General features: G+C 47.0%; 1 protein-coding gene across 1 annotated transcript; it reads left to right on the top strand.

Moving 5' to 3' along the window:
• Positions 1-11,876: 11,876 nt before the first annotated feature.
• On the top strand, positions 11,877-66,725 carry LOC141049012 (proteasome subunit beta type-1-B-like). The gene is made up of 6 exons (XM_073545105.1): positions 11,877-12,058; positions 17,881-17,988; positions 39,919-40,000; positions 42,308-42,437; positions 52,140-52,246; positions 66,462-66,725. Exons 1-6 carry the CDS (start codon positions 11,949-11,951, stop codon positions 66,645-66,647), a joined length of 723 nt encoding a protein of 240 aa, XP_073401206.1. The 5' UTR covers positions 11,877-11,948; the 3' UTR covers positions 66,648-66,725.
• Positions 66,726-72,089: the final 5,364 nt, after the last annotated feature.

The following is a 72,089-nucleotide window of genomic DNA, read 5'->3' as shown; positions in this document are numbered from 1 at the left end:
TTAGTTCTGAATGCCCTTGAGTGGAGCTCGCTGTGTACTTGGGGATGTCTGGAGGGAGGTTCAAAAGAATATTGGGATTGCCCAGATTCACCAAAAACAAAAGGCTGTGTGGTGTAGTAACCACTGTGTCCGTTAGGGGGTTCTGTGTGGATGTCCCAGGAGAAAGGATGAATGGCAGAATACTGAATGGCCGTTATGTATCTCAAGGTAGGTGGCCTTGAGATAAAGGCTTGCTTATGTACTGATCAGCAGTGGCACTGCTGAGCTGTTGTTAAACTGTGTCAGAGAGAGCTATCTACAAATCCACCCAGGGGTGTGTTTAAGAGTGTCATAATAAAGTATATGTGTATGAATGCTTGAAGGACCTGTGATGAGGTCATAGCCATGGCTACGGACCATATAAGGTAAACAGAGTAGGTCACATGAGAGAGAGCGCATGGATCTGATTGAGCCATGTGGAAGGTCCCGGCAGGCCTATGTGGAGGAAGGTGTGCTACCTTCCTGAAGACCACGTGCTGAGGCTGCTGACCCGGGGAGGCCTATGTATATTGGCTGTATGTGAGGATGGATAAGCCTCCTGTGTTTGCTGAGGCTCCAGGACTGAGCCTGAAATCATGGACACTTATATTTACTTTCGCCTGAGCTAAAGGCTAATCCTTATGTTATGTGCTGGTTTATGGGTTATGGAGCAATAAACCCTATGAACTTTTAAAGGAACGTGCCTCTTAGTTGTCTCCCATCGCTCCTGAGCGAGTTGAATCCCTACAGTTGGTGACAGACTGCGGGCAGCGGTTCCTAGAAGCACATGTTGCCATACTGGCGGCTCTGAGCCAGGAAAGCAGACGGTCTGGAAAATCGTGAGTAATACTGACCGAGGTCAGAGAAAGTGACTGTGTTGATATTTGTGGGATACCTCTGAGGAGAAGAGGCATCCAGGAACCTGTGTGGCTGAGACCAGCAGGTAACAGACAGGAGTCTGTGTTGTACTGACCGGGGTCAGTGATAAAGACTGTGTACCTAGAGGGTTCAGTGAGCAAGGTCCTGGAGGGTCAGTGTTGGGAGGTTCTGGGAAAAGAATCGTCTCCCTGGAGCACGTGGTATGACCTTGGACCTGGTGAGGCGTGAGTGTTGGGCAGTCTCAGGCGGAGATGGGTGTCCTGAAGAGCACCCGCTGAGCCCCTGGACCTGGTGAGGCCGGTGTCTTGGGAAACCCTGGGAGGAGGGTCGACTCCCAGACTAGCACCCGGTGCGCCCTGTGTGTTGGACGGTCTCAGGCGGAGACGGTATGTCCTGAATAGCACACAGACAGGACACGTGAGGTTTTTTGTGGTGTTTTTTTTTTTTTCTTTTCTCAACTCAGCCTGCGGTGGCTCAGTGGGAGTCAAGAAGGTGACAAGCGGCTTGGTGTAACTCGGCGTGGTTATGAAGGGGACAAGTGGCTTCCTGTAACTCAGCGGGGTTACAAAGGGACAAGCGGCTTCCTGTAACTCGGCGTGGTTACGAAGAGGACACCAGCTGCTGTGTGTGAACAGCAGCCGGTGTTGTCGGTGATTTGTGACAGCAGGAGCTGTGGAGGCGCCAGAAGGAACTGGTGTGGTGTCGTGCTTAAAGGGCCAGTATCAGCCCAAAAATACATAAACTGTACTGTGTGAACTGTGGCATAAGAAGTTCTGCAGAACGGTCATGGGGAAATCACAAAAGGGGGCGGTGGCCCAAATCGGGGTGGTAGCCCAGAAAGGGGTGGAGTCCCAGAAGGGGGAGGTGACCCAAATTGGAGTGGTAACCCAAAAGGGGTGGAGTCCCAAAAAGGGGCGGTGACCCAAATTGGAGTGGTAACCAAAAAGGGGTGGAGTCTCAGAGGGGGCGGTGACCCAAATTGGGGTGGTAACCCAAAAAGGGGTGGAGTCCCAGGAGGGGGCGGCGACCCAAATTGGGGTGGTTCAGGAAATGGCAGCACTGGTTGCCTCAGTGGGTATGTCTGGGGAACCGCAGATAACGATGGGTCACAGGTGTGTACCGTGATGCTACACCGGGAAGGAGTCCCTGGTAGGCTGGACTCAAAGAGTCAGGTGACTCTGACAGGAACTCCTCTCATTTTATCTCTGACCGAGAAAAACGTCAGGGTTCGCTGCGACCATGGGGTCATTGTGAATTATACGGTGGTCAGAGTTGTGATTGAGATGCCAAAGGGGAAGTGTCAAGGTGGTAGTATGCCCCCAAACTTAGTGCATACCTTTGAGAGGTGTCGAGACTTTGTCGTGTTTGATGACGTATGGTCGGACGATGAAGACGTTTCAACTGTGGGGCCAGCGGACACTGAGAAGGTGATGCCTTCTGACATGGACAGGTCAGAGGTAGAACTGACCGGAAGAAAAGGTACATCTGCCCAACTTACGGACCTGACGTCTCGTGACATGACGGATGGTGGGCTGGGAGATGAGACTGATGGGACTAACCCAGTGGTACCCTTTGACGATATAATTAAAGAGGTAGTGGTGAGACACGTGCTGGCCAAAAGGGAACAGGATCGTGAGATACAGCTGATAAAGGAGACAGTGGAAGGACATCTCGAACGAGAAGAGTCCTAAGGCAAGCAGCTGAGCAAAGAGTGGATGAGCTGGAGAAGGAAGTCTCTGAGCTCAGAGGTCACCTGTCAGCATGTCAAACTATGAACAAAGAGATAGTGAAGGATATGGAGGTGCTCAGAGAGGCCCAAGAGAAGCATCAACAGGAGATTCTCCAGAGAGAGGATGAGCGTTGCTACCTGGCAGAGGAGCAGGATAAAGTTCTCCAAGAATTCAGAGGAGTAGTAAAAGGTCTTCTGCGCGAGAAGAGCTGGAACGAAGATGTACAGCGGCCATGCCCAAGTGATAACAAGGCAGAACTGCCAAAGCCCATCTTGGAAAAGGGTCCTGAAGACTGTAAATCTCAGAAAGATGGTGAGCCAAGAGCTGCACAAGACAGTCACCCGATCATGGCAGATGTCTTCAGGGAAGTGTCCGTGGTAAACCCAAAGCCGTCTGTCCAGGATGAGAGCAAGTCCACGACCTTCAAGTGTATGATGGAAGTACCTGAAGACGTGCGAGAAGCATGTGCCAGCGAGGGTGTGCATGAGACCTTTAAAAGGGCAAGGCCTATAGTGTGAACTGGGCACCAGAGACAGACCAGTTGGTGATACTGGCAGAAACGGAAGACACAGAGAGAAGGGTGGCTGTCCTAAAGGAGATGCACCTACAATGTCTCTGCACGAAACAGATGCTCGTGGTGTGTAATAGGAAAGCCGCTCGACGTCTGGAGCTTGCGAGGGAAGCTCAAAGTTGGCTGGGCTTTGTGGAAGACATAATTCCGTTACCCAGAAATCTGGTGGGGAAAGTCGTTGGCAGACTTGGAAAGGTGATGCAGGAGATGGTGCATGGATCTGGTGTGAAGAGAGTGAGGATCCCACCTGCTGGTGAAATCCAAGTCGCTGTTGAAGATGACATGGTTCCTGTCATTGTGGTTGGCTCGATGGAAAGCATTGGGAAGCTTTGCATGCTCCTGGAATATCGGGTAGCGCACCTGAAGGAGATAGAGCAGCTAAGACAGGATTGACTGCAGATGAATAAGCAGATACAGAACTTCAGGTGGCATCCACCTCCAACCCAAGGTGTAAGGGCCCGAAGGGATCCGCCAAATAATGAAAGGACAGGTAGTTGAAGACAAGAACGTCGAGAGTCCGCAAGTGGCAGTTCTAATCTTAGTAGCATAGGCACGAGACCCGGTGGTGGACATAGCGATAGAGGGTCAGACTCAGACCAGCCAGTTAGCCCAACTGGACGTGGGACTCATGACCGTACGAACCGGGAGAGCTGGCCAGTGAGAGAAAGGTCGGGTGACGGAGCGCACTGTAGACAGGTGGAGACTAAAGAGTGTCTGGTCACGCTGATGGACTTTGATGGGAAGGCCAAAGCCCAAGGCCGAGATACTGACAGCTGGGGACGGGGGAGGCCTACCGTAAATATGATGCAGTATGACTACCGAAACAGACGGAGATGGTCCTCTCGACTTGTAGGGCAAGGTGACATGGGTGCCCGGTCTCGAAATCCCTGGGTGATGTCATGTGTTAAACCCCACAAGTTTGAACAGAGGGGGGAGGTATGTGGTGTAGTAACCACTGTGTCCGCTAGGGGGCGCTGTGTGGATGTCCCATGAGAAAGGATGAATGGCCGTTATGTATCTCAAGGTAGGTGGCCTTGAGATGAAGGCTTGCTTATGTGCTGATCAGCAGAGACACTGCTGAGCTGTTGTTACACTGTGTCAGCGAGAGCTATCTACAAATCCACCCAGGGGTGTGTTTAAGAATGTCATAATAAAGTATATGTGTATGAATGCTTGAAGGACCTGTGATGAGGTCATAGCCATGTTACCTGGTGGGCGTGGCTACGGACCATATAAGGTAACCAGAGTAGGTCACATGAGAGAGAGCGCATGGATCTGATTGAGCCATGTGGAAGGACCCGGCAGGCCTATGTGGGGGAAGGTGTGCCACCTTCCTGAAGACCACGTGCTGAGGCTGCTGACCCGGGAGGCCTATGTATATTGGCTGTATGTGAGGACAGATAAGCCTCCTGTGTTTGCTGAGGCTCCAGGACTGATCCTGAAATCATGGACACTTATACTTCTTTCGCCTGAGCTAAAGGCTATTCCTTATGTTATGTGCTGGTTTATGGGTTATGGAGCAATAAATCCTATGAACTTTTAAAGGAACGTGCCTCCTGGTTGTCTCCCGTCACTCCTGAGCGAGTTGAATCCCTACAGCTGATAAAAGACGGTCAGTGGGTTCTTCTTTTAAGATTGCGGATAAGATTTGGTTGTCATCTAGGAACATTAAACTTAAAGTGCCGTCGCATCGGCGAAGTTGGATCCAAAGTTTATTGGTCCATATGAGATCCCAGAGGTGGTCAATCCTGTGGCATTTAGGTTAAAGCTTCCTCCATCCCTTTGCATCCCTAATGTATTCCATAAATCCCTATAAAAGGAGTATGTTCCTTCTGCTTTGTCTGCCTCATCACTGCCTCCTCCGATTTCAGTACATGGCGGCCGGTAATATGAGGTTCAGAGGGTTGTGTATTCTCAGAGGGTCTGTAATTCCCTCCAGTACCTCATCCACTGGAGGGTTTATGGACCAGAGAAAAGATCCTGGGTCCCTGCTCGAGATGTGAAGGCCAATTGGTTAGTCAGGAACTTCCATCTAAAATTTCCTGGTTAGCCCGGGGGTCCGGTGGCCCCCTTAGAAGAGGGTCGTAGTGTCACGGTTCAACCCCTCAGGGAGCCTGGGATGCAGTTACTGACAGCTCGGCTGTCCAATCCGGTACAGGGGTGTGCTGAAGCTGTCAGTACTTTGATGGACAGCATGGTCATCCATTCTGGTACTGGGGCGTGCTGAGCTGTCAGTGTGTTGATTGAAAGCTCGACTAGCCAATCTGTGACTGGGAGTCGTCGGCTGTGTCCGGTGTTCACTATCCTGGGTAATTGCAATGCCTACTTAACTGAGCAGCTTCTCCCAGACCACTGCCAGATGTACTTTCATCTTGTGAGATTTGTGCTCTGCTATGCCTTGTGTTCTGTTTGCTTGATCTGTTGCCTGACCTTGGACTTTGTTCTGACTTTACACTTGTTTAACCCCTTCAGCTCTGAGCCGTTATCCTCCATGTACTCTGACCTTGGAACGTTACCCGACTACGCATTTGTCTCTTCCTTCTGTTTATGACGTACCCTACTCGCTTCTGACCTTGGACTCCTTAACCACTGTGACGGAGTCAGCTTACGCTGAGTCGTTTTCTTTAGAGTGGACCCACTGGGTCGTGGCACCCACCCACCTAGGGCGAGCTGACCTTGTGAGGAACCACCCCATATACAGAGAGTGTCAGGGGCAAGACCAAGGGGGTGAACCACCAATACTGCAGGAACCAGACGGCCGGCTCAGGTAGACACTAAGAACGAGTGTCTGACGACAAAGGACATGCAGGAAACAAGACAAGACAGGACGTGAATTCAAAGGTATCTTCATTAAGGCGAACTCAAGGTTACATCAGGTGCAAGATGTGATAACAGGGAAAACACAGCAAGGTGCGTGCGAGGGCACGCCAAGGTCCATGGCATGGTATGTGCTACGTGGCACGCCTGGGTACAGGCAAGGGCTCAATGGCATCAGACTCCAGACAGCTGGCAACGATCGACATGATCAGGGCATCAGGCTGCGGACATCAGCTCCGGACATCAGGCCGCAGTCGTCAGGCTTATGATCTCTAGCAGCGATCGTCAGGTTCCGGGCATCCGGCAGGCAAACCAGGATTCAGGCAAGGAGGCATGACAGATCTCCAGACATAGTGCATGTTAGGGAACACGTACAAAAGTAGAGCTTTTTGGGCAAAGGCATCAACATAGAGTTTACAGGAGAAAAAAAGAGGCATTCAAAGAAAAAAACACGGTCCCTACAGTCAAACATGGCGGAGGTTCCCTGATGTTTTGGGGTTGCTTTGCTGCCTCTGGCACTAGACTGCTTGACCGTGTGCATGGCATTATGAAGTCTGAAGACTACCAACAAATTTTGCAGCATAATGTAGGGCCCAGTGTGAGAAAGCTGGGTCTCCCTCAGAGGTCATGGGTCTTCCAGCAGGAAAATGACCCAAAACACACTTCAAAAAGCACTAGAAAATGGTTTGAGAGAAAGCACTGGAGACTTCTAAGGTGGCCAGCAATGAGTCCAGACCTGAATCCCATAGAACACCTGTGGAGAGATCTAAAAATGGCAGTTTGGAGAAGGCACCCTTCAAATATCAGGGACCTGGAGCAGTTTGCCAAAGAAGAATGGTCTAAAATTCCAGCAGAGCATTGTAAGAAACTCACTGATTGTTACCGGAAGCGGTTGGTCGCAGTTATTTTGGCTAAAGGTTGTGCAACCAAGTATTAGGCTGAGGGTGCCAATACTTTTGTTTGGCCCATTTTTGGAGTTTTATGTGAAATGATCAATGTTTTGCTTTTTGCTTCATTCTCTTTTGTGTTTTTTCATTTAAGACAAATTACGGTAAATGAAGATAATAATACCAAAGAATTTGTGTTTGCAATCATTTTCAGGAAGAAACTGAGTATTATCTGACAGAATTGCAGGGGTGTCAATACTTTTGGCCACAACTGTACAAAAACGGCAGACAGTAGCAGAGTCAAATCCAGGCCAAGGTCAGAGTCATAAACCAGGAGGGAGGGAGGCAGAGGTACAAAATCGTTAGGTAGTCGCAGCGTCAAAAACCAGGCCAAGGTCAGAGTCGTAAACCAGGAGGGCAGCAGAGGTACAAAATCGTCAGGCAGGAGCAGAGTCAGAAATCCAGGCTAAGGTCAGAATCAAAGATAGCAAATAACAAACTAGCACACTGGGGAACCAAGACTGGACCCGTAGAAGCGAGTAATCGCGAAACGGCCATTGTCCGGCACCTCCCTCCCCTAGCATTCCTCTAACGTCCTGCATGTCCACACATCTATTGATGGAATTTATGTGAAATAAAGACGCACAGATTTTCAGCTATATCGGTGAGTGCTGCATATTTCTCCTTTTTTCGCTTCACATTGAAATATTCATGTTTTTTCATGCAAGCACCTCCGTTTTTTGACTGAAATATATACCGCAATACTTCAGATAAATAGCTCCGTCTGTTAATGTGGTGATTTGTGTGCCCTAGTATGCCTTTCTTCTGTTTGCTGTTTGCTGAAACCAAGACTATATCTGGCGGCTTGCAAGGCAGGCCTCAAGGTATTTGAAGGATCAGGCTATCCCTCACAGGTTCACAGTCTGATGATGTCATTTGGATCGCCCCCAGGACCAGGCCAGATGGTGATGCACCAACCCTTTCATGACTGACAGAGGAGCGGAGCCTGCGCCCACCAGATGCCTGTGCAGGAGCCCCTTCTCTGTCACCACCACCCACGGGGAAACCACGGCGCCTCCTAGTGGCCGAGGCAGGAACAGCCATCCCCGACTCTGACGGTGACGTGACCGCCCGGCGCCTCCCAGTGGTTGAGACCGGAGCAGCAGTCCCTGTATCTGACGGCGACGTAACAGTCCGGCGCCTCCCAGTGGCCAAGGCAGGAACAGCAGTCCCTGTATCTGACGGCGAAGTGACAGTCCGGCGCCTCCCAGTGGCCAAGGCAGGAACAGCAGTCCCTGTATCGGACGGCGAAGTGACAGTCCGGCGCCTCCCAGTGGCCGAGGCAGGAACAGCAGTCCCTGTGTCTGACGGCGACGTGACAGGCCGCAAGTATGCAAATCACATATTTGCTAAGTTTTGCTTAAGCTGCAGGTTAATATCGTTATTAACCTGCCCGGCGCCCGCACTTAACTCTGCAGGGAGAAAATTAACTTTATTCCCCCCTCAGCTTTCGTGTGTCAGTCACATTAGCGGCACAGTCACTGCTCTTAGAATACAGAGTAGCAGCTGTAACCATGCCCTTACAGAGGGCCCTAATGCAGAGCCAGTGTCAGTCTGTGTAAGAGGGTCAGGGCCTAGCCCTGTAAATGTTGTCGCTACTAGTTATATTTGAATGTATCGTATGTACATTATGTGTAAGCTGTATATATGTGTTTATTGCCATATTGTATTATATGTAAGTTAGGGATAGTGTAGTTAGAAAAAAGGACACTAGATGGGGGCACTGAGTACACTTTATAATGGAGCACAGTTATAGTACACTTGAGAGGATAAAGGGATCTGTCACCCTATTTTTCGCCTTTCAGCTGCGGCCACTGCCAACAGGGGCTTATCTACAGCATTCTGTAATGCTGTAGATAAGCCCCCGATGTAACCTGAAAGAGAAAAAAAGGAGTTATACTCACCAGGAGCGGGCCGGGTCCGGATGGAGTAGCGGTCCGGCGCCTCCCATCTTGCAGCGATTACGTCCTCTTCATTCCTGCCCGTTGCGGCTCCGGCGTACTGCTCTGCCCTGTTGAGGGCAGAACAGAGTACTGCAGTACATAGGCGCCGGACCTCTCTGACCTTTCCCGGCACCTGCGCACTGCAGTACTCTGCTCTGCCCTCAACAAGGCAGAGCAGTACGCCGGAGCCGCGACGGGAAGCAAAGAAGAGGGCGTCACTGCATAAAGATGGAAGGTGCCGGACTGGACTGCGACACCCTCCGGACCCGGACCGCCCCTGGTTGAGTATAATATAACTCGTTTTTCTTCTCTTTCAGGTTACATTGGGGGATTATCTACAGCATTACAGAATGCTGTAGATAAGCCCCTGATGGCGGTGCCGGCAGCTGATAGGGCTAAAATGGGGTGACAGATTCCCTTTAATCAAATCTGTGAAAATTGGCTATATGCCCACTTTGATGCCAGTTCTGAAGCCCAGAACCCATTTGGGCCAAGCTGGTGGAACCTGAATTTGATGGGGGGCCATCACTATGTAATGGTGATGTGACATCAGTGGCCAGGGCTTTATTTAGAGTTTATGCTGCCCTAGGCACTTTTAGTGCTGCCTCCCCCATTGGTGAGTATGACTAATCCAGACACTTTGGCAAAAATCGCTGATGTGAAAGTAGCCTTTCTCCCTAGTGCAGCCATCTCCTCAGTGCAGCCATTTCCCCAGTGCAGCCACCTCCTCAGTGCACCCATTTCCCCAGTGCAGTCATCTGCTCAGTGCAGTCGTCTCCCCAGTGCAGCCATCTCCCCAGTGCAGCCATCTCCTCAGTGAACCCGTTTCCCCAGTGCAGCCATCTCCTCAGTGCACCCATTTCCCCAGTGCAGCCATCTCCTCAGTGCAGCCATCACCATCTCCCTAGTGCAGCCATCTCCTCATTGCACCCATCTCCCTAGTGCAGCCATCTCCTCAGTGCACCCATTTCCCTAGTGCACCTGTCTTCCTCAGTGCACCCGTCTCCTCAGTGCACCCGTTTCCCCATGCAGCCATCTCCTCAGTGCACCTGTTTCCCCATTGCACTCATCTCCCCAGTGCAGCCGTCTCCCCAGTGCAGCCATCTCCTCAGTGTTTCCCTCTCCCCAGTGCAGCCATCTTCTCAGTGCAGCCATCTCCTCAGTGCAGTCATCTCCCTAGTGCAGTCATCTCCCTAGTGAAGCCGTCTCCCCAGTGCAGCCATCTCCCCAGTGCAGGCTCCGCTCATTCTTCACCCGGCTCATTCACCCACCCCAGCGCTCATTCTCCACCCCACCTGGCGCTCATTCCCCCCCAGGCGCTCATTCTCCCCCCCGCCGTTTATCCCCCCTCCAGCCCCCACTCTCCACCTGGCTCATTCCCCCTCCGCTCATTCTCCATCCGGCTCACTTGTGTCGTGGCCTGGTCCGTTCCCTGCTGCTACATGTCTCTCTTTAGTTCTTCCTATTTGTGTGTGTTAGCTCGCGGTCACGTGGTACTGCTCATTAAGGTCATGAATATGGGCGCCACAGGAAGAACACATATCGGCGCAGGACCATTGGAGCTCCAGCAGGCATCTCTGGAGGAGGTGAGTATGATGGGGGGGGGGGGCGAGGGTTAGGGCCGACCCAGACTTAAAAAAGAAAAAAAACTTGCTCAGGTGCCGCCCTCCTGCAGAGTCCCGTCCTAGGCACGTGCCCACGAGTGCCTAATGGCAAATACGGCCCTGTCATTGGCCCAAAGTCACTTAACCCTTTCAATAACACCCTTTAATGCAGTTTTATCAATTTAGGCTGTTTACAAGTAGCGTTTTTTTGCGTTTTTGAATGCACGATTTTGCCACGAAAACAAAACATCCCATGCAATCCTATGGCATTCCGCACATGCTGTGCTAATGCTGTGTATTTTTCCACGGCGGAATTGCATCGCGGAAAAATACGCAGCATGTTCATTCTTTGTGCGGAATCGTGGGAAAATCCGCACATAGGAATGCATTGTTCCACTTAGTTTGCATGTGGCTGTGTCCACCATGCGAAAGTAAGCGGAACATTTGTGGATGGTACCCACTGTTTGGAAGAGAGGAGATTCTCCTCCAGGCTCTGGGTACCATATCCTTGTTAAAAAAAATAATTAAAATCAAAAATCATGTTAGTCTCACCTTCCGGCGGTCCTCAGAGATGCTCCCGGCAAGTCCCGTTCCCAGTGATGCCTTGTGACTATGACCTATGATGACGTTGCGGTCTCGTGAGACCACGACGTCATCAAAGGTCATTGTTGCAAGGCATCCCTGGGAACGGGACTTGCCGGGAGCATCGCGATGATCGGGAACGCTGCGTGGGATGGCGGAAGGTGAGAAAAACATGATTTTTTTTATTATTTTTAACTTTATATCTTTTTACTACTGATGCTGCATAGGCAGCCTCAATAGTAAAAAGTTGCTCACACTCGTCAAACACTATGTTTGACGAGTGTGACCAACCTGTCAATCAGTTTTCCAAGCGATGCTTCAAATCACTTGGAAAATGCTAGCTTTTCTGCGGGAAAATCGCGGGAATTTAAAATGCTGATTTCTCCCATAGGTCACGCGGCATGGAATTCCACAGGTGTGCACGGAGCCTTAGTAGCTGCTCACATCAGGGCACATCGCTGCATTGCATTTTGTTACAGGGATTTTTGTCATTCAACCTGTGAATAACAACTACAGTACTTGCTGAAAGCTCCAGCATCGTCTGCGGCCCCCCTGTAGCACTACCAGGAGGCAGCCCCACTATGCAGCGCTTTCCCACACGCTTCCATATTGTACTAGTACAGTGAGGTGCTGTCCTCGGCTAGGCCAATGTATGGCTCTGGCGGCCATTGCTGGAGAAGTACGGCTGGTGTCTCACATGGGAGACCTGTGGTTACAGAATGCTGCCGTGAAATGTGACACCCGCCTACTGCATGACGCGAGGGGCGGGGCTGGGATGTCGTGAATCCGCCACCGGAAATTGAATGCCGGAAACGCTATTGTCGCCATCTGCAGAGTGATACAGCAGAGCCGCAGAGATGTATCTGGCTAGCTGCGCTCGTCCTGACCAGAAGCCGTACACGGCCATGGAGTACCACTACGCCGGGGCTGTGGAGCAGCGCTTCAACCCTTACACGTTCAACGGAGGGTAAGGCCGCTGACAAGTGCTCCCCCACCGTGCCCGGACCTCCCCGCTTCCTTGTGACAGAGCAGTCTGTGAACGGCTGCGGAGTGGGAAATGACGAGTGAGCATTGTACGGGACATTTATGTTCCTCAGCTCCTTGATGACCTTTCACTTTCACTTTTCGAAGCTTCAGGTCTCCATAGTGCTCCTGTCCTCAGTATACAGACGTCCTAGCGCAGAGCACAACCTACTCCATAACCAGCCCCATATAATGCTCCATTCAGTGTGCGATGGGCCCCATATAATGCTCCATTCAGTGTGCGATGGGCCCCATATAACGCTCCATACAGTGTGCAATGGGCCCCATATAACGCTCCATACAGTGTGCAATGGGCCCCATATAACGCTCCATACAGTGTGCAATGGGCCCCATATAACGCTCCATACAGTGTGCAATGGGCCCCATATAACGCTCCATACAGTGTGCGATGGGCCCCATATAACGCTCCATACAGTGTGCGATGGGCCCCATATAACGCTCCATACAGTGTGCGATGGGCCCCATATAACGCTCCATACAGTGTGCGATGGGCCCCATATAACGCTCCATACAGTGTGCGATGGGCCCCATATAACGCTCCATACAGTGTGCGATGGGCCCCATATAACGCTCCATACAGTGTGCGATGGGCCCCATATAACGCTCCATACAGTGTGCGATGGGCCCCATATAACGCTCCATTCAGTGTGCGATGGGCCCCATATAACGCTCCATACAGTGTGCAATGGGCCCCATATAACGCTCCATACAGTGTGCAATGGGCCCCATATAACGCTCCATACAGTGTGCAATGGGCCCCATATAACGCTCCATACAGTGTGCAATGGGCCCCATATAACGCTCCATACAGTGTGCGATGGGCCCCATATAACGCTCCATACAGTGTGCGATGGGCCCCATATAACGCTCCATACAGTGTGCGATGGGCCCCATATAACGCTCCATACAGTGTGCGATGGGCCCCATATAACGCTCCATACAGTGTGCGATGGGCCCCATATAACGCTCCATACAGTGTGCGACGGGCCCCATATAACGCACCATTCAGTGTGCGACGGGCCCCATATAACGCTCCGTTCAGTGTGCGACGGGCCCCATATAACGCTCCGTACAGTGTGCGACGGGCCCCGCATAACGCGCCGTACAGTGTGCGACGGGCCCCGCATAACGCGCCGTACAGTGTGCGACGGGCCCCGCATAACGCGCCGTACAGTGTGCGACGGGCCCCGCATAACGCGCCGTACAGTGTGCGACGGGCCCCGCATAACGCGCCGTACAGTGTGCGACGGGCCCCGCATAACGCGCCGTACAGTGTGCGACGGGCCCCGCATAACGCGCCGTACAGTGTGCGACGGGCCCCGCATAACGCGCCGTACAGTGTGCGACGGGCCCCGCATAACGCGCCGTACAGTGTGCGACGGGCCCCGCATAACGCGACGGGCCCCGCATAACGCACCATACTTTGGAGAGAGGTATTGTAAGTACCAAGGCCCTGAGTAGGCGGGGGTTCGCTTGTTGGCGCCTGGCAAAGGGCCCACATAGCATTTCAGCATCCCTGACGGCAAGTGGCACCCCGCCTGCTCAGTGCCCCTCCTTTTTCCCAGGTGTCGGGTGTTGACGCCGGCCCTGTCCCCAGGTCTCCACACTGCTCCGGCCCTTAGTATACAGATGTCCTAGCTCTTACCGTAGAGCACAACCTACCATCTCTCCTGGTCTCCATACTGTTCCTGTTCTCATTATACAGATGTCCTAGCTCTTAGCGCAGTGCACAACCTTTGCAAAAGGATAAGGAGGATGAAGTTTAGGATCACAGTGTGGAGACATTTTGTTGGTGACTGCCAAGTGATGTTGACATGTGGACAATGTCCCCGAGGATGGTCGCCAGCACTGATTCTGTTGGCACTGTTGCTCGCTGCATGAAACATAAGATTAGATACATGGTTCTGCTCAGGTAAATCCTCATTCAGATGTCTGTGATGCAGGGACGTCTGTATGAGGCTTTATTGCTGTCTCCAAAGCTCAACAGAGGAGATGACTATCACAAAGCCACCTCTTCTAATGCGCTTTCCAGACTCAGCAAAAAAACATTCAGATGTCCGTGCATCACGTACATTTGTATGAGCATTTACACTGACATAGCAGAGTTGAGTCTGTTCAGAGCACAGCAGTGTAATCTTCCTTTGAACACTGCAGTGGTGAGCACAGGTTGGGCTGCCTGACAGTGCACTACTTCTAGCCTCCCGAGCCTTCATTCTTACTGCTAGAGGTCTCTGCCGCAGCTCTGTTCTCATCACTCAGCAGGGCGGTAGAGGTAACTTCTTCCAGTGATAACAGCTCAGGAGCTCGCTGCTATTTTATGGACCTCCTATCACAGGGTGATGAGGAAATTGTAGATATGTGCACAGTGCATTGCTCCCCCAAACAGCTGTGGACTGGGAAGCTTCGAGGGCATGTGCAATTCACTCCTGGCACAGTTGCAGGGTAGAATATGGGGTCAGATACTGACTGCTGTCTCCTATGTTCTGGGGCTGTTGTATTTTCGGTGTGTGTTGGGCTCGGACACTTACAAAGCATCAGCAAATAAAAATGACAACCCCCAGTGGCTACAGAAAAAATGAATACATGTTAACAATTTTATTTCAAATTTAATTAGAATAAATTATTGGATAGCACATGATAGACAAATTGTGATCCATTCCCATTAATGACGTTGTTCACGATTACATCTATGACCTATGCTTAGGATAGGACATCAATGTCTGTTTGGCCAGGTCTGACACTCAGCACCCTCCTCGCCCCCCCAATTGGCGCTTGTCAAGTCCGCCTGCCAGAAGTACTCTTGCAGCGTTCTGATAGTGGCCACCACAGGGTTACTATACATTTGCCTCCCATTGACTTGAATAGGAGGCAGATGTGCAGTACCAAGTCTTGGCCACTACCCAAAGAGGGAGCCGGCTGACAAGTGAGTAAGATCAGACATTGACCTATCCATGGATAGGTCATTGCTAAAGTAGGCAGCCCTTGTCACTGATTAAATGCATTGAAGAAATGGACAGTTCCCCACAAATTATCACTGTTAATTGCATAACATAATGTAATCTAAAGTCATGTGTGCTGGCCCTAAGCAACTAAAGGAGAGTTTTTGTAATGGAGATTTATCCTCTCTCTGTTGGGACCCCCATGATCATTGATACAGCACAGAAAGAGGACTTGAAAATCCACCAATAATATAAAACAACAAAAGAGCAAAAAGGTTTACCCGTACAGGCCTCCAGACAAATGCACTATCAGGAGGCAGTGGACCCATATAATTAAGATGACAACACAGGTGCAAGAATACCGATGAAACAACCGCTCACAGCCTACCAATACATGGAGGGGGCAGTTGCCTGGTATGTTAATGCCCAATAAAAAACTTGTATGTGGCGCTGTTCACACTACGGCCATGCACAGCATCCAGGCCAGCCTAGTAGTGACACCCTTCTATCAGCAAAAGAGCAAAAAGGTTTACCCGTACAGGCCTCCAGACAAATGCACTATCAGGATGCAGTGGACCCATAAAAGTAAGATAAGAACACAGGTGCAAGAATACCGATAAAACAACCGCTCGCAGCCTACCAATATATGGAGGGCGCGGTTGCCTGGTATGTTAATGCACAACAAAACACTTGTATGCGACGCTGTTCACACTATGGCCAGCACAGAAAGAGGACTTGAAAGTCCACCAATAATATAAAACGGAAAAAGAGCAAAAAGGTTTACCTGTCCAGGCCTCCAGACAAATGCACTATCAGGAGGCAGTGGACCCATATAATTCTGTGCTGTATCAGTGTTAGGATTTAGTGTTAGGTACCCGTAAACGTGGAGATCTTTGACGCAGGTTACGGGCTCACGTATTTTGGCCAAAATATCAGCTAATACTCCACATTTTTTATGTGTTTTTTGCACTTTTTATTCAGGGTGCAGTTGGGCCCATTTGGTCTTGTAAACTGCAGTGTCTGTTCACATGGCATGCATTTTGATAGCGCTGGGCAGCGCGCCTGAGCTAATAGAAGGGTGTCACTACTAGGCTGTTAACCTGGATGCTGTGCATGGCCATAGTGTGAACAGCGCCACATACAAGTTTTTTATTGGGCATTAACATACCAGGCAACTGCCCCCTCCATGTATTGGTAGGCTGTGAGCGGTTGTTTCATCGGTATTCTTGAACCTGTGTTGTCATCTTAATGATATGGGTCCACTGCCTCCTGATAGTGCATTTGTCTGGAGGCCTGGACGGGTAAACCTTTTTGCTCTTTTGCTGTTTTATATTGACCCCCATGATCACAACAATGTTTCTGAGCCCTCTTCTCATTGAACTGCTGTGAGTGTAAATCTAACTTGAGCAGGGTCTCAATCATGTGCTGGCCCACTCCTTTAGGTGTCTGAGGTAGTTGAAAACAGTTTGGGGCTGTGCTCTACTGTCTATCATTCTGACATTAATCCCGTCCCAATATCTGCCAAACATGTATGGCACAATTCGGCAGTGGGTGTATGAAGGGGACTCAGGCCGACAAGGACTGGGGTATTTGGCCATGTCTTGATTCTTAGCAGTGTGTGGAGTGGAGCTTTACCTGCGGCCATCTTCTGAGATGCTCACATTTATTGTGTATGGGAGAGGGGGATAGGCCATTCCATGCTTACTTCACTCTTCAAGTGACAGTGGGTGGCCATGACAGCTGGGAGTCTGCAGAACACCCCAGTGCTTGACATGGTGGTGCGCCACTTAAACCTGACCTGTTGATGAGCTTCATAGGAAACTGAATTTTACTAGATACTGCAATACAGTTATATTGCAGTATACAGTACAAGCAATCGGGCCATCACAGGTTTAAGTAATTAAGTTGACTGAAACATTCACAATAAAAACTAAACAAACAAACCTGCATTTCCCCACTTTCTCTAAATTGAAAAGATATAAAAAAAATAGATGGATTAACACTGCGTCCATAAGTCTGCTCATTCATCAGTAAATGCCGTAAAGTGAAAAGCATCAAAACTGCTGAATTGGTTTTTTTTGGGTACTAAGTGATCAAAGCATTGTATCTACGCTAAAATGGTATCAATAAAGATGTCAGCTCACCACATACTAAAAAAAATGAATTTTCTCACTTTTTGTTTTTTCTTGTTTTCACAAATTTCCCATATTTTTGCTTTATGCTACTAAAAATATATATATATATATATATATATATATATATATATACATACATACATACATACAAGTTTGGTATTAGCTTAACCGTACTGACTTTGTGAATCATGATGATTTGTCATTCAAAATGCAATTAGTCCTGCAAAAACCAAGCCTGCATATGGCGCTGTCCATTGAAAAATGTATGGGCCTTGGAAGAAAGGAAAAAAAAATTGAAAATTGGTTGTGTTGGTAAGGGTTTAAATAAAGTGATAGGCAATGTTGACAATGTACTCAATTGGAAGCCCTCCTGAATGAGGGGGTGAACTGAGGAGTAGTAATAGGAGACTCTTGCTCCATGTGCTAATGATCAGCTCAGGTCCAGCATTCTGTTGACTGACTGTAAATCCCCATATTAACATAGATTTAGTGGGCAACATTTTTTTTTGTTTTTACTGGGAGCAAAAACTAGCAGCAATTGTGTATATTACTAATTATGTTCTATTATAATAATCTGATTCCCTTTCAGATTTTATCTCATTGCATCCATGTCAGAAAATAGACCGTGCATGAGGAAGCAGCTAGTAATAATCTCACTTTTTTCTTCCTAGAACTGTACTGGCTCTTGCGGGGGAAGACTTTGCTATCGTTGCATCAGATACCAGGCTAAGTGAGGGGTATTCAATCCACAGCAGAGACACTCCAAAGTGTTACAAACTGTAAGTCCATGTCATGACAATTTTTTTTTTTTATTAGAAAGGTGTAAAGTTTCTAATCATTACATTTAAAGGGAATCTGTCAAAAGAATCATCTCTGGTAAACTGTCTAGATGGGCATGTACATCATAGGAAGTTTAATAAAACTGTACCATTATATATACGATCCATTGTCTTACTCCAGTGAAATTCACGTTTTTCATATGTTAATGAACTAACATATATGGGCCGGACACTGTTTAGCATGAGAATCTGTCTCCAGAGCTTATTGTAAGCAGGGCTGTGGAGTTGGTAAGCCAAACCTGCGACTCCGACTCCTCAATTTCCCTTACGACGACTCCGACTCCCACATATATTGCTTATATTTAAGTGAAAAATTTATTGTAGTACAATGTGAACATCAGACATTTGATCATTTCTATGATTCAATAATCAAGATATTTAGATAGAACATAATATATATTTATTGGAATACAACTTTAAAACACAAAAAACTGTATAATATCGATTACATACATACGGTACAGACCAAAGTTTGGACACCTTCTCATTCAAAGAGTTTTCTTTATTTTCATGACTATGAAAATTGTAGATTCACTCTGAAGGCATCAAAACAATGAATTAACACATGTGGAATTATATAATTAACAAAAAAGTGTGAAACAACTGAAAATATGTCTTATATTCTAGGTTCTTCAAATTAGCAACCTTTTGCTTTGATTACTGCTTTGCACACTCTTGGCATTCTCTTGAGCTTCAAGAGGTAGTCACTGGAAATGGGCTTCCAACAGTCTTGAAGGAGTTCCCAGAGATGCTTAGCGCTTGTTGGCCCTTTTGCCTTCACTCTGCGTTCCAGCTCACCCCAAACCATCTCGATTGGGTTCAGGTCTGGTGTCTGTGGAGGCCAAGTCTTCTGGTGTAGCACCCCATCACTCTCCTTCTTGGTCAAATAGCCCTTACACAGCCTGGAGGTGTGTTTGAGGTCATTGTCCTGTTGGAAAATAAATGATGGTCCAACTAAACACAAACCGGATGGAATAGCATGCCGCTGCAAGATGCTGTGGTAGCCATGCTGGTTCAGTATGCCTTCAATTTTGAATAAATCCCCAACAGTGTCACCAGCAAAGCACCCCCACACCATCTCACCTCCTCCTCCATGCTTCATGGTGGGAACCAGGCATGTAGAGTCCATCCGTTCACCTTTTCTGCGACGCACAAAGACATTGTGATTGGAACCAAAGATCTCAAATTTGGACTCATCAGACCAAAGCACAGATTTCCACTGGTCTAATGTCCATTCCTTGTGTTCTTTAGCCCAAACAACTCTCTTCTGCTTGTTGCCTGTCCTTATCAGTGGTTTCCTAGCAGCTATTTTACCATGAAGGCCTGCTGCACAAAGTCTCCTCTTAACAGTTGTTGTAGAGATGTGTCTGCTGCTAGAACTCTGTGTGGCATTGACCTGGTCTCTAATCTGAGCTGCAGTTAACTTGCGATTTCTGAGGCTGGTGACTCGGATGAACTTATCCTCCGCAGCAGAGGTGACTCTTGGTCTTCCTTTCCTAGGGCGGTCCTCATGTGAGCCAGTTTCTTTGTAGCGCTTGATGTTTTTTGCCACTGCACTTGGGGACACTTTCAAAGTTTTCCCAATTTTTCGGACTGACTGACCTTCATTTCTTAAAGTAATGATGGCCACTCGTTTTTCTTAGAATTTGTATTATGGCAAGAAAAAAGCAGCTAACAGCCTATTCAGTAGGATTATCAACTCTTCTGCACAACACAACTGATGATCCCAACCCCATTTATAAGGCAAGAAATCCCACTTATTAAACCTGACAGGGCACACTTGTAAAGTGAAAACCATTTCCGGTGACTACCTCTTGAAGCTCATCAAGAGAAGGCCAAGAGTGTGTGCAAAGCAGAAATTAAAGCAAAAGGTGGCTACTTTGAAGAACCTAGAATATAAGACATACAGTATTTTCAGTTGTTTCACACTTTTTTGTTAATTATATAATTCCACATGTGTTAATTCGTAGTTTTGATGCCTTCAGAGTGAATCTACAATTTTCAGAGTCATGAAAATAAAGAAAACGCTTCGATTGAGAAGGTGTGTCCAAACTTTTGGTCTGTACCGTGTGTACAGTGCCTACAAGTAGTATTCAACCCCCTGCAGATTTAGCAGGTTTGATAAGATGCAAATAAGTTAGAGCCTTCAAACTTCACACAAGAGCAGGATTTATTAACAGATGCATAAATCTTACAAACCAAAAAGTTATGTTGCTCAGTTAAATTTTAATAAATTTTAAACATAAAAGTGTGGGTCAATTATTATTCAACCCCTAGGTTTAATATTTTGTGGAATAACCCTTGTTTGCAATTACAGCTAATAATCGTCTTTTATAAGACCTGATCAGGCCGGCACAGGTCTCTGGAGTTATCTTGGCCCACTCCTCCATGCAGATCTTCTCCAAGTTATCTAGGTTCTTTGGGTGTCTCATGTGGACTTTAATCTTGAGCTCCTTCCACAAGTTTTCAATTGGGTTAAGGTCAGGAGACTGACTAGGCCACTCCAACACCTTGATTTTTTGCCTCTTGAACCAGGCCTTGGTTTTCTTGGCTGTGTGCTTTGGGTCGTTGTCTTGTTGGAAGATGAAATGACGACCCATCTTAAGATCCTTGATGGAGGAGCGGAGGTTCTTGGCCAAAATCTCCAGGTAGGCCGTGCTATCCATCTTCCCATGGATGCGGACCAGATGGCCAGGCCCCTTGGCTGAGAAACAGCCCCACAGCATGATGCTGCCACCACCATGCTTGACTGTAGGGATGGTATTCTTGGGGTCGTATGCAGTGCCATCCAGTCTCCAAACTTCACGTGTGTGGTTGGCACCAAAGATCTCGATCTTGGTCTCATCAGACCAGAGAACCTTGAACCAGTCTGTCTCAGAGTCCTCCAAGTGATCATGAGCAAACTGTAGACGAGCCTTGACATGACGCTTTGAAAGTAAAGGTACCTTACGGGCTTGTCTGGAACTGAGACCATTGCGGTGGAGTACGTTACTTATGGTGTTGACTGAAACCAATGTCCCCACTGCCATGAGATCTTCCCGGAGCTCCTTCCTTGTTGTCCTTGGGTTAGCCTTGACTCTTCGGACAAGCCTGGCCTCGGCACGGGAGGAAACTTTCAAAGGCTGTCCAGGCCGTGGAAGGCTAACAGTAGTTTCATAAGCCTTCCACTTCCGGATGATGCTCCCAACAGTGGAGACAGGTAGGCCCAACTCCTTGGAAAGGGTTTTGTACCCCTTGCCAGCCTTGTGACCCTCCACGATCTTGTCTCTGATGGCCTTGGAATGCTCCTTTGTCTTTCCCATGTTGACCATGTATGAGTGCTGTTCACAAGTTTGGGGAGGGTCTTAAATAGTCAGAAAAGGCTGGAAAAAGAGATAATTAATCCAAACATGTGAAGCTCATTGTTCTTTGTGCCTGAAATACTTCTTAATACTTTAGGGGAACCAAACAGAATTTTGGTGGTTTGAGGGGTTGAATAATAAATGACCCTCTGAATAAACTTTTCACAATTTAAAAAAAAATTAAACAAAGAAATAACATTCTTTTTTGCTGCAGTGCATTTCACACTTCCAGGCTGATCTACAGTTCAAATGTCACAATGCCAAGTTAATTCCGAATGTGTAAACCTGCTAAATCTGCAGGGGGTTGAATACTACTTGTAGGCACTGTATGTGTGTGTGTGTGTGTGTGTGTGTGTGTGTGTGTGTGTGTGTGTGTGTGTGTGTATGTATGTGTATATATGTATGTGTATATATATATATATATATATATATATATATATATATATATATTATATATATATACGCACACTATGACTTATATCGGCTAAGATAAAGCCAGGATCAAACCTTGGGGGGGGGGGGTTGCAGAATTTCATACTGCACACCTCAGCTGCTGCAGAACCTCAGACTGCACACCCCTACACTTGAAAATAAAGCCTGCACCTTAAGAAGATGTGGTGGTGAATGCAGTCTATTTATTCCAACTATCAATTGATGTTGATGTGTTACTGAAGACCAACAATGCCTGTCCTGGGCGAGGTGTACCTGACTGGTGCTAAAAAAAAAAGAAGTGTTAGTCTCTGTGCTATCCGGCTTTCATTCTTTTTGGTACAGATATGATAATGGATAGACAGATATGAATAAATGGATATATAGAGCAGATTTCTAATCTTCTTTTGCTATTGAAAACATTAGCTATGAGCTCAAAAACCTTTCAGGTGATGCTGTTTTTTAAAAAGCTGATCTGCTTTTGCAACTGAAAAACGTATACTCAACGCAGGAAAAACGCTGTGTGTGAATGCTTCCTTAGATCAGGAATAGAACAGTCATTTATAGGACATTTCATAACTTTCCCAAATTCCTATGAAAAAATATTCAGCACATTCTGCATTGAACTACTGTTCCCAATTTATTATATATTTTAGGAGTCGGAGTTGGTCCATTTTATATCGACTCCAACTCTGACTCCACCAAAATGAGCACCGACTCCACAACTTCGACTCCACAGCCCTGATTGTAAGGTCCAACAGTCATACAAATGGGACCAAGATCGTGACACACTGCACGTTCTGATCGGTGGCTCTCCTAACCAGAGTGTCACAACTGCATAGAAATACATTGTTCCCTGGCCAGTCACTGCAATGCGGTCCGATCTATACAGCCCTATGACTGCTCAATTAATGAAAGGGGTCGTTAGGCCTGTTTCACACTTCAGTTTTTTGTTTGTTAAAATCCGCCAAAAAGGCGGAAAGCGGATCCGTTCCTAACTGATGTGAACGGATGCCACCGGATCCGTTTTTTTTACGGATCCGCCGAATGAAGAATTTTAAAGGAACCGCTGCCCGGGAAAAGGAGAGAGAGAATTTTTTGCCTGGCCGCCAGAAATGATTTCAGGGTTAAATTTCCTCCTGACTTCATTCCTCCGGGCATACGCTGTATAAAAATGCGGATCCTGCAGTAAAAAAAACGTTACATGGTCCGTCCAGGCATCTTGGCCGGCGCAAAAAAATTGACGGATCCGCAAAAAAACGGATCCAACGGATGGCCATCCGTCAAGATCCGCCGGTAATGCAAGTCAATGGGGAAAAAAACGGATCTGCCCAAAAAAATGGCAGATCCGTTTTTTTGCAAAAACGGCAGATTTTGACTGATGGTCAAAAACGGAAGTGTGAAACAGGCCTTACCAGTCTGAGACGTAAAGACAAACTGGCTGCTGTCCTGATCTACTTGTCTCGTATTAGTAACTTCCCTTTTCTTTGAAAATAAGCTCTGGAGGCAGATTTTCCAGCCAATAGTTCTCCAAGTGGTACTTCGGTGAGCGAAAATGATTCTAATGTCCATGCCTTCATAAATTATAAAGATAGCATGAATAGTGCTGTTTACAACCCTCAGTACTTTCAGTTCACTGTGCTGCATGGGATGCTCCTCAGAGCTTCCCCTACCTTCTGGGAAGTTGCATCACAGATCAGGGGTCATTGCCTGCTGCTTGTAACAGCTAGGGTCCTGATAACATCTACTTCCCTGCAGTCTGAGATCAGGGGGCATCTACTGTAAGCAAAAATGAAGTGCACTGATAGTCCTATATAAGAACATATGTATATTGTGTAATTCAGCTTCCTATGACTTACGTGCCCATATAGGCTGCTTAGCAGGGTTGTTCCTACGGACAGATTTCTTTTAAAGACAGTGTTCTAGGTGAAGAACAATTCCATCGTCTTGTGGCCATTTTTTCACAATTCCGGGGGCTTTTGCTGATCGTGGTGAAGACCTTTCGTGATCAGACCAGATTGTTTTGGTCTGCTGTGGTGACATCATTGTAGACCGTAAAGCATTTAACTCGTATCAAGATAACACAGAAAATGTGGAGAATGGCAGACCAACCCAAATTGAAATAGATGCAGAGTCAGCAAATCCAGATCTTATAGATTCCCATAAATCTGTACGTAAGGGTATGTGCACACGCTGCGGATTCTGCTGCGGATTAGCAGCGGTTTTGGCTCTGCGGGTCCGTAGCAGATTTTGCTGCGTTGTACAGTACCTTTATTTCCTATGGGGAAAAAAAACGCTGTGCACATGCTGCGGATTTTTCCGCGGGTTACAATCCGCAGCATGTCAATTATTTGTGCGGTTTCCGCTGCGGTTTCACACCTTATTATGAGGTGTGAAACCGCAGGCTAATCCGCAGATAAACTGCAGGATTTTTGTCCTGCGGATTTTTCAACAAAATCCGCACCACCAAAAAAAACTCTGTGTGCACTTACCCTAAGGATGGGACCATGACAATAGAAGTGATTGGGCTTTATTTAGTCAGTAACATGAGTACAGATTGTGTTGCAGGTTATTCAACATCTGTCCCATTATTCTGAATGAGACTTGCATAATGGCAGAAACTTCAATAATATCTGCCTCATGTGAATCACCCTAATATTAAATATGTTGAGAAAATTATGTTTAACTTCTTACAGACATGGCTATTATCCGTTTTTGCTTTTCATCTTTTCCTGTCTATATAACTCTTCTTTTGCCGGAAGGGTTGTACTTTTGAATGACATTGTCCATTTTTACCATTTGATTTACTGGAGCTGCGTTCTCACAAAGTGCCATATATATACTGCGCTGCTATTTCCGGTCAATGTGCTCCATCATGCAGTGATCGAGTTAAGATGGCTGCTGTCTCTGACATCAGGCCCTCCCTGCAAGTCGTTCCTGGGGTCTGTAGCAAGGCGCTCTAGGACTCGGGCAACCCCTACAGCAATCGATTCCATATGGATGGCACCCCCCAAAAAATGACCAGCCTGTTATTCCAGATTTCATGGGCAGTTCAGGAATCCATTTCATGTTACAGGCTTCACTTAAATTGACATTTCCTGAAAAAGAATTTGAAAGTAATAAATCTTATGGTGGCCTAGACAAACTTGTATGCCCATTCATTTTCACCCAAAATTCCAAGTCCTCATACGCCCCCATAAATGCAGCAGAAATTGACATCTTGGGGCATTGTGTCGCATATGGGCATAGTCATGAAACAAGAGCTTCAGCAATATTGGAGTACTGCTATTCGCTACAGCAGGGGTCCCCAACCACAGGTCCGCGGCCCAGGACCGGGCCGTTGCAGTTCTGTTGCCGGTCCGCGGAGCCACGGCCCAGAATGCTGGACACAAGGGGAGCCGGCGGCTGTAGCACTATAGTGACAGCTGCAACCGCTGGCTTCCAGAAGACATCGATATTCACCGTCAGTTCTTGCACACCTGTCGAGCGCGGCAGCTTCATCCAGTGCTGAGTGGTCACGTAGTACCGCTCATTAAGATCATGAATATGGACGCGACTCCACTCCCATAGGCGTGGCGTCCATATTCATGACCTTAATGAGCGGTACTACGTGACGCTCCGCACAGGAAGAAGCTAGCATGCCAGGATTAAGATGCAGGGAAGTTCAGCGACGGCGTGAGGGTAAGTATGATGGGGGATGGGGGGGAGCCCAGCCATGCATGCAAGGGGGGGAGCCCAGCCATGCATGCAAGGGGGGGGAGCCCAGCCATGCATGCAAGGGGGGGGAGCCCAGCCATGCATGCAAGGGGGGGAGCCCAGCCATGCATGCAAGGGGGGGGAGCCCAGCCATGCATGCAAAGGGGGGGGGAGCCCAGCCATGCATGCAAAGGGGGGGGAGCCCAGCCATGCATGCAAAGGGGGGGGAGCCCAGCCATGCATGCAAAGGGGGGCAGCCCAGCCATGCATGCAAAGGGGGGGGAGCCCAGCCATGCATGCAAAGGGGGGGGAGCCCAGCCATGCATGCAAAGGGGGGGAGCCCAGCCATGCATGCAAATGGGGGGGGAGCCCAGCCATGCATGCAAATGGGGGGGGAGCCCAGCCATGCATGCAAATGGTGGGGGAGCCCAGCCATGCATGCAAATGGGGGGGAGCCCAGCCATGCATGCAAATGGGGGGGGAGCCCAGCCATGCATGCAAATGGGGGGGGAGCCCAGCCATGCATGCAAATGGGGGGGGAGCCCAGCCATGCATGCAAATGGGGGGGGAGCCCAGCCATGCATGCAAATGGGGGGGAGCCCAGCCATGCATGCAGGGGGGGGGGAGCCCAGCCATGCATGCAAGGGGGGGGAGCCCAGCCATGCATGCAAGGGGGGGGGAGCCCAGCCATGCATGCAAGGGGGGGGGAGCCCAGCCATGCATGCAAGGGGGGGGGGAGCCCAGCCATGCATGCATGGGTGTCGCTGTGTCCCATCACCCCTAGATGGGACCGTTTTGCAGGAAAACAAGTCCAGTGCTCCCACTCACGCAAAACCTATGGTGAATTGAGTCACATTCACATTATAAATGTTATAATTAAATAAGTATGCACTACTAAACTACAACCTCATCTGTAGCTCCGCCTCTGCCACACCTTCATCCTCACCCTGCTGGGACATGGAAGATTGGTCTTGCTTGAAGCCAGTCCCTGGTGCAAAGAAGGTTGGGGACCACTGCTCTACAGTACACCGTTATTCCGTATGGCCATGACAAGGACATAATTTGAAGCTATCCAAAAATGTTTTCAATATAATAATCTCCAGTGTATTCCCTGAGACAATCCTAAAGGGATTAAAGGAAAAAACAATTAAAACTTGCATGGCTCCAAAACTCCAACATTTACATGTTTTTAACTGTGGGGTTTTGTCTTGGGTTTTATACATCCTGACACAGTGACTACCTTTAATTTTTTTTTTAGTATGGTCTTTTGTTGCAATTTGTATACACTTGTTATATGATGATTCTATGACTGTGTGTATGTATACACTTAATGACCAAAATTGTCAAATGTTTGCCATTTTTTAAAGTTAACATGCAATCAATACAAAGTGTTTATAACAATATTGCCACAAGTAGTCTAAAGTAGATTAGAACACCGCTACATAGAAAAAAGGTTACCATAACACAAAATATCTTATCACTTCTATAAGAACAGCGGAATGGGCGAATCAAAATATCACGTCCTAATATGTTAATTTCATGCTATCCCTATGTGTTCTTTCTTTAGTAGCATGTAAGGAATCCTTTTGGTATTGATAACAGCTTTGCATCTCCTTGGCATTGATTCAACAAGACGTCTCAGGTTCTCTGTGGTTATAACATGGTACCAGGAACTGATAACAGCTGCATTCAATGCTTGCTTGTTGCTCAGTCGCTTAGACCTGTTTCATACCTCCGTCGTCGTCGGTCAGTTGAAATCCGCCAAAGGTTCCAAACAACTGATCCGTCTCCTTTTCGTGACGTACGAATGACAGCGGACCACGTTGCAGTACGGATCCGTGGAAGATGTAAAGCGGCGTGATTTAAAGGGACTGCGGGCTGGAAGTTCGCCGCGATCTTGCGGCATTGCCCATCGCTGCGATATCTCATGGCTGGCCGCAATCATCGCGGCAGCAATCTTCGTGGCCGCGATCTTGCGGCGATCGCGACAGCAATCTTCATGGCCGCGATCTCGCGGCAATCATCGCGGTAACCTTCATGGCCGCGATCTCCCGGCAATCTTGAGGGTGTGATTGGAATCGAGGGAGCTCAGGTGAGATCGGGAGAGAGCGAATTTTAGCGGCTCCCGTGACGGCATTTCTGGGTTAAAACTGCTCCCGGCTTTCACCTTTCGGGCATGTGCAGTTAAAAATAGCAGACCATCAACAAAAAAAAAACGTTGCAGTGTCCGCCTGGTCCGCCCCGGAGCCGCTAAAATTCTCACGGATCCATCAATAAACGGACCCAACGGACGACCATCAGCCAAAATCCGCCACTAATGCAAATCAATGGGGGAAAAAAACGGATCCGCCCAAAAATTTGCGGATCTGTTTTTTTCTAAAAGTGGCGGATTTTGACTAACGTCAAAAAACTGAAGTGTGAAAGAGGCCTTACTAGAAACCAATCACTTTAATCTTGACCACAGATTTTCGATAGAGTTCAGATCAGGACTATTTCCAGGCTATGAAAGCACAGAAATTTGTTTGCTTTCAAACTATTTTAGACATTGCCTTGCAGTGTGACATGGTGCTCCATCCTGTTGAAAAATAATTGCGATCTGTTCCTTGCCAAGGTCACGGCTTGATGGGATGAGCATTGCTTCAAGGACATAATGAATATATTTCAAAGCATTTACAGTTCCCTCAAGGACCTGTATTCTCCCAATTCCATGTCAGAATATACAAGCCCATATCATAACACTCTCAAAATGTTTCATTGTAGCAGTCATACACTCTGGAAGACAGTCTTCCTTTGGCCTTCTCCAAACATAACGCATTCCGTCACTACCAAAAATTGATATTGTCGTTTTATCGCTCCAGATTACTTCCAATCTTCAGTTGTCCAGCTAAGCTATTCCTTAGCCCAGGAAATTCTGTTATTTCTCTGTTTAATATTTAGGAATGGCTTTTATCTTTGTGTTCGTCCTTTCAGACTGGCATCAAGTAATCAGCGACGTACTGTTCTATCCGACACCGAAACTCCTCCATCGTGCAAGAACTGGTTGAGTTCCTTGGCTAATGCTTTTCTGTTTTGCAAGGCATACCTAACGATTCTTCTGTCTGTTTTTGGAGTTGTTGCCTTTCTCTCCTCCCCCCTCCCCCATGACGGCACCACGGAGAGGGGATCCACCTATCAGGGACAGAAAACCTACAGATAAAAAGGTGGTACCTCTCTTCCGCATCAGTTGGTTTCTTGTCTCTGATGAGGAACCTGCAGTTGACATCGGATGCATATCTGAGGATTGTTGTGGGATGTCAGGCCCGGCCAGACCGATCCTGGCAGCGGGGGTTCCCTGCCTCGGTTGGTGCGGTAGCCTGAGGCGCCACCACTGGGGTCAGCGGACCTTGAAAGTGTGTGGGGAGTGGCACTGAAGAGGATCACCGCATGCTGCCTCCCCCGGGAATCATCTCCAGAAGCCGCGCCGACGGCAAGGCTTTGGAGCTTCTGGGAGTAAGTGCACACGCGGGAAGGCGCGCCCTATGATGCGAGTGGGCGCCGCGTTGCATGACTGGGAAACCGGTCTGGGCGCATGCACAGCGGGCCCGATGACGTTGAGGCCGCAATGCATGACTGGGTAATCCAGTCTCATCAGGCATGCGGCACTTCCTCAATCCTTCCTCCTTGGGGAAATTGGAAGATATGGATCAGGTGGCTAGGGGAGGCTCCAGGGGTATTTTATGCAGGGTAAGCGCTAAGGCAATGCAGTGCAGGTCCGGTCACCACAGCAGCAGCAGCAAAAAAAAAGAAAAGAATCAGATGGAAAGGTAACCTTCCCATCACCAGAAACGTAGTAACAGCGGAAATAGGCATTTGGGATCCCAGCGCAGCAAGGGCTCCAGTGTGGCGTCAATTGTAAGAGAGAACCCATGTATAAGAGTGGTTCCTCCTCCAACCCCGGTACTCTTCCTTCAGGAATGGTAAGTGATCTTTGTGAAAGTTCACATTTTAATTAGGGCCCCTATTTTTTTCTTTTTAGGGAAGGAAAACTGCGGGCAACACTAAGCATAGGAGCTGCACACTCTGTAAGGAAGAGTTACCCACTATGTTGGAAAAGACTCTGCAACTCCTGCATAGAGCAGTCAATTTGTGAAGAGACCCCAGGATTTGCCTCAGACCTTAGCTCTTTAATTAAATCACAAGTAGAAAACACCTTTAGGTCCCATCAGGATGCAGGGAAAAAATGGCACAAAACCAGACACAGGTCCCTTGAACCCGGGTCCAGTAGTAAAGAGAGTGAGGGAAGTGACTCTGATGCATCCAGTTCATCATCACCCATCATCATTCTCCGGGGGTACAGGTGGACATAGTTGTTTTCCTTTAGAGGAAACAGACTCATTAAGGCAGTCAGAGCCACCATGGGATTAGTAGACCCTCGTCCCCAAAAAATTGGAACAAGACATCATGACTTAAGTTGCAGTGATCGCATTAAAATTCCAACACCATCTGACCTTAGAGAAGATGGTGTTGGCATCCCGGGCTGTGTCCTCTCCCGTCCGGCCTCCCAATCTCTGTGATTGGCTGTTCAATTCTGAACACCAATTGCAGCCTTTCTCAATGTTTCAGCCAATCAGATTGGCTTAAACAGTGCGGTCCCAGGCTAGGAATAAGTACCGATGTACTCGATCGTAGGCATCGGCGAAAACCCTACGGATTGGCGCGATTGACAATCACATTGATTGCGCCAATCACAGTGCACAGCAACGGTGTTACCGCGCTGTGCCCTGCCGGTACCTGCCTTGAGGGGTGCTGTAATAGCACCGATCCTAGGCTGGTGCCTAAGACAGGCCTAGAAGGGCCTGCAGGAGCTGATTAGCACAATGGATGTCATCGTCAATCACAGGGCACAGCTACAGGTGTGACTGCGCTGTGCCCTGCTGGTGACCTGCCCTAGGATCCGAGCTGCGAGCTCCGATCCTAGGCTGTTGCCAGTGTCACCAGGGAGAAGCTCTGGTGGGATCGATGTGATAAGCAATCCCACCAATGACAGGTCACAGCAGCGGTATGACCGCTCTGTGACCTGTCTGTCACCTGTCTCTGACCTGTGTGACCACACTGCAAGGGTCCTCACACTAGCTGAGGATTCCTGCAGAGTGGTCACACTACCAGAGCTTTCCTGTGCTGGGCCTTGTTCCTGCTGAAGAAATAAAGAGACTACGACTGTAAGTGTTGATCCCTGCCCCAACAGTAGATTAGTTCCAAAAGGGGGGCACATCTAGATAAGTTCCTTGGGGGTCTAGTTTCCAAAATGATGTCACTTGTGGTTTTTGTTTTTCCTCTGTTTAGGCACATCAGGGGCTCTGCAAACAGAACAGACGCCCGCAGACCATTCCATCAGTCTACATTCCTAAACTTCACTACTTCCCTTCCGAGCTCCGACGTGTGCCCAAACATTAGTTTTCATGGGGTACCAGCGTACTCGGGACAAATTGGACAACAACTTTTGGGGTCCAATATCTCCTGTTACCCTTAGGAAAATAAAAAATTGGGGACTAAACAATTATTTTTGTGGCAAAAAAAATAGGATTTTTTATTTTCATGCCTGGGCATTATAATCTTCTTTGAAGCACTTGGGGGTTCAAAGTGCTCACCGCACATCTAGATAAGTTCCTTAGGGGGTCTAGTTTCCAAAATGGGCACATCAGGGGCTCGTCAAACGCAACATGGTGTCCGATCTCAATTCCAGCCAATTTTAGTTTGAAAAAGTCAAACTGCACTCCTCTTTCGAGCCCTGCCGTGCACCCAAACAGTGGTCCCCCCACATATGGGGTATCGGCGTACTCAGGATAAATTGCACAGTAACTTTTGGGGTTAATTTTCTCCTTTTACCCTTAGGAAAATAAAAAAAATTGTTGCTAAAAGATCATTTTTGTGACTAAAAAGTTAAATGTTTATTTTTTCCTTCCACATTCCATTCATTCATTCATTCATTCATTCATTCATTCATGTGAAGCACCTGAAGGGTTAATAAACTTCTTGAATGAATGTGGTTTTGATCAGCTTGAGGGGTGCAGTTTTTAGAATGGTGTCACTTTTGGGTATTTTCTGCCATATAGACCCCTCAAAGTGATTTCAAATGTGAGGTGTTCCCTAACAAAAATGGTTTTGTAAACTTTGTTGGAAAACATGAGAAATTGCTGGTCAAATTTTAACCCTTATAACTCCTAACAAAAAAAAATTGTTTCCAAAATTGTGCTGCTGTAAAGTACACGTGGGAAATGTTATTTATTAACTATTTTGTGACATATTTCTGTTTTAAGCGCATAAAAATTCAAAGTTTGAAAATTGAGAAATTTCCCTAATTTTTGCCAAATTTTCGTTTTTTACTCAAACGCAAGTTATATTGAAGAAATTTTACCACTAACGTGAATTACAATATGTCATGAAAAAACAATCTCAGCGTTGCCAAGATCCATTGAAGTGTTCCAGAGTTATTACCTCATAAATGGACAGTGGTCAGAATTGTAAAAATTGGCCTGGCTGTTAACGTGCAAACCACCCTTGGTGGTAAAGGGGTTAAAGGGAATGGAAAAAGCCAGAAAAGAAGGGCCTTCTTACCCCCCAAAAGGAAGTATCCATTTGATGACCCAGCGTGTTCTTTCTGGGAGAAGGCGCCAAAACTAGTTGTTGCTATTGCCAAAGCCTCCAAAAAATTTGCCATTCCTTTTGAGGATATGGGGGTGTTAAAAGATCCCATGATCAAAAAAGCAGATGCGTTCCTGAAGGCTTCATTGGAGGCTGAGGGAGAAAACCTCTAGAAACACTATACTGGATTCTGTACCTGTGCTGAAGAGGGCTGCTGCTTTTCTGGCGGACGGATCAACAGACTCGGTCAGGCTGGCCGCTAGATCGGCATCCTTCTCCAACGCAGCCCGGTAATCCCGCTGGCTTAAGTGTTGGCCTGGAGATCTCCAGACAAAATCAAAGTTATGTTCCATCCCCTGGGAGGGAGAGTTCTTGTTTGGCCCCACACTGGATGATATTTTGGATATAGCAGGGGATAAAAAGAAACTCTTCCCTATCCTCTCCAATCCATTTTACAAACGGTCCTTTCGGAGTAGGAAATGTATCCAGAGGAAGCCCCCAAGAACCCAGGATTAGTGGGTTGATGGAAGGAGTTAAAGCAAGGGATTCCTGTTCAACAGGGGCCCTAATGACAATAAAGAGCCATCCCAATGAGGATTTTCCTGGATGGGAGGAAGGTCATCTCTTTTTCTCCTGGCCTGGGCAAAAATATCCAACAGCTCTTGGATACTGGACCTGATAATTTAAGGCCTAAGACTTTTTCCACTTCCCTCCCCGTCCATAGTTTATAGTGACACCTCGGAGATCCTCAATTAAGGAACAGCTAGCCTTAAGGTACTGTCACACTTAGCGATGCACCTGCGATCCCGACCAGCGATATGACGCGGTCAGGATCGCTGGTGCATCGCTAAGTGGTCGCTAGTGAGCTGCCACACAGGCAGATCTCACCAGCGACATAGCAGGGGTCGGGGGTCGCTACTTGCCTATCAGACGAGGCGATCCTGACGTCCTCCCGCCCCCGTCCACGCGTCGCTCGTCGGCGCCTCAGGAAGCCCAGCAGGAAGCTGACGACGAGAAACTGTCCAGGACGATCTCGCGCGGTCAGTGATAACCAGCGGGGGAGCGGTCGGAGGTAGGTATCAGACATAACGATATCGCTAGCAATATCGCTATAATGTCACAAAAACCAGTGACGTTATAGCGATATTGCTAGCGACATCGCTTAGTGTGACAGGCCCTTTAGAGCAGGAGATTCTGTGTCTGGTAGAGAAGGCAGTTCTTCAGGAGTTCCCTTGCCAAGAAAGAGGCAATGGATTCTACTCCCCCCCCCCCCCCTTTTCCTGAGGAGAAAACCGTATGGAACGATTATAAACTTAAGGAAACTGAACAAGTGTCTGAAGGTTCAATCCTTCAAGAGAGAAACAGACATCTGTGAAAATGCTGTTTCCACGCTGTTTCATGACACCTAGCAGACCCCATCCACGTCCCCATCCACAAGGACTATCAGAAGTTCCTCAGAGTGGCGGTCTCAATACAGGGGGTGATAAAGCACTATCAGTTCACAGCCCTTCCGTTTGGTCTAGCCATAGCTCCATGCGTATTCACCAAGATAGTTGCGGAGGTGATGGCAAATTTAAGGGAACAAAATATTCTGATCGTCCCGTATCTAGTCAACTTCCTGGTAATAGGCAATTCTCCCCGACATTGCGAAGACCAGTTAAAGAAAGTCATGAGTTCCTTAACCAACTTAGGCTGGCTTTTTAATCTAACAAAATCCAGAATTGTGCTGCGCCAGGTACAAGAATACCTGGGCATCATACTAGATTCAAGCAAACAGGAGTGTCGCCTTCCGATAGAGAAATTTCAAAAGACGATAGGGCTAGTATCTCGAGCAAGAGATTTTCCCTCCACAACCTTGTGGAAGGCAATGTCCCTTCTAGAGTCCATGACATCCTGCATCTCGGCCGTACAATAGTTTCAGGTACACACCAGAGACTTAGTGAGAAATATTGTCTGCAGAAAACTCTTTAGAAAGAAATTTAGAAGGGCGTTTAACCATATAATCTGAAATGGCACGCTCGCTAGAATCGTGGATAAGGGCAGACAATTTATCCCGGGGTGTTCCGTGGGTAATCCCTGTTTCTCAGGTCTTGACAACGGACGCAAGACCCAGTGGATAGGGGACTCACTGTGGGTACTTCCGGAGATGCCGTACCTTCTTTCCCAGGGGCCGGTACTTCATCCTCAGGTAACAAACATGCCCATGACAGCCTGGAACTCCGTGGGATTTAAACTTGAAGCCTCCCTTCGAACCCCTGTCAGATGCCTCACTGAAAGTCCTGTCCCTTAAGACATCACTCCTAGCTCTCACATCAGCTCGTAGGATCAGTGACATTCAGGCTTTATCAGCCTGCCGTCCTTTTATACAAATTTTAGAGTAAAGGGTTATTCTTAGAACAGACCCGGCCTACCTTCCAAAGGTGGTGTCACGATTTCACACATCTCAGGAGATCACAATCCCACAAATAGGGATGAGAAAGTCTTATACTAGATGTCAGAAGGTGCTTAATCCAGTATTTAGTGGCCAAACGATAGTATAGGAAGGATAGGTCTCTGTGCTTTCAGGGTCCTCAGAAGGGGCAAAAAGCTTCCAAGGGCACGCTGGCAAGATGGATAAGGGACACCATCACATTGTCGTAGTCCTCGCATGAGGCAGCAGTCCCAGGGAATATAAAAGCTCATTCAACAAAAGCGGTGGCAACCTCCTGGACAGAAAAGGCCGGCACCTCAATAGAACAGATAAGTAGAGCCGCTACGTGGTCTTCCCCCTCTACATTCTTTAACCACTATCCACTGGATATAGCCTCTTCTTCAGACCTTACCTTTGGGAGAACGGTTCTAGAAGTGGTGGTCCCTCCCAAATGACAATCTCTGTAATTGTCTCCATGGTGCTGTCATGGGGGAAGGAGAGAAACGTAGTTACTCACCGATAATGGGATTTCTCAGACTCCATGACGGCACCCGTACATTCCCTCCCTTCACGTGTGGATGTGCACACTCAGTTTATTATTATTTCTTAGAGGTAGTCACGCTGTGATTCTGTTAAGCTTCATAGTAATGTTAAAATATATATTAATCTGGAGTTGCCCTCGTGCTCTGTAAACAACTGATGCGGGAGAGAGGTGCCGCCTTCTTATCTGTAGGTTTCCTGTCCCTGATGGGCGGATCCCCTCCATCGTGCCATCATGGGGTCTGAGCAATCCTGTTATCAGTGAGTAACTACGTTTTTCCTTCCTCTTCCACTCTTAGTTTTGATACTGCAACTATCAGCAAAACGTGAACGCAGCTTTTGCAGTCCAGAAGCAGTGACTCCACTACCCATCTTCTCTGAAACTGTATCCCTCCTTCCTTAAAACAATAGCCGTAGCTGTTTATTTGGAGACCAATCAGACCTCTTTGTGGCTGGCATGATTAAAATCTAAAGAAAACAATCATTCAGGAGTTTGTGAGCTCAAAATAGACATTTATAATTATTCAGTTAAAAAATTAAATTTAAGCATTAATAAAATACAATAAATGAAATTAAAGCCTGTAGTACCTATACTGAAAGGATCAAGTGACGACTGTAGCTTTAAAACACTATTTTTAATTTAATGCGGACATAATGAAAAGTTAACATATAACAAATAATTTATGAATTTTACTCACCGAGAACGAAGTCCAGTATTTCTTGTCAAAATTATAAAAACTAGCGACAGTATATCAAAAACCAATATAATTACGTAATCAACAAGTAAGATTGCCGAAAGTTCCAGAAACCTCGAAGATTATTAAAAACTTCCAAATGTATCCACAATTTTGGTCGCTAGCGTATATTAGTGATGTCTTGATAGGTACCGATCCAAATATAATACATCAGTGATGGGTCGTAGATGGTATATAAGTGGGATCGTCTGGATGGAAATGTGGTGCCATCTTGTAATTTCCCAGTCTTTTATATTTTTTATTAACCCTTTCGCACCAGCGCCTGTTTTTGCCTTCGTGACCGGGCCAATTTTATCAATTCTGACCAGTGTCACTTTGAGGTCGTAACTCTAGAACACTTCAACGGATCCTGCTGATTCTGACATTGTTTTCTCACGACATATTGTACTTCATGATAGTGGTAACATTTCTTTCTTATAACTTGCGTTTATTTGTGGAAAACAAACGGACATTTGGCGAAAATGTCGAAAATTTTGCAATTTTCCAACTTTGAATTTTTATGCCCTTAAATCAGCGAGATATGGCACACAAAAAACTTAAGTAACATTTCCCCACATGTTTACTTTACATCAGCACAATTTTGGAACCAACATTTTTTTTTGTTAGGAAGTTATAAGGGTTAAAAGTTGACCAGCGATTTCTCATTTTTACAACAAAATTTACAAAACAATTTTTATTAGGGACCACCTCACATTTGAAGTGAGTTTGGGGGGCCTATATGACAGAAAATACCCAAAAGTGACACCATTCTAAAAACTGCACCCCTCAAGGTACTCAAAACCACATTCAAGAAGTTTATTAACCCTTCAGGTGCTTCACATGAATGAATGGAATGTGGAGGGAAAAAAGAAACATTTCCTTTTCTTTGACAAAAATTTTCCTTTAGACCTTTTTTTTTTTTTTTTTACTTACACAAGGGTAACAGGAGAAAATGGACTATACATTTTGCTTTGCAATTTCTCCTGAGCATGCCGATACCCCATATGTGAGAGAATACTACTGTTTGGGCGCACGGCAGGGCTTGAAAGGGAAGGAGCGCCATTTGACTTTTGGAATGCAAAATTGGCTGGAATCGATAGTGGACGCCGTGTTGCGTTTGGAGAGCCCCTGACATGCCTAAACAGTGGAAACCCCCAACAAGTGACCCCATTTTGGAAACTAGACCCCTTAGGAAACTTATCTAGATGTGTATTGAGCACATTGAACCCACAGGTGCATCACAGAAGTTTATAACATAGAGCCGTGGAAATAAAAAAAAGCAACATTTTTCACAAATCGTTTTAGCTTCATATTTTGCATTTTCATAAGGGTAACAGGAGAAATTGCTCCATACAATTTGTTGAGCAATTTCTCCAGAGCACGCCGATACCCTATATGTGGGACAATACTACTGTTTGGGCGCACGGCAGGGCTTGAAAGGGAAGAAGCACCATTTGACTTATGGAATGCAAAATTGTCTGGAATCGACAGCGGAAGTCATGTTGCGTTTGGAGAGCCCCTGATGTGCCTAATCAGAGATTTACACCGAAACCCTGGTGTAAGCGCTCAGCGCACAGCGCTTGATAAATGTGCGCCAAGCCTTACTGCGATCTTTGGGAGGCCGAATAAAAAAACCAATAGCCTGTGTAGAAGTAGTTTTTTTTATTTTTTATGCCGTTCCTTGTGCGGTATTAGTGATTAGGTGACTTTATTCTTCAAGTCGGTGCGATTACAGCGATACTGGATTTATACCGGGTTTTTATGTTTGGCAGCTGTCACACACTAAAAAAATGATTTTTATTGCGAAAACTAGTTTTTGCCTCACCACATTTTGAGAGCTATAATTTTTCCATATTTTGGCCCACAGAGTCATGTGATGGCTTGTTTTTTGCAGAATGAGCTGACGTTTTTATTGGTACCATTTTCGGGCACATGAAAATTTTTGATCGCTTTGTATTCTGATTTTTGGGAGACAGAATGATCAAACGCCAGGAATTCTGGAAATTTTTATTTTTTTTTAATGACGTTCTGTGGGTAGTAAAATTAATAAGGCAGCTTTATTCTTCAGGTCAGTACGATTGCAGTGATACCACATTTATATATTTTTTTTTACGTTTTGCTGTTTTTGCACAATAAAAACTTTTATAGAAAAAATAATTGTTTTTGCATCGCTTTATTCTGAATGCTATAACTTTTTTATTTTTCCGCTATTGGAGCTGGATGGCGGTTTGTTTATTGCGGGACAAGATGACGTTTTCATTGCTACCATTTTTATTTTGATTTGACTTTTTGATCGCGTCGTATTCTACTTTTTGTGTGGCGACATGATGAAAAAGCAAAGGTTTTTCCTCTTTTTTTTTTTTCTTATTTCTTTTTATGAATTGCACTGAAGGCGTGAACAAGTGTGACCATTTTATAGGTTGGCTCCTTCCGGAGTGTGTACTTTTTGTTTTAAAAAAATAATTATATATATATATATATATATATATATATATATATATATATATATATATAATATATAATATATAATATATGTATGTATATATATTTTTTTTTATTTATTTATTGGTTTAATATTTTTCTTTTATTTTTTATTTATTTTTTTTATAAACTATTTTACTTAGTCCCTGTATGAGACTTCAATTTTTATTTGTCTGATCACTGGTCTCTTACAATGCAATACACATGTATTGCATTGCAAGAGACCTGTCAGTGATGCAGAGGGAGATCGCTTGTTAGACACAGTTGCAGGCTGAGCCTAACAAGCCACCGTAGCTGACAGAGCCAGACGACATCACGTGACCTCTGGCTGCCAGGCAACGCTGATCTGACTGCGGGGGGCGTCTGATAGGTAAAAATAGCAGGGGTCTCCTCATGCTATCTTCTAAATGATGCGATTGTGTCATCTAGAAGATAGAAAAGGGTTAACACCATTAGGACCTGTTCTAATCAGGTCCCGATGATGTCACCTGTCAGAGCAACGGCTCTGCACAGGAATCGCAGCGCTTGCAGGCTCCTGGGGGTCCTGAGCGCTGCGAGACCACCCACCGTAGACAAACGTCGGCGCTGCACAAAGCCCAGCTAGCGCCGACGTTTAAGTACTGTGGACGGTCAGGAAGCGGTTAAATTGTGATTTATTTATTTTTTGGGAATACAAATAAAATCTGACACTTGCTTTATAAATACGGTTCTTTTTTACATTGATTTTTCTATGATTTGTTGTATGTATTTAACATTCCAATTGATCCATGCATGTAAACAATCTGACATATCTATTTGCAGGTTTTAGTATCTGATGTTACTGTGGACATATTTACTAAATATTTCTGACTTTGTAGATGTGTGGCGAGTAGATGTTTTTATTGGTACCATTTGGGGCTAGATCTTATTTTGATCACTTACTGCATTTTTTTTTCTTATTTTTACATTTTGTCATCTTTAGGTGGCTAGAACCCTAAGGTGACTTGAAGCTCCTCTGACCTTCAGAAGCGTACTGTTACAATAGGTGACCATAAGCCAGGGTTTCCCAACTCCAGTCCTCAAGGCACACCAACAGATCATGTTTTCAGGATTTCCTTTGTATTGCACAGGTGAAGCAATTATCACCTGAGCAATACTAAGGAAATCCTGAAAACATGATCTGTTGGTGTGCCTTGAGGACTGGAGTTGGGAAACCCTGCCATAAGCAACTCATCTGCACCCCGTGATCTCATCACAGGTTGGCCAATGATCGCTTAGAATGGTGTGCCCCCACGTCTTAAGCTGTATATTCCATAGTCCTAGATTAATGTGGCGAATTTATCAGGGTAACCGTTATCTGCACAAAGAAAAGGGACTAGTACAGCAGAGGCTAAAGACTTTTAGACTTTGCTTTAACTGTTACTTGAAAGAACAGCAGAGGAAAGAAATTGCGGCATTTATTCTAGGTGTCAACATGGCCCATGTCTCTCACCAGATCATTGCACGCAGCCATCCCACGTTGGTAATAAATTAGGTCATGTATTACATTTTTGGGAAGTTACGAAGTACGTTCACCTTCCTAGATCGCTCAGTGATGGCAATACCTTTGTGATTTACTACTTTTTTTTTTCTTCCACAGGACAGACAAAACAGTCATCGGTTGCAGCGGATTTCATGGGGACTGCCTCACTCTGACTAAAATAATTGAAGCTAGGTTAAAGGTAAATTATTAACCTGTTTCACTTTTTAAAAATTGGGGCACGTTTCTAGCTGTTAGGCCGAAATACATACCGGTACATGAAGGTAGGTCTTCCAAGTCTTGCAAGCTTGTAACATCTTTTTGTAGCCAGACAAGTCTTTCAATTCTTGTTTGAGAGATTTTCATCCATTCTTCCTTGGAAAATTCTTCCAATTCTGTGAGATTCCTGGGTTGTCTTGCATACGTTATTTTAACGTCTAGCCACAGATTTTCAATGATTATCAGATAATAGGACTGTGAGGGCCATTGTAAAACCTTCAGCTTGCGCCTTTTGAGGTAGTCTATTTTGGCTTTTGACGTGTGTTTAGGATCATTATCCATTCGTAGAAGCCATCCACTTTTAAACTTCAGCTTTTTTTTTTATAAATGTTTGCATCAAAAATGTGTTTAAATTTAATTGAATCCATTCTTCCTCCTACCCATGAAATGTTCTCTGTGCCATTGGCTGCAACACAACCCCAAAGCATGATTGATCCATCCCTATGCTTAATGGTTTTCCTGAAATTCTGTGCCATTTTTTTTCCACACATACCTTTCAGATCGTTGTGGTTATTCGTTCTATTTTAACTTCATCGGTCCATAGTTTCCAAAATACATCAGGCTTGTTTAGATGTTATTTTGCATACTTCTGATGCTGAATCTTATGGTGAGGACGCAGGAGAGTCTCCAAACAGTAGAACAATGTAGCATAACTCCGGAGTCTGCTAAATCTTTCTGAAGGGCTGTTGCAGTCAAGCGTGAGTTCTAAATTGCCTCTCTAGTAATCCTACTAGCAGTTCTCGCTGAAATTTTTTTTGGTCTTCTAGACCTTATCTTCACCTTAACTCTTCCTGTTAACTTCCATTTCTTAATTATATTTCAAACTGAGGAAAGGGCAACTTGAAAATTCTTTGCTATCTTATAGCCTTCTGCTTTGTGGGCCTCCACCATTTTCTGAGTGCTAGGCAGCTGCTTAGAAGAACCCATAGCTGCTGTTTTTTGGCACAAGGTTAGTCGAGGCTGGGTTTTTATAAAGCTGGGAAATTTGCATCACCTGGCCAAAACAACGATAGTGAACAAGCCACAATCCTAACAGACTAATTACAGTAAGGTCTGAAACTTTGGTCAATGTTATCTGAGCACACAAATCACAAATCTCCTAAGTGTGCTCAAACTTTTGTGTCGGCTCACTTTCCTTTTCGGCAATTTTTAAAATGTATGTATGTGTATATGTATATATAGATAGATATATATATATATATATATATATATATATATATATATATATATAGATAGATAGATAGATAGATTTTTTTTTTTTCGTTTTCAAAATGCAAAAGAGGAAAGTTGTTGCTGCTTACAAAATCTAATTTACAGGCAATCTAAGAATCTAACAATGACAGACTGGTACAGAGGAGAGGGCCCTCCCCTTGCTGGCTTACAGTCTACAGGATAATGAGGAAGTAGACAGTCGGTAGATTAGGGTATTGCAGCAGCAAAAGTTTTAATGAAACCGAATTGTAAACATGTTAGCACAAAATATTAAACTCCATCCTTTTCTCATTAGCAACGGAAGGTTTAGACTCTAATTGTATAGAGGTATAAACTCTAATACTGGCAAAGATAATTGTGAATGAAGAGTAAAGCCCCCGTCTCACATAGCGAGATCGCTGAAGCATCACTGATTTTGTGACGCAACAGCGAAATCGTCAGCGATCTCGCTACATGTGACACGCAGCAGGGACCAGGCCCCCGCTGCGATGTCGCTGATGGTACTCAAATGTCCTGGGCCATTTTTTCATCGTTGGTGTCCCGCTGGCCAGCGCGCATCGCTGTGTTTGACCCTGGCGAGCGACCTCGTTGGCGACGCAGAACTCAGGGACGCAGGTGGGAATCGTCAGAAAAGCTGCTGTGTGACAAGGTACCAACAACCGCTGAGGTCGTTATACGGATCGCTGGTTCGTTGCTGCGTCGCTGAAGAGATCTGCCTGTTTGTCAGGTTACTAGCGACCATTTAGCGACGCACCAGCGATCCTTACCAGATCCTATCGTTGTCGGGATCGCTGGTGCGTCGCTAAGTGAAACGGGATGCTTAGGAGGTGACTTTTAATATCAGCTATTGTGAAGGTTGCTCCGATGTTATCTACAGGACATAGGAGTTGCCTCTCATTATAGTCTTTGTGATTACTTTGTCTTATTGGTACACAACAGGAAGTTTCTCGGTCTCAAACTTGACAATCATTAACGTGTATACATTGTAATCTTCACTATTTTTTGTCTCCCTTTTAAGATGTATAAACACTCAAACAACAAGACCATGACCAGCGGAGCTATCGCAGCAATGCTTTCTACAATCCTCTACTCCAGGCGCTTCTTTCCCTACTATGTGTACAATATTATTGGAGGCCTTGATGAAGATGGTATTTTAAAAAAAATTTTTTTTTAACTCTTTCCTCTCTTGTCTGTTTAATGATGGACCTAATTCTGATTTGTCATAGACCTTTTGTACATAACACACGTTTACTAGGCTATCTAGACCAGAATAATTGATCTATCCTTGGCATAGACATCAATAAGTGATCCAGGGGAGGGTTCAACGTCCGTAACACCATCAGTCAACTGTATTCTGTGCCAACAGCAGTTTGATATAAGCAGGGTACTGGGTGGAACACGGCAGCTCCGTACATTGCTTAATGGCTGCTGCCCAATAAGAGATCAAATGGAGTACTCTGCAGCAACCACTGAGCAATATACAGGGTCTGCCCAGTATGCTTTTATCTAGCATCTGCTGGTGCTGAGTAGCGCTGATCCATAGGGGTTGCCTGGTGTCGGACTTCCACCAACCATCCATTTAGTGTTGGTGCAGTGTTGATTTTCAGCTTTTCTAGGCAAAATTTAGAATATATGAAAGGTGTACCTGAAATATTATAAATTGGAACATTATTTAGAAGAAACCGTGAGAATGTTATCACAACATTGTTAACTTTTCACAACGTTTAACAACTCGCCGTAAAATCCATTTCTCCGAGCCACTCATTGGGGGACACAGGACCATGGGTGTATGCTGCTGTCGCTGGGAGGCTGACACGAAGTGAATAGAAAAAAAGATTGGCTCCTCCTCTGCATTATACACCCTGTAGAGATCCACCATATGAGTGGACGGGGATTTACTCGCTTGGCCGGTCTTTGAGGCATACGCTGGGACACTCAGGGTTAAACAGTTCATTCAGTTTATTAAACCTCAGCATAAACTGCTCTTCATGAACTAAATTAGCATGTAGCCACTGGTACAACTCCCATTAAACATTCAGCGTTACCACATAAACAGTTTCTTACTGACCACAGTCAGTATCACTCATGGTTATCGCTCACGAGTTATCAGGGAAGCGACTGCACTGGGATCACCGTTCTGGACAATGCTTTGCTCACTAGGTCGTCTACAGTTCCAGGCCCACAGCTGGGCAGTAGCTCCCCTATGCAGAGCCATCACAGACTGTACCAGGTCCGGGCCTTTCCATGTGCTCTCCAGGAAGTTCAGTCCTAGACACTTCCAACACACAGGCATTGCAGGACCTTGCACTCTGACCACTCAGGGTCAAAACACACAACCCATGTGATCAGACCTCAGTCACATTATATATCCCAAACCACCCTCATATGTGGGTGGTGTATGTGTTGCTAGCGGATCCCACCCAGCTCTCTGACTAGCACTATAAGCCCCCCTTATAAGTAAATAACTCGTGGGCTACTAGTCCCAGCATGACAACGTTATTTTTTGGGCTTATAGCGCACAGAAGCTCTGCTACACGTACTGGGCATTTACAATCATGCCGGTCACTGTTTCACCACCACAATCAAGGAAATGCCCACATGCATATTCTGAGTCACATATGCAGCGCCCCCTAGCTTTAACAGAGGTTACTGCACCACAACCTACACACACTGGCTCCAGATGAACCAGTTCATGCTTGGTGTCTGTAGGAGGCACACAGGTCTGCTCTTCAGACAGCAATTTATTTTATTTTTTTTACCTTTTTTACCTTTTTTACTCAAGGACAATAGGGGAGACGGATCCCTTTAGGGTTCCGATCTCCCCCAACCAACAACAGGCGGGAACGTGGAGTGTCACCTCCACATACCCCCTCCTGCACCGTTATAGCCATGCCTGAGCTGGATTCTAGGGATAACGGGTCCCGTAAGGGCTCCGCTCTTCCCGAACCATCAAAAGACGGGAACATGGAGTGCGGCCTCCACATTACCCCCTTCTGCAGCCAGGCCCACTAGAGCCGGACAACAGCCCTGTCACATCCTGGGGGAGTGAACTCCTGGGACTTATAGTGGCTTCTATGGCGTCCGAGCATCCCCCACTGCGTCACCACTGACTGAACAGTAGTAATTGAAGGAGGCGGATAGTCCCTCTCCACATCCCTAACAAGGGGATGGAGGGCTTCCCTGCACCGTCCGCTACGCACCTGCAGGCTGAGTGGTCGAGCTCAGCGGCACTACGGATCTCTGATTGGTGAGTACTGGGGTCGGGCTTGGCATGAGGGCCCCTGGTGTGTGGTTCGCTAGCATTCCGGCTGGCGCCAGAAATTTACTCCCCGGCTTCGGCCTTTGCTAGGCCGCAAGCTGGAATTCCCCGCTCGCGCGTGCTCTGCCATCTCCGCCCTCTCTCTTTGCGTTTCTTCACAGGGCAACCTCCTTTTTGCTCCAGGCACCCATTACTTTTGGACACTTGGGGACCTGTTTTCCCTCTGCACTGCAGGGACCCTCCTGGTGCCGGCGATTCTCGGGCATAACAGCGGTGACATCTCAATCGGGTCTCTACAAGGAGTGGAGTGGACCGCTCTGGGCACAGGACCATGGGTAAGGGCTGCACTGCGACAGAGGGGAATAGGACATTTGTCTTCCCTGCAGTATATTCCCGTTACTCGTCACTCATTAGGGCACCTAGCAGAGCCAGGTCATACCGGGATACATCGTGTCATTTTCTAAGACATCCAGAAGGGCTTCCAAAACCCATAGTGTTCTTCACCTCATGTACTTCCTGTCAGTCTTCGTTACCCCGGGGACAGAGTACCCCTCTCTATAAAGCCTGTGACCCCGAATGCACTCAGGAGCCCTCCGCTTCTACCGAACCCTGTGTACCTAGCTCCCCTGAGTGGGCTTCGTCTGTCGCAGTCCATGGCCTCACTGACTAAATCCATTGAGTCCCTAAAGGACCCCTCCACGGGTCGCTGCATTTGTCTGCCTGTTTCAGAAGGTTCCTGTTCTTCACCGGGACCGTCGGCCAGCAGGGGCCGCTCTCAAGCATAAAATACACGGAAAGCTAGAAAACGGACCCATAGTACGTCTCTCAGGGCCCTCTTGTGCATCAGCATCCGTAAGCTCCGTTTCTCGCTTCCCCCTCACCAGGTGTTTGCAGTGTAAGGCAGCGGTAGCACCATACGCAGTGATGAGGCAGTGACCTGCAAAGTTCAAACAAGTCTCTTTAATGTGTTATCTTCAGACAGAAAAGGTTCTAGTTCACTCAAATGCATATAACTTCAGTGCATATTATCAGTTTTCAGTTCACACCAGTTCATAGCACTTCATTAGTTCACAGCATCCTTTAGATTGCAGTCACTACACATGCTAGTCCTCCTCTGACTAGTTCCCGTGGGTGTCCTGCACTGCTGTATCACAGTCTCTCCTCACAGCCGTACACATCCTCCTGTCGGCATCTGTGACACGCTGGTCCTTCCTTCGGGCACAGGACAGTCTACTTCCGGTTCTCCTCCGGGCACAAGCCCTGTCCACATCTGTGACCAGTCATCGTGGACAGCAGCACCACTGTGTATGCTGTGGGTTGCCAGGCCTCTCTCTGGCCCTGACACACCTGAGACCCACTAAGCACTCACTCAGTCTCAACACTAACCCTTTCCTGCAGGGCATTTAACAAATAAACTTTTGGCTTTCAGCCACATGGAAAACCTGGGTCCGGAATGGAACATACTACACAAACTATTATCCTGCAGTCTGCTTCAAACACAACATCCAGAGCAGGTTTACCTCTGCCTTGGATACTAAAATGTCCAAGACTAACACTTTTTTTTTTTATCAGTCGGCATTGCAGTCACACTACGCCCGTGACAGCCATGCACACCTATGGCCTTCATACTCCACTGCTTCCCCATTGCAATCCCAGCTACGCCTGTGACCGCAATGCATCCTCATAGCCTCAATATGCCTCCGTGCGTATCCTGGGGAGAACACATAGCGCCCCCTAGCTACAGTTGTGGCCAAAAGTTTTGACACCCCTGCAATTCTGTCAGATAATACTCAGTTTCTTTCTGAAAATGATTGCAAACACAAATTCTTTGTTATTATCTTCATTTAATTTGTCTTAAATGAAAAAACACAAAAGAGAATGAAGCAAAAAGCAAAACATTGATCGTTTCACACAAAACTCCAAAAATGGGCCAGACAAAAGTATTACACGACCTTCTGATCAAGGGACTGTCTTTCCAGGCATATGTGGAGTGTGTGTATCGCTTTGGACACTTTCTCGCCTGGGTTGGCTAATAAATCTAAAGTCCTCTCCTGTTCCAGCTCAGCAGATGTCCTTTTTAGGAATGATCCTGGACACCTCCCGAGGGTTGGTGATTCTCCCTCGAGACAGTCTTAGCCATGCAACAGGGAGCCTGGGCACTTTGATGCCCATTCCCCTTCTCCATCCGTTTTGGCATGAGTGTTCTGGGGAGAATGGTAGCAGCAGTGGAAGCCATTCCCTTTGCCCAGCTACACCTCCGTCCTCTACAGCATGCGCTTTTGGCGGCCTGGGACAGAAACCAGTTCTCCCTCGACTGGCTGTGCCATTTGTCCCCGTGGGTCAGACAAGCACACAAGTAGTGAATGTTGCGGTCTTCCCTCAACCAGGGGAAGTCCTTTCTTCTGGTGCAATGACTAGTGGTCACTACCGACACCAGTCTCCTCGGCTGGGGGGCCGCCTTCTGTCACCGCACGGCCCAGGGACGCTGGTCTCCTCGGGAAGCGTGCCTTCCGACCAACATTCTGGAGATTCGTGCGATCTGGTTGTCCCAGCGATGGTTCCACCATCTCTTAGCGGGTCGCCCCGTCCGGATACATCGGACAACGCCACGGCGGTGTCATATATCAACCATCAGGGGGGCACCCGCAGCAGTGCACGAGGTATTTCACATTCTCCACTGGGCCGCAAAGAACCTTTTGGTCATTTCAGCTGTTCACATTCCGGGCGTGGAAAATTGGTCGGCAGACTTCCTCAGCCGCCAGGGTCTCTCCTCCGGAAAGTGGGCCCTTCATCCAGAGATTTTCCGCCAAATCTGTCTTCGCTGGGGGACTCAGAATGTGGATCTGATGGCTTCCAGACTAAACACCAAGGTGCCAGAGTTCATAGCTCAGTCTCGGGATCCTCAAGCCATCGGTGCGGACGCACTGGTCCTTTCATGGCGTCCGTTTCGTCTCCCCTACATATTTCCCCCGCTCCTGTTGATCCCAAAGGTCATTAGGAAGATCAAAGCAGAGGGGGTTCTGGTGATCCTAATTGCTCCGGACTGGCCACAGCGAGCGTGGTACGCAGAGTTGGTACAACGCGTCGCCGACATGCCCTTGCGACTGCCGGGTCGACCAGATCTACTTTCCCAGGGCCCGATTTGCCACCAGAACTCAGGGGCACTGTGTTTAATGGCTTGGCCGTTGAATCCAGGGTCCTAACCGAAGCTGATTTCTCCCAATCTCTGGTTTCCACCATGACTAGCGCCCGGAAGCCTACATCGGTACTCATCTATCACCGCACATGGAAAGCCTTTTTCTCATGGTGCAGGGATCGTGGACGTCCTCTGGTCTTCTCCATCCCAACCATCTTGGAGTTCCTTCAGTCCGGCTTAGATTCAGGACTGGCGTGGAGTTACTTCAGGGGCCAAATCTTGGCTTTATCAGTCTTGTTCCAGCTTAGGATTGCTTCCAATCTACAAGTAAGGACTTTTTCATTCAGGGAGTCTCAATGTCCACTGACCTACCTTTCCTGGAAAGTCGCCTTTCAGGTTGTGGTGACGTCTATCCGACAGGTCTCGGAGCTTGCAGCTTTGTCCTGTCGAGCTCCTTTCCTAATTTTCCACCAGGACAAGGTGGTTCTCAGGCCGTCCCTGTCCTCCTTGCTCAAGGTGGTCTCTTCCTTCCATCTTAACGAGGACATTGTCCTGGCCTTGCTCTGGTCGGCGCCAGTACACCGAGTGGAGAAAGCCCTTCTCACTCTGGATCTGGTGAGACCTCTCAGGAGATGCGTCTCTCGGCGGCGCCAGTCCGTAAGTCGGATGCCTTGCTCCGTCCTTCCAGAGGGGCACAGGAAGGGACTAGCCGCTTCTAAGTCCACGATAGCCAGGTGAATTCACTAGGTGATTCAGGAGTCCTACCGTGTCAGAGGCAAGCTTATCCCAGCGGGGATTAAGGCACATCCCACTCGGTTGGTGTGCGCATCTTGGACCATTCGGCACCAGGCGTTGGCGGAACAAGTTTGCAAGGCTGTGACTTGGTCCAGTCTGCATGCTTTTTTCAAAGCATTACTATATTCACACCCAAGCTTCTGCAGATGCGTCCTTGGACAGACGGATCTTGCAGGCTGCGGTAGCACATCTCTAGTCAGTTGGTACATGGGGTTTGATCTGTTGCGTCATTTTCCCACCCAGGGACTGCTTTTGGACGTCCCACGGTCCTGTGTCCCCCAATGAGGCGAAGGAGAAACAGGGATTTTTGTGTACTCACTGTAAAATCCTTTTCTCCAAGCCCCTCATTGGGATACCCAGCACCCACCCTGTTAGCCTTATGGTTGGCTTTGTTTTTTGATTGACATGTTATAACCTTGTTTGATGTTTAGGTTCTCCTACTGCTTTGCCACTGAACTGGTTCAGCTGGAGCCAGTGTGTGTGTGGGTGTATACTGCAAAGGAGGAGCTAATCGATGGTCCTGTGTCCCCCAATGAGTGGCTCGGAGAAAAGGATTTTACGGTGAGTACACAAAAATCCCTGTTTTTTTCCAAAGATAATCCAAAAATGATGAATTTTAACACTACTTTCTTCTTATGGCTCAAATAACTGCACCAAAAACTCCATTGCCAATTTTCTAAGAGACCTGACCTTTTTGAAAAGCTTTTTAAAGCACTAAAGCGGTTCATTCTAAGAAGGACACTCCGGCATTCTTTCTAGATGACTGCAGACTGCTGAAATGTGACTTAAGCCCCCGTTACACACTGCGATATCGCTAGCAATATCGCTGTAAAGTCACCGATTTTGTGACGTTGCAGCGATATTGCTAGCGATATCGCTGCATGTGATACTTACCTCCGACCGGCTCCCCCGCTTGTTATCGCTGATCGCGCGAGAAGCTGCTGGACCATTCCTCGTCGTCCACTTCCTGCGGCGCTTCCTGCTGTGACGACGAGCGACGCGTGGAGCCGGGCGGGAGGACGCAGGATCGCCTCGTCTGACAGGTAAGTAGCGATCCCCGTCCCCTGCTATGTCGCTGGTGAGATCTGCCTGAGTGGCAGCTCACTAGCGACCACTTAGCGATGCACCAGCGATCCTGACCGCGTCATATCGCTGGTCGGGATCGCTGGTGAGTCGCTAGGTGTAACGATACCCTTAGTGATGTGCATGCTGTGTCAATTCCCTGTGTGGGTGGTAGTGAACACTTGTGGTCACATGCCAACTAAACATTTTTTTTGGCCATAACATTGATAGAAGTGGAGGAGAGTCGAGCTGGCACATGACTGCAACTATGTACATCTCATTCATTTGGTCATGTGATTGCCCACCTACATGGAGAGAGTACACAGGGTATCATGATATTGTATAATGTAATGAAAAACCGAAAAAAATGCCAAGTCTGGTTAAAAAAAACCTCAAATCCCAAAAAATAAAAGACAATTATGTAATTTGCACTGCAGTATCAAATGATCTTCCAACCTGATTCTTTAAATCGGTATGATTACCGCAATAAACTTATACCTGTATAATTTTGTGGTTAAAATGTTTTGGGTTTTTTTCAGTCTTGACGTGTGAGGGTATTGGGTTTTTTTGTGCGCTGACAGTTTTATCAATCACATTTTAGAGTGCATATGATGTTTTAATTTACCGTATCTATTGAATTTTTCTGGTGAGCATGTAGACCAAAAAAAGTAATTCATGTTTTCATTCTTTTCAGTTGGATTTTTTTCCCATTTTTGCAGTTCAACATACGTTTTAAATGTTTTTTTTTTTACTTTAAATATTTTTATTGGGTTTTAACAACATAGATATGAAAACAAAAAATTTCAATGATAGCGGCTTAAATATAATAATTTATTGGATCACACTATACCAGACATACCAAATTCGGCATGGGTTATTTTTTTTTTTCCTTATGGAAAAATTAGGGTAATTTGAAACTAACTTTTTTTAATGTTTTATTTTGACTTGATTTTTATTTTCCTTGTGGGGACATGAACCTACGATCACTTAGCTATACTGCAGTACAGTATTATTGCGGAAAATAACAAGTTGCCGTTTTATGAATCTCGATTGCCCATGGCTGCCATAGTAACATCGATAGTGCATGATTCATCCGCTGTTGCAGGCACATGCCAGATTTGTGTGCTTCTGCAGTGTGTCGTGTGTTCAGTTCCTAAGCCCATTCCATGCTTCACTTTCGACCATATGATGTCTTTAACCCCTTCAACACTTTGTGATTTTCTGTTTTTGCGTGTTCGTTTTTTTGCCATAACTTTTTTACTTTTCCGTCAATATGGCTTCCAATCTAAGAGACCCGTGGTTTCTCCATTTTTGGGGACTGGTTAAGGGCTTATTTTTCTGTACGCTGAACTGACGTTTTTAATGACACCATTTTTGGGGATTTTAAATGATTTGACAATGATATTTTACCAACCACGGGTCTATCACAGATCAGCTGTGCCTGAAAAGATGCAGGCTCAGTGCTGGATCCCGCATCAAACGAAGGAGGCGACCTATGATCTACTTATACGTCATAGGTCGCAAAGGGGTTAAGCGATATTGCCGTTAATGAGCCATGACCTTATGTTTTTGTCAGTTTATTAAAAGATGGGCTTTGAGGGCAAAAACGAATGCGGTTGAAGGATGAAAAAAAAAAGCAAGTGCTGTTGTCGGGATTCGTTTTCTTACTGCATTCCCTGAGCAATACAGATAACCTGACAACTTTATTTTGCCAGTTGTCTATAACAAATTTATATAGTTTCATGATGTTTGTATTTTACTGCTTTCACTGTTGGGGGCTACATGTGTACTTTATTTTTAAAAATCAGATTTTTACCAACATTGGTGCCAAATTTGCTTATTTCTTTTAAAGAATGAGCTTGCTTGATTGCAGTGTTAGAAACCTACCGATCTCCCCAAAAATGAAAGAGCTAAAGAATCTGTAGTATCCTGATATGGCAGCAGTGGGCTGACACAGGGAAACCCCTTTTTTGTCTAACCATTTGGATATTGTGATCCCTATAGTAGTAATTTATTTTGCAGAGCCCAGTAAGTGACAGGTGTCCACAGAAATAAAGACCAGCTGTCACAGAGGACAGTACTGGACCAGGGCAGCGCGGCTGAGATTACTCATTTTTAATGCAGGGTTTTTATTAATTTATCAAGACTTTGCCAAGACACTGGAATTCAATAATACTATATCCTAGAGCCTTTGCTCAGATGAAGAAGCCGGTATAAGATGTAAGCTGCATGTTGGTGCATGAGCCATTTAGGGTTCTGTCTATTATTGGACAATCTGTTCTTAATTTGTGCCTCAAATAAAATGGAAAAAAAACCCCAAACCATTCCTAAGTTCTGGAAATTTGATGCTCTGATTCCTGGCCATCACGTAATCGCTGTGGGAGATTTTCAGCATTTTGTCAGAGCAATTGAGAATGAGTTGTCTGGTAGTGGACAACCCCTTTAATAATCAATAAGCAGTAATTGTACTCTACAAATTAATTTACAATAGGCTTGGTTTCTGATAAAGATAGTGCATGCTGACAAATTGGCTTTAGCCTTTACATATGTGGAGCTGTTATAAGGGACACACATTTACTGTTGCCTTTTCTTTTTTAGGTAAAGGAGCAGTGTACAGTTTTGACCCAGTAGGATCCTACCAGAGAGATGCATACAAGGCTGGTGGTTCTGCAAGTGCCATGCTTCAGCCCCTTTTAGATAACCAGGTAATATCATTAATCGTGATGTATCCTTTTGCCTATTATTTCTGTGCAAAAATATGTAAATTATTTGAACTGAATCAACTGTCATTGCTTAACCCCCTTAATGACCGCAGCTTTTTTCGGATTTGCGTTTTCGCTCCCCTTCTTCCCCGAGCCATAACTTTATTTTTCCATATGGCCATGTCTGCGGGACAAGTTGTACTTTTGAAAGACATCATTGGTTTTAGCATTTCGTGTAATCAAACGGGAAAAAAATTCCAAGTGCAGTGAAATTGCAAAAAAAGTGCAATCCCACACGTTTTTTTATGTGGCTTTTTTACTAAGTTCACTAGATGCAAAACATGGATTTTTGTGAGTACTCACCGTAAAATCCTTTTCTCCGAGACGCTCATTGGGGGACACAGAGACTGTGGGTGTGTGCTTCTGCCGTCTGGAGGCTGACACTAAGTATACAAAAAAAGTTAGCTCCTCCTCCGCCGCATACACCCTCGCCCCCAGACCGGGCGTAACTCAGTTTAGTGCATAAGCAGTAGGAGAACGCGCCTTAAACTCAGGCAAGAAATTATACGTCTGGAAAAGGGACCACCCTGATCCTTACATAAGGATTTGTATAACTTAAAATAAGCAAAAGCCAACTGGCTAGTAGGGTGGGTGCTGTGTCCCCCAATGAGCGTCTCGGAGAAAAGGATTTTACGGTGAGTACTCACAAAAATCCATGTTTCTCCTTCGTCTCATTGGGGGACACAGAGACTGTGGGACGTTCTAAAGCAGTCCCTGGGTGGGATCTTAGCTCACCCAATCCATGCTACTTTGCGCCCCTGATTAGAGGTGCGCAACTGCTGCCTGAAGAATCTTTCTTCCCAGGCTTGCATCCGAGGATGCCTGGGTATGTACGTTATAATGTTTGACAAACGTATGCAAACTGGACCAGGTAGCTGCTTTGCACACCTGTTCCGCTGAAGCTTGGTGTCGCAGTGCCCATGAGGCACCCACTGCTCGAGCCGAGTGTGCCTTGATCCCTGCCGGAACCGGCGTGCCACTGATTTCATAAGATTCTTGAATCGTCAGGCGAACCCATCTGGCCAAAGTCGCTTTGGACGCAGCAAGCCCCTTCCGTCTCCCTTCTGGGATCACGAATAGAGAGTCTGTCCGGCGGAAAGATGCTGTCCTTGTCACATACCTCCTAAGAGCTCTTACCAGATCCAGTGTGTGCAAAGCCTTTTCTACCCTGTGCACCGGTGCCGGGCAAAACGAAGGTAAGACAATGTCTTCGTTGATATGGAATGCAGAGACAACCTTCGGCAAGAAGGGGGGAGCTGGCCTTAAAACTACCTTATCCTTATAAAAAGTCAAGAACGGCGGTTTACAAGATAAAGCCGCCAATTCCGAAACCCGCCTAATAGACGTAATAGCTACCAGAAAAACGACTTTTCTGGACAGGTAAGGTAAGGAGACTTCTTGTAAGGGTTCGAAGGGGGGCTCCTGAAGGGCTCTGAGCACCAAGTTCAGGTCCCATGATTCCGTCTGCGCTTTATAGGGGGGTACTAAATGTGCGACCCCCTGCATAAACGTCTTAACCTGCCAGACCGAAGCGACCTTTCGTTGAAAAAGGACCGACAGGGCCGAGATTTGCGTCCTGAGCGAACTCGGAGCCAGGCCTGCGTCCAGCCCTGCCTGCAAAAAAGCCAGTACGTTGGGGGTTGAAAAAACCAGAGGAGCCACTCCGCGATCCCTACACCAACGGAAAAAAACTTCCCAAGTCCGATGATATACCTTCGCCGAGGAAGGTTTTCGGGCACTCACCATCGTGGCCACCACATCGCGCCTGAATCCTGCCTGTGTTAACAGCCAAGATTCAATGGCCACGCCGTCAAACACAGGGCCCCTAAGTTCGGATGGTAGATCGGCCCCTGGGACAGCAAGTCCGGTCGATCTGGTAGACGCCAGGGTACGTCCACCACTAGCTGAACCAGATCTGCATACCAGGCCCTCCGAGGCCAGTCTGGCGCTAGCAGAATTGCTGGAACCTTCTCTCTCCTTAACTTTCTGATGACCCTTGGAAGCAGAGGTAGCGGGGGGAACAAGTATGGGAGACGAAACTGGCTCCATGGAAGCACCAGAGCGTCTGCTGCGATCGCCTGCGGGTCGAGGGATCGAGCGACGAACCTTTGCACTTTGGCGTTCTCTCTGGATGCCATAAGGTCCACGTCTGGTGTCCCCCACCGTTGGCAGATCTGTTGAAAAACCTCGGGGTGCAGGGACCATTCCCCTGCCGCGACCCCCTGTCGGCTGAGAAAATCTGCCGCCCAGTTTTCGACTCCCGGAATGTGCACCGCTGAAATTACCACATGGTTCTTTTCGGCCCAACGCAGTACCAGTCCAACCTCGCGCATGGCTGTTTGGCTGCGCGTGCCCCCCTGATGGTTGACATATGCTACTGCTGTAGCATTGTCCGACTGAATGCGCACCGGCCGGTGTCTCAGGAAACACTGAAAATGTTGCAGGGCCAATCGTATTGCCCGTATCTCCAGAATGTTGATCGGGAGAACTATCTCCTGAATGGACCACCGCCCCTGGGCTGTGTGACTCTGGAAAACTGCTCCCCAACCTTGCAGGCTTGCATCGGTCGTCACCACCAACCACTGTTCCGGGGGAAAGGGTTTCCCCTGGACAAGAGACGAGTCGCGAGTCCACCATCGGAGTGATTGTCGGACCAGCGGAGACAAATTGCACCGATGACTGAGGGATAGCAGCCTTCTGTCCCATGCTGACAAGAGCGCATGCTGAAGCGGACGGAGATGGAACTGGGCAAACGGGATTGCCTCCATCGCCGCCACCATTCTGCCCAACACACTCATGCCGTACCGGATGGATCTGGAGCCTGGCTGTAGAAGGTTCCGTACCCCCTGTTTGATCTTTCGCGCTTTGTCCTGAGGGAGGATCACCAGCCCCCGGGAGGTGTTGAAAACCATGCCTAGGAATACAATTCTCTGGGCTGGAACCAAGGACGATTTGTTCAGATTGATCAACCAGCCTAGACGCGCCAGGGTATCCAGCGTGATACTGACATTCTCCTGGCACGCCTGAAAGGACGGCCCCTTTACCAAAAGGTCGTCCAGGTAAGGTAGTACCGTTATGCCCCGAGCATGCAGGATGGCCATAACCACCGCCATTATCTTCGTAAAGACTCTGGGAGCAGTGGCCAGACCGAAGGGCAGAGCAACAAACTGAAAATGTCGCCCTCCGATCGCAAAACGCAGGAACCTCTGGTGTGGAGGAAAAATTGGAATGTGCAGATATGCATCCTGCACATCGATCGAGGCCAGGAACTCCCCTGGATCCATGGCTGCAATGACCGAACGGAGGGATTCCATCCGGAACCGCCTGACTCTGATGAATTTGTTTAGGATTTTTAGATCTAATACTGGCCTTACTGTCCCGTCCTTTTTGGGGACCGAAAACAGGTTGGAGTAAAAACCTTGTGTCTCTTCGCTTTTCGGTACTGGGACAATGACCCCGTTGCGCTGTAGCGTCATTATGGCCTGTAACAAACTCTCCGCCTGCGACTCTGTTCCGGAAAGTCGGGAACGGAAGAATCGCCGTGGCGGGAGTCCGAGAAACTCTATCTTGTACCCGGACGATATCAATTCTGCCACCCAAGCGTCGCGTGCCACTGCGACCCAAACGTGGCTGAACCTTAGTAGGCGTCCGCCCACTCTGTCGTCCGAAGGTACGAAGCGCCTCGAGTCATTTTGCTGGAGGCTTTTGGGATCTGGCCCCCCTTGTTCTGGGCAAACGGCCTCGGCCTCTACCCAGCGGATTGGCTCTGTAAGAGATTTGCCTTTCCCTAATCTGACCATCATTTGCGGAGGTGGATGCTCTGGCCGAAGACCCCCTCCAGGGGTTACGAAAAGGCCGAAAACGCCTCTGTGTCTGCCTGAATGCTGGCCAAGTCCTCTGCTGCGGGAGGAAACTACTCCTCCCCCCCTGTGGCTTCTGAGATAAGCTTATCAAGCTTCTCACCGAACAACCGATTGCCCTGAAACGGCAATGAGGTCAAGGACTTTTTGGAGATAGAATCCGCTTTCCACAATCTCAGCCATAATGCTCGCCTAATGGCGATCGCATTTGCTGCTGCCACCGCAGAACACTCGGCCGCGTCCAGAGAGGCGCTGACGAGAAAATCACTTGCCCCTAAGATCTGATTTGTCACCTCCAAGACCTCCGCAGGCAGGTCTCTGTCTTGGAGGGCATTCTGCAGAGCGTCCGTCCACGAAACCATGGCCTTAGCCACCCAAGTAGCCGCAAAGGAGGGGGCAAGGGCCGACCCCGCTGCCTCATACACCGAGCGGGCAAGCCCCTCTATAAGGCGATCAGTTGGGTCCTTGATAGAAGAACCGCTGGGTATCGACAATAGCGATCTTGACGCTAAACGTGATACCGGTGGGTCCACTACTGGCGACTCCACCCATCCCTTATGGAGTTCAGGAGGAAACGGATACTTAGCTTGCAGCGCTTTTTGCATTGCAAAACGCTTATCCGGGTGTTCCCTATGTTTCTGAACTAGCTCCTCGAACTCCAGATGCGTGGCAAACCTTCTATGCGGTCGCCTGGTCTTTTTGAAGGAGACCTTGTGACCTGAGGCCGTGGACACATCGTCCTCGATCTCTAAAGTCTGGTTGACTGCCTCAATGAGGCTGTCCACCGAGTCTTGGTATCCCAGGCTTTCTGGATTCCAGGCCTCCTCCTCCTCCTCGCCCTCATCCTGCTCGCTTCCTGAGCTCGGCGACGGGGAACGAGAGACCCTAATACCCGCCACCGAAGCCCCAGAGGGTCCGGCCGACGGGGAACGAGCTCTTTTGCTATGAGCTTGTCTGGTGCTGGAGCGGCCTCTAACGGTCGGAGGGTCCTGAGACGTGGACGAGCTGTCTTCCGCTGGCAGACCACCATCCTTGTCCCTACCTGGGCCTTGGAGAGACTCAATTGCCTTTGTAAGGGATATCATAGAGTTTGATAAAGACACCGCCCATTCTGGAGGGTCCTGACCTCTGGGCTCTGCAACAATGGGGGGCTCCTGGGCTCGCTCCGACTCGCAGGCTTCACAAAATTTACCCGGCTGTGCTTTAGGCAGCCTGACCCCACAGGAAACGCAAACAGCGTTTAGGAAAGAGTGAGCTTTCCCTTTGCCAGACATATTGCAAGGTAGGGTAGGAGGAGGAGGATAACCCCTTCCTTGACTACTAGTGCGGCACTCGCAACGGGGATGCACTTACCCACCGGTAATGGCCCAACTTTGCGTCTCTTCCGTGCAGCGTTACCCGCCGGGGCACTCGCACTCCGGGAGATAGGGGGCGGCTTCCGGCCCCACTTCGGCGAGGAAATGCAAGGAGGGGGGCGGGAGGTCCCCGGTAACTGTGCGCGCCCGCCGCTCTCCGCCCCCGGAAGTTAGTGGGCGGGGCTTCCGGCTATCCCCGGAAGTCGGCGGGCGCGCGGACTCCGGACCTCCCCATACAGCGGGGACCGTGGCCGCCCGCGGGGCTCTGGCCGCACTCCACGTGCGGCGTTGGAGGGAGGGGGCGGGAGCTCCCCGGTCACTGTGCGCGCCCGCCGCTCTCCGCCCCCGGAAGTTAGTGGGCGGGGCTTCCGGCCATCCCCGGAAGTCGGCGGGCGCGCGGACTCCGGACCTCCCCATACAGCGGGGACCGTGGCCGCCCGCGGGGCTCTGGCCGCACTCCACGTGCGGCGTTGGAGGGAGGGGGCGGGAGCTCCCCGGTCACTGTGCGCGCCCGCCGCTCTCCGCCCCCGGAAGTTAGTGGGCGGGGCTTCCGGCCATCCCCGGAAGTCGGCGGGCGCGCGGACTCCGGACCTCCCCATACAGCGGGGACCGTGGCCACCCGCGGGGCTCTGGCCGCACTCCACGTGCGGCGTTGGAGGGAGGGGGCGGGAGCTCCCCGGTCACTGTGCGCGCCCGCCGCTCTCCGCCCCCGGTCGCTCACGGATCTCCCCATACAGCGGGGGCCGCGGCCGCCCGCAGGGCTCCGGCCGCGCTCCGCGTGCGGCGTTACCCGCCGGGGGCAGCGCCGGGTGAGAGACGGACTACCTGGTCCCGGCCTGATCAACCAAAGGTGAGCCGGGCCGCCGAGGGGGCTCTACGGAGGTGCTTCTCAACCCCATCCCTGGGCATGGAGGGGGAGGCTACTGTACCGCTCTCCGCTTCAATCCCTGGCTTACCTGCGCCTCCAACTCCACCCCTGGACTCACTACCTAGGGGTGGTAGGGGCATTTCCACGTTGCAGGAGAGAACAACGTGGAGGATCGCTCACACGTGCTCGCCCGTTGGGGACGATGGGGAAACCGCAATCCTCTTATCAGGATGCGTTGCCGCCTCTTTCAAAATAAAAAAGAAAAATAGTTGTCTGGGGAAAAGTCCCAGATGTGTCCCTCGGTGCGGGAGAGAAACACGTGGAGGGTTACTCACACGTGGTCGCCCGTTGATGATTTGGGGAGATCGGATCCTCTCTATAGGATCCGTCGCCCCTGTCTTATCTTCATAGAGGAAAAAAAAAAAAAAAAAAAAAAAAACCTAGTCTGGAGCTCCAGACTGCGTGTGCCTCCATCAGACACTAAGGAAAAAACTGAGTTACGCCCGGTCTGGGGGCGAGGGTGTATGCGGCGGAGGAGGAGCTAACTCTTTTTTTGTATACTTAGTGTCAGCCTCCAGACGGCAGAAGCACACACCCACAGTCTCTGTGTCCCCCAATGAGACGAAGGAGAAAACTGACCTGCCATTGTGATTCTCCAGGTCATTATGAGTTCATAGACACCAAACATGTCTAGGTTCTTTGGTTCTTTTTTTTTTTTTTTTATCTAAGTGGTGAAAAAAAATTCCAAAGTTTGCTAAAAAAAAAATTGCGCCATTTTCCAATACCCGTAGCGTCTCCATTTTTCATGATCTCGGGTTGGGTGAGGGCTTATTTTTTGCGTGCCGAGCTGACGTTTTTACGAATACCATTTATGTGCAGATACGATCTTTTGATTACACGTTATTGCCACCAGGTGGCGCTCATAGCAATCCGGCATCAAAAAACATAGAAGTCTCTAGGAGACTTCTGGTTGTTATGCCAACGCATCGCTGACCCATGATCACGTGACGGGGGTTGGCGATGCACCTGTTTCCGACCTGGTGGCCAGAAGCGCTGGTTAAATGCCGCCATCAGTGTTTGACCGCAGCATTTAACTATTTAATAGGGCACGGGTGAATCGCGATTTCACCTGCGCCTATTGCGGGCACATGTCAGCTGTTTTCAACAGCCAACATGTCCCGGCTTTGATGCGGGCTCACAACCGGAGCCCCTCATCAAAGAGATCTGACCTCGCACATACTATACTGTCTGAGGTCAGAAAACGCTTAAGGCCCATTTACATCATCTAATTATTACTCTTGTGTTACAATAGTTGGGCGGTGTAGTGGACGTCAGAGATAACGGTAGTATTGTATTTGGTGATCTCCGGCAATGCCTTACATTTTAAATAGAGTGGCAGAGCACGATCTACACTGCTGCTCCCTGCACATGGGACTCTAGCACACCCTGCTCATGGTTGTGGCCCGGTGAATAGGTGATAGCTTGTGATTGTGGAAATACCTCTTTAACCCCTTAGTGACCGGGCCAAATTTTTGAAGTCTGACCACTATCACTTTACGTGGTAATAACTCTGAAATGCTTCAACATATTCCATATATTCCATTGATTTGGAGATTTTTTTTTTTTCATGGCACATTGTACTTTATGATAATGATAAATTTAGATCAATATTTTTGGTTTATAAAAAATATCAGAAATTTGACAAATGTAAAAAAAATAACAAGCTTTGAATGATTATCCCTTTAACCCAGATAGTCATCCCATAGCAAAACTTTAATAAATAACATTTCCCTCATGTCTGCTTTATTTACATCAGCACCATTTGTAAAATGCTATTTTATTTTGTTAGCATTTTGGGAGGTTTAAAATGTAGCAGCAATTTTTCCTTTTTCCCAAGGAAACTTACAAAAGTATTTTTTTTTTTTTTTTTTTTTTTTTTAGGGACCTACCCAGTTTTGAATTAACTTTGGGGGTCACATATATTGGAAACCCCCCAAAAGTGATACCATTTTAAAAACCGCACCCCTCAACATATTGAAAACGTCTGTCAGATAGTTGATTAACCCTTCAGGTGATTTTCAGGAATTAATGCAAAGTGACATGATGGGAATGAAAAAGTGTATTTTTATCACAAAATGTCGCTAGCTTCTGAACAGAATACTACAGTCAGCAGACTCTAAGGCCGTTATTTGGTCATGAACTGCCATGGCAAACATCAGGACTGCACAATCATGATCTCAGGATGCCGATGGGGAAAAAGAGGAATCCCCACAGTCTGTTAACCACTTATATGATGTAGTCACAATTGACAGCAGCAGCTAAGGGGTTAAACAGATATGGTCAGTGCCAACACTGATCGTTGCCAATGCAGCATGTTGTCAGCTATAGTGTACAGCTGACAGCAGCTCCTGGATTGTCACCTGTATAGGGATGCTAGTCTCTTATATTTCAGGTCAGTAAAAAGATGTATCGGCGGTAATTAAGGGGTTAACCCTTTCACGCCACAGCCCTTTTTCGTTTTTGTTAGATTTTCGCTCCCTTTCTTTCCATAACTTTTTTTTCATTTTGCCGTCAATATGGCTGTGTGAGGGCTTGTTTTTTGCAGAACAAGTTGTACTTTTAAACACCATTGGTTTTAACATGTTGTGTACTCAAAAACCGGAAAAAAAAACACCAAGTGCAGTGAAATTGCAAAAAAAATGCAATTCCACAACTTTTTTTTTTCATGCTGATAGTCTCCATTGGAGACTATAAGATAATCCTTTAATCGTCCCACCATGGGGAAATTCAGAGCATTACAGCAGCAAGGCAGGAACAAGTACAGATACAGATGCATAAAGGCATTATATTGACAGTAGGTAGGTACATATACGGGGGGAAAAAAAAAAAATGTAACCGGACTGTCACAACTTTGGATCTATCAGTTCACTGTTTGGGTCGTTCTTCGTTTTGGACAGTGCTGGTTATACAGCCTAACTGTAGCAGGAAGGAAGAACTTTCGATAGCGCTCCCTCTCACATTTAGGATGAAGTAGCCGGTCACTGACAGTACTGCACATCTTTGTCACGGTCTCATGCATGGGATGGGAATCATTCTGCACCATGTAGCTCACCTTGGCCAGTATCCTCCTGTCGCCTACTTCCTGAACTGGGTCAAAGGGGCATCCCAGGACAGAGCTGACCCTTCTAATCAGTTTGTCCAGCCTATTCCTATCCCTGGTTGATATGCCACTACCCCAGCACGCCACACCAAAGAAGATGACTGATGCCACAACAGAGTTGAAGAAGGATGCAAGGAGTGCCCCTCTAACTCCGAAGGCTCTCAGCCTTCTGAGCAGATAAAGCCTGCTTTGGCTCTTCCTGTACACTGCATCCAAGTGATGGGCCCAGTCAAGCTTATTATTGAGGATCACACCAAGGTACTTATAGGTGTCGACTATCTCAATGTCATTTCCCTGAATGTTCACCACTACTGGTGGATTTTTGCCTTTGCGAAAATCCACCACCAATTCCTTGGTCTTCCCGGAATTAATCCTAAGGTGGTTCCTCTGACACCACTCCACAAAAGCTTGGTTAGTGTCTCTGTACTCTTTCATCACCTCCTGTGATGAGGCTTACTATTGCAGAGTCATCAGAATACTTCTGCAAGTAGCAGCTAGATGAGTTGCACCTAAAATCCGCAGTGTACAGTGTGAAGAGAAAAGGGGCAAGAACTGTACCTTGAGGTGCCCCTGTATTGCAGATCACCGTGTCTGACACATTGTCCCGAACCTTTACAAACTGAGGTCGGCTCGTGAGGTAGTTAAGGATCCAGGTGGAGAGTTGGAGGTCCACATCAACAAGGCCCAGCTTGTCTCTCAGTAGACCTGGCTGTATGGTGTTAAAAGCACTAGAGAAATCGAAGAACATTATTCTCACAGTGTTCCCAGGTTTCTCCAGGTGAGAGAGAGTCCTATCTAGAAGGTGGATAATGGCATCATCCACACCAATGCCCGGCCTGTAGGCAAACTGGAGAGGGTCCATATCCGAGCTCACTAGAGGACGGAGACGTATGAGAACCAGTCTCTCTAATACCTTCATCAGGTGTGATGTCAATGCTACAGGTCTATAGTCATTAAGGTCTTTCGGATAAGGTTTCTTCGGAACCGGTACCACACACGATAATTTCCACAGTTGTGGTACTATACCCATTCTCAGGCTCATATTGAACAGATATGTAATGATCTCACTCAGCTGGTGCCCGCAGGTTTTGATTAGTCTTGCACTGATGCCGTCAGGACCTGCAGCCTTCAAAACTTTGATCTTATTCAGTTCTTTTGCAACCTGGGTACTTGTGAAGAACAGACCCTGGCTCAGTTGACAAGTTGCAGCAGGGGGTGAGGTTATTGTAGCAGAGAGGTGTGAATGGTATGCAGGGGCAGCCAGTGTGTGATTAAATCTGTTAAAGAATAGATTAAGTTCATTAAGCCCCTCTTTATCTACAACCATCCTGGAGAGTCTGTCTATGCCCAGATATAGACTTTAGACCCTCCCAGACTTCATGGATCCTTTTCGGTGACAGTTTCAGTTCAATTTTTCTCTTATAATTAGCCTTTCCCTGCCTGATTTAGATTCTTCAGATCTTTCTGCACCTCTCGCAGCCTGCCCTTGTCACCTGATCTGAAGGCCAACTTCTTCTCTTTGAGAAGAGCCTTTATTCCGGGGCTGATCCATGGTTTGTTGTTAGAGAAGCACCTCACTACTTTTGTGGGTACCGTGTTGTCTACACAGAAATTAATGTAGTCCGTTATACAGTGTGTGTGAGACCATCCATGTCATCACCATAGGAATCTTGCAGCACTTCCCAAGTGGTTGTTTCAAAGCAGTCTCTCAGAGCATCATCACTCTCCTCAGTCCATATCCTCACTGTGCAAGTGACAGCAGGTTCTCTCTGTACAAGTGGCTTGTACACGGGTTGGAGGTGCACTAGGTTGTGAAGCTGCAGTTGTCTGATTGCCTCTGCTACACGCTGGCAAGGATCAGATCACCTGTGAGTAGCAGTCTGACGTGTGAGGGTGGTGATGTTTTTTTGTGTGCTGACAGTTTTAATAATCACATTTTAGGCTGTGTTCACACACAGCGTTTTTTTCGCGGTTTTCCCTCGGATTTATCAAAAAATCCGCTTAAAAGAAGCTTCCCATTCATTTTAATGCATTTTGCACCTTTTGTGCATATTAATGCGTTTTTTACCACGAAAAAACGCTTCGCAATAAACGCAGCATGCTCATTAATTTCGCGGTAAATTCCACATTTCTGGCTACTTTCTATTTGTCTGTGGGGGAGCGGAAAAAACGTGCGTTTTCCGGGAAGCAGTCCTGTTTTTATGCAGAAATTTTCTGCATACTGTACGTATGCACATAGTCTTAGAGTGCATATGATGTTTTATTTGATCTATTGCATTTTTGTGGTGAGTGTGTATATACCTAAAAAAAAAAAAAAATAAAATAAAAAGTAATTCTAATGTTTTTCATTCTTCTCGATTGGATTTTTTCCCATTTTTGCAGACCAACATAAGTTTTAAATAACTTTTTTTTTTTTTTTTACTTTAAATATTTTTATTGGGTTTTAACAACATTGATATGAAAACAGAAAATTTCAATAACGGCTTAAATATAATAATTTAACCAAATGCAGCATGGGTTGTTTTTTTTTTTATTTTCTTATGGAAAAATTAGGGTAATTTTAAACTTTTTAATGTTTTATTTTTACTTGATTTTTATTTTCCTTGTGGGGACATGAACCTACGATCACTTAGCTATACTGCAGTACAGTATTATTGCTGAAAATAGTATAAGTTGCCGTTTTATGACTCTCGATTGTCCATGGCTGCCATAGTAACATCGACACCGCCTGATCCATGTGCTGTTACAGGCGCATGCCAGATTTATTAGTCTGCTTCTGTGGGCACAGTTCCTAAGCCCATTCCATGCTTCACTTTCGACCATATGATGTGTCTTGAACCCCTTCAAGACTTCGGGATTTTCCGTTTTTCCGTTTTCGTTTTTTTTGCCATAACTTTTTTAGTTTTCCGTCAATATAGCTGCCATTCTCAGAGACCCGTGGTTTTTCCAGTTTTGGGGACTGGTTAAGGGTTTATTTTTCTGCACTCTGACCTGATGTTTTTAATGATACCATTATTGGGGATAGATAATATATTTTTATCACATGCTGTATTTTATTCCAGTGTTGCGGTGGGCAAAAAAAAAATCTGTGTTTTTTTTGTTAGTTTCCTTATTGTATTCATTCTTAATGCAGCAATACCAAATGTGGTGGTGTTGTGTGTGTTTTTTTTTTTTTTTTTTTGAATGGGGCAAAATAGGAGTGATTTGAACTTTATATTTCTATTTTTCTAATATTTTTAATCAACTTTTTTTTTTCTTTTCACTTGCTTCAGTAGCCTGCTTAAGAGACTTGAAGCTGCAATCTTCTGATCGCTTGTGCTGCACATGTTTAACAGAAATAATCATCTTATGAACATTGGCCTCGGGGCGGCAATCATAGCAGATCCACAATGAGAACCACAGGTGTCTGCTGCAGACCCCGGGTTGTCATTCCAACCGATCGGCGACCCGTGGTCATGTGACACGAGGTGCAGATGGGCGGGATTAGTAATACGCTTCTTGCTCGATCACAATCTCTGACAGTGGCATTTAATGGGTTAACAGCCACGAGTGGATCATGATTCCACCTGCAGCTGTTAGAGGTACATGTCAGCTGTTCAAAACATCACACATGTGCCCGGAAAGATGTGGGCTTAGCGTCTGAGCCCACTTCAAATGGAGGGACACAACATGCGCAGTACATGTACAGCGCATGTCGTGAAGGGGTTAAACAAGTGTTCTTTACCAAACCCCTGACATATTCTATGTTTACAGCAGACTATTCCACCATTTGTTCCCTCCACACACAGCCGCTTCCTTACCTGTATCCTATATATTTTAACAGATACATTTTGCTAGTTGTCTGGAAGGATAATATTTAAAGCAGAGTGTTGAAATGGGGCCCTCAATGATACTAGAGACACTAAGGCTGTGTGCACTCGTAGCGATTTGTAAGCGTTTTTGCCGCGATTTTCGGCGCGAAAACGCTTAAAAATCGTGTACAGAACGCCCCCCATGCATTCCTATGGTATTCCGCACATGCTGTGCTAATGCTGCGCTTTTTTCCGCGGCGGAATCGCATCGTGAAAAAAATCGCAGCATGCTCATTCTTTGTGCGGAATCGCAAAGAGTTGCCGCGATTCCGCACCCATAGGAATGCATGAGAACCGCTTAATTCCCGCATGTGGCTATGCCCACCATGCGGGAAGTTAAGCGTCTCGTGCGGTTGGTACCCACGGTGTGGTGGAGAGGAGACTGTCCTCCAGGCCCTGGGTACCATACCCCTGTAAAAAAAAAAAATAAAAAATAAAAAATCGGTGTATATTTACCTTCCGGCGTCCCGCGATGCATTCCCGGCCTAAGCGTTCCCAGTAATGCCTTGCGGCAAGGTCCTGTAATGACGTAGTCTCGCGTGACTCTAGCGGTCTCGCGAGATCGCTATAGCAACGCGAGACTACCTCATCACAGGTCTCGCAAGGCATCGCTGGGAACGCTGAGGCCCGGGAATGCAGCGCGGGACGCCGGAAGGTAAATATACACCGATTTTTTTTTTTTTTTTTTTTTTTTAGCATTTTAACATTCTATCTTTTACTATTGATGCCGCATAGGCGGCCTCAATAGTAAAAAGCTGGTCACACTTATCAAACACTATGTTTGACGAGTGTGACCAACCTGTCAGTCACTTTCCAAGCGATGCTTCAAATCGCTTGGAAAGTGCTTGAATATCGCACGCGAAAATCGCGGCAAAATCGCGATCAAAATCGCGGTGAAATTTCTGGGAAGGAGTCCGGTTTTTAGTAAGCGTTTTAAAACGCTACGTGGGAACATAGCCTAAGGGAGACCCTATAACTGGTCGTTTTGCCCCCTTTTTTTTATCAATACTTACATTTTTTCTATTTCTATATGGCAAGGCTAATATTTCTATGCTTCTTCTTAGATTGGATACAAGAACATGCAAAATGTGGAACAGCTTCCATTAACCTTGGAAAAGGCGCAACAACTTGTAAAAGATGTATTTATTTCTGCAGCAGAAAGAGATGTGTACACAGGGGATTCCCTAAAAATCAGCATTGTCACCAAGGATGGCGTAAGAGAAGAGTCTGTTTCTCTGAGAAAAGATTAATTCTCTTCATTTGCAGCAATCAAGTTGATTGTAACTTTTTTTTTCTTTTTAAAATAAAAAAATGCTTTGGGAAAATTAGTTATTTGCTGTGATGTTTGGTTGTCACCTGGGTGTAGCACCGCAAATCCACAGTATTTTACATGTACAAAAGTGCCTATAGAAATGGGAGAATGCAGTGGATTTTAAGATTTACCCACTTCAATGTGTAGTATTTTTATGTATGTTTCTGCCTGTGTTCTCAGCAATGACAGAGTTCCTGAGCATGGAGGGACCTACCGAACAGCAGGGGCACGCACAGGACGTCAGAGTCCCTCTATCGATATGCTGATCGTGCTGGTGTGCACTATCGAGGATCTAGGTTTTGGTGCCTACTAATGATGAGTGCATCGATTTGCAAGACTCCGCTCCAGGTTAATGTTACCTGGCGAGTAGACAGGAGACCTGTAAATCTCTTTGGCGTCCCTGACCTGTTTTATTGGTAGGCAGGACTGGCACGACCTCATCTGTGTGTCACATTTCAGAGATTGTTGCCCTGACTATAATTTGTAGGCCTCCCATCTATCTGTTAGGTACCTTTGATCTGGATACTGGACTGGAGTTTTTTGTTTTTTTTTAATCAAGCCGCTTATCTCTGGTGCCCCTATGTTTTTTGGGTTTTTTTTCTCCTTTTTTATAAATAGGTACTGCTGCACTATACATGGAGTAGATCTTGGGGGCTTCATAACTACATGTATTATGTATGTATTTATATATGTGTACATATAAGAACTTGAGCCATTATTACTTTTTTGAGGAGACTCAGACTTTGTTTTATGTGGCTATCTTGGGGCATTACTTTTGTTGGGGCATTCAGGAGATTACTAAATGCCAAGGGGTCACTCGGTGGCATTCATTTTTAACCCCTTACCTACATTGGATGTACTATTCTGTCCATGTGACCTGGGACCTAAGTCTCAAGTACGGAATAGTACGTCCAACGCGATCAGCGGCGCTCACGGGGGAGCGCTGCTGATCGCGGCCAGGTGTCAGCTGATTATCACAGCTGACACCCGGCACTGTGTCAGGGGCGGTCACGGACCGCCCCCAGCACATTAACCCCTGGCACACTGTGATCGTCAAACATGATCGCAGTGTACTGGGGATACAGGGAAGAATCACGCAGGGAGGGGGCTCCCTGCGTGCTTCACTAAGACCCCCAGAGCAACGCGATGTGCTGCGTTGTTCCGAGGGTCTCCTCCCTGCAGGCCCCCGGATCCGATATGGCCGGAGGGGTCTTAGGTGTCCTGCAGGGAGGCGGCTTCCTCAGTGCCTGCTGAGAGCAGGCACGGAGGAAGCCTGTGCAGCGCCTGTAAGATCGCTGATCTGACAAAGTGCTGTGCAAACTGTCAGGTCAGCGATCTGACACTAGATAGTGATGTCCTCCCCCCTTTATTTACCAAGTAATAAAGTGTAAAAAAAAAAAAAAAAAAAAAAAAAAAAAAACACTTGTAAAAATAATTGTAAAAGAATTCCTAAACAAAAAAAATATATTCCCTAATCTTTTTTTTTTTCTAAATAAAAAAATACAATAAAAGTACACATATTTAGTATCGCAGTGTCCGTAACGACCTGCCCTATAAAACTGTCCCACTAGTTAACCCATTTAGTGAACCCCTTCAAAAAAAGCAAAAAACTATGCTTTATCATACCGCCGAACAAAAAGTGCAATAACACGCGATCAAAAGACTTATATGAATAAACATGATACCACTGAAAGTCATCTTGTCCCGCAAAAAACGAGCTGCCACACAGCATCATCAGCGAAAAAATAAAGTTATAGCTTGCAGAATAAAGCGATGCAAAATAATTTTTTTATATAAGATTGTTTTTATTGTATAAAAGCGCCAAAACATAAATATAAATGATGTATCGCTGTAACCGTACTGACCCGAAGAATAAAACCGCTGTATCAATTTTAACACACGCAGAACGGTGTAAACGCGCCCCCCCCAAAGGAATACATGAATTGCTTGTTTTTGTTCATTCTGTGCCCCAGAAATCAGAATGATAAGCGATCAAAAAATATCACGTGCCCGAAAATGGTACCAATAAAAACGTCAACTCGTCCAGCAAAAAATAAGACCTCACATGACTCTGTGGGTCAAAATATGGAAAAATCATAGCTCTCAAAAAGTGGTGATGCAAAAACTATTTTTGCAATAAAAAGCGTCTTTTAGCGTATGACAGCTGCCAAACATAAAAACCCGCCATAAATAGTAAATTAAACCCCCCTTTATCACCCCCTTAGTCAGGGAAAAATAATAAAATTAAAAAAAAATGTATTTCCATTTTCCCGTTAGGGCTAGGGCTGTGTTGGGGTTAGGGTTGAAGTTAGAATTGGGGGGGTTTCCACTGTTTGGGCACATCAGGGGCTCTCTAGACTCAACATGGCGTCTGATCTCAATTCGAGCCAATTCTGCGTTAAAGTCAAACAGCGCTCCTTCCCTTCCAAGCTCTGCCATGCGCCCAAACAGTGGTTTACCCCGACATATGGGGTATCGGCATACTCCAGACATATTGCACAACAACTTTTGTGGTCCAATTTTTCCTCTTAACCTTGGGGAAAATAAAAAATTGGGGGCAAAAATATTTTTGTGGAAAAAAATTTAATTTTTTTTATTTGTATGGCTCTATGTTATAAAGTTCTGTGAAGCACTTGGGGGTCCAAAGTGCTCACCACACATCTAGATAAGTTCCTTGTGGGGTCTAATTTACAAAATGGGGTCACTTGTGGGGGGTTTCCACAGTTTGGGCACATCAGGGACTCTCCAAATGAGACATGACACCTGCAGACCATTCCTTCAAAGTCTGCATTCCAAAACGTCACTACTTCCCTTCCAAGCCCCGACGTGTGCCCATACGGTAGTTTTCTCCCACATATGGGGTATCAGCGTACTCAGGACAAATTGGACAACAACTTTTGGGGTCCAGTTTCTCCTGTTACCCTTTGGAAAATAAAATTGGGGACTAAAAAAAAGGTCATGTTTGTGGGAAAAAATGATTTTTTTATTTTCACGCCTGGGCGTATAAACTTCTGTGAAGCATTTGGGGGGTTCAAAGTGCTCACCACACATCTAGAGAAGTTCCTTGGGGGGTCTAGTTTCCAAAGTGGTTTCATTTGTGGGGGGTTTCCACTGTTTAGGCACATAAGGGGCTCTCCAAATTGTCCGATCTCGATTCCAGGCAAAAAAGTCAAATGGCGCTACTTCCCTTCCGAGCTCTACCATGCACCCAAATAGTGGCTTACCCCTACATATGGGGTATCGGCGTACTCAGGTCAAATTGCACAATAACTTTTGAGGTCCTGTTTCCCTTGGGAAAATAAAAATTGGGGGTGAAAAGATCATTTTTTTGAAAAAATATTTTTTAATTTTACGGCTGTACATTATAAACTTGTGTGAAGCCCTTGGGGGTTCAAAGTTCTCACCACATATCTAAATAAGTTCCTTGGGGGGGGGGGTCTAGTTTCCAAAATGGGGTCACTTGTGGGGAGTTTCCACTGTTTAGGCACATCAGGGGCTCTCCAAACGTGACATGGTGCCCGATCTCAATTCCAGCCAATTTTGCATTGGAAAAAGTCAAACGGCACTCGTTCCCTTCCGAGCGCTGCCATGCGCCGAAACAGTGGTTCCCCCCCACATATCAGGTATCGGGGTCATTGCAGGCTGTACGCTTTCCTGAAGAGGTGGGTTTTCAAGTTCCGTCTGAAGGATCCAAATGACAATTGAAATTTACCCGCCAATCTGAAGGTTTATCCTTAATTCAGATTAATATTACCAGTTCACCAATCCTGACAACACTATGGAGGACGTCCTCTTATCCTCATTGGGACAGGAATCAATGAGAGATTTAAAAGGACCCTCCCATCTCCACTCTTAAGTGTTTTTCATGCCCCACGAAGGATAGGAACGACGCGAGAGAGCTCCTATCCCGGGCCATACTGGGCAGATCATTAAGGATCAGGGGAGCCCAGCCTATCCCTTCCCGCTACAAGAGATCTGTGGCCGACACGCCCCGATGGGGGGTCTCTCAGCCTACATCAGTGCAGCGCTGCTCCCGAGTTGCGAGCCGCTTTCCTCTACCTTGGGGCTCTCGGCTTGGTCGGCTTCCTCCTGGGTGCTCGAAAGCCCTGCGGGCGCGCTACTGGCAAGCTTTCTCTGCAGGCTGCCAGGTTTCTTACGGGTCGCAGTCGGCGTGCGTTCCATGTGCTCTCCTCAGTGACGTCAGTTCTTTGTGCCGGACAGAGCATTTCCAGATGGCCGACGTGCGTTTCACAGGGAGTCTGGATCCGGTGAAGACAACTGGGTATTGTATAAATAGGGCCTGTGTGTGTGTAGGCTGCCCTACTGTAATCTAGGACTGCACATCAGTAATCCTACATGGAGGATCCTACTAAGGCAGATAGTGGCTTGGAACAAAGCCAGGGGTATGCAAGTAAGCTTTACAAAGCAACGTCCCAGCCATCCTAAAGAAGGACTAGAAGTCAGGGAAAATTAAGTGTGCCATGTTGGACTTCCGGTTCTGGTGCTGAGCATGTAGCACAAAGAAGTGGCTCCCACACCAACAAGAATCCTACTGACTACAAATCTGCAGACATCCACCACCCCAACACATGAGAGACTACCATCAGCCCCCACGCCACATCACCTATAAAGGTCAGTCACTACAATCCTGTACCATTTCTGAGACCTGGAGGGTAGCAGCCTGCTGCCCATGGGCGGTCATACAGCATGTGCGGCTGCATCGGGGCCCAGAGGTGGAGGAGGGCCCCTGCAGGGTGGCTAATAATGAGGGCAATCTGGCCTGTTTATCCGGCCCTGAGGTTCCAGGGGGCCCTTGGCCAGATTGCCCTCGTGGCGGGCAGGGAAGTGATCCCTGCAGCTCTGCTGCCCACAAGAGAAAATAGCGGAGCTGCAGGGATCCGTCCTGCTTCCTGTCTCTGACACAGTGCGGCTGTCAGAGAGAGGAAGCTGCCAGGACATGGATGCTTCAGCTGCAGGGGAGCGTCCAGAGAGGTAAGAGATGCTGTGTGTTTTGTGTGTGTGTGTAGAGAGTGGTGGTGTGTGTGCGCATGCGTAGCACTGCAGGGGAATGTGCAGAGGTGAATCTGTGTGTGTAGGAGAGGGCAATGATGGGGTGATGGAGAGGGCAATGGTGGGGGAAGAGGAAATGATGGAAGTGGTGGAATGGGCAAGGATGGGGATGGTGGGGAGGAGGAAATGATGGACTTGGTGGAATGGGCAATGATGGTGGTGGGGGAGAAGGCAATGATGGGAGTGATGGAGAGGGCAATGATGGTGTGGTAGGGGAGAAAGCAATGATTTAAGTGGTGGAAAGGACAATGATGGGGAGGAAATGATGGAGGTGATGGAAAGGGCAATGATGGGAGTGATGGAGAGGGCA

The sequence above is a fragment of the Dendrobates tinctorius genome, unplaced genomic scaffold (genome assembly GCF_039654945.1).
Source record: "Dendrobates tinctorius isolate UK_male_01 unplaced genomic scaffold, ASM3965494v1 ptg000140l, whole genome shotgun sequence".
Lineage (NCBI taxonomy): Eukaryota > Metazoa > Chordata > Amphibia > Anura > Dendrobatidae > Dendrobates > Dendrobates tinctorius.
The sequence above is the reverse complement of the archived record's forward strand: the minus strand, read 5'-3'. Positions and strand labels throughout refer to the sequence as shown.

What these genes read in the sequence shown, in the direction of transcription:
- LOC141049012 (XM_073545105.1), top strand. Translation starts at nt 11,949, where the DNA reads ATGTATCTGGCTAGCTGCGCTCGTCCTGACCAGAAGCCGTACACGGCC. An exon ending in ACTCCAAAGTGTTACAAACT is followed by an intron (nt 17,989 to 39,918) that starts GTAAGTCCATGT and finishes TTTCTTCCACAG; the next exon opens with GACAGACAAAACAGTCATCG. An exon ending in AGCCCCTTTTAGATAACCAG is followed by an intron (nt 52,247 to 66,461) that starts GTAATATCATTA and finishes GCTTCTTCTTAG; the next exon opens with ATTGGATACAAGAACATGCA.